General features: G+C 41.3%; 1 protein-coding gene across 1 annotated transcript; it reads right to left on the reverse strand.

The window, feature by feature from the left end:
* Positions 1–8,102: 8,102 nt before the first annotated feature.
* On the reverse strand, positions 8,103–52,530 carry ARHGAP12 (Rho GTPase activating protein 12; the record flags this gene model as incomplete). The annotated part of the gene is made up of 18 exons (XM_018563436.1): positions 8,103–9,417; positions 11,316–11,418; positions 11,847–11,981; positions 13,399–13,476; positions 14,174–14,272; positions 14,463–14,582; positions 16,822–16,939; positions 19,167–19,265; positions 20,359–20,463; positions 24,131–24,199; positions 25,381–25,446; positions 26,781–26,852; positions 32,435–32,515; positions 32,818–32,946; positions 34,091–34,171; positions 37,214–37,351; positions 40,624–40,881; positions 52,525–52,530. Coding segments are annotated over 18 exons (1,932 nt in total), but the record flags the coding sequence as incomplete, so codon positions are not given.
* Between the last annotated feature and the right edge of the window lie 1,013 nt (positions 52,531–53,543).

The raw sequence follows: 53,543 nt of genomic DNA on the forward strand, positions 1-53,543 counted from the left end.
ACCCACCCCCCAGTACTGTGCAAACGTTTTAGGCAGGTGTGAAACAATGCTGCAAAGTAAGAATGCTTTCAGAAATATATATTTTTGTTTATTTTTATCAATTTACAAATGCAAAGTGAGCGAACAAAGGAAGAATCTAAATCAAATTAATATTTGGTGTGACTACCCCTTGGCTTCAAACCAGCATCAGTTCTTACACTTGCACAAAGCCAGGCATTTTGTAGGATTAGATTCAGGTGTACGATTAACCAATGATACCAAGCAGGTGCGAATGATCATTCATTTCATAGGTAGGTTGAAACATAGTCATTAACTGAAACAGAAACAGCTGTGTAGGAGGCATAAAACTGGGCGAGGAACAGCCAAACTCTGCTACTAAGGTGAGGTTGTGGAAGTCAGTTTCATGTCACAGGCCATACACCATGTTAAGACTGAGCACGGCAACAAGACACAAGGTAGTTATACTGGATCAGCAAAGTATCTCCCAGGCAAAGATTTCAAAGCCGATTGGGGTTTCAAGATGTGCTGCTCAAGCTTCTTTGAAGCACAAAGAAACGGGCAACATTGAGGACTGTAGACACAGTGGTCGGCCAAGGAAACAATGCAGCAGATGAAAGACACATTATGCTTAGTTCCCTTCGACATCAGAAAATGTCCAGCAGTGCCATCAGCAGGGAACTGGCGGAAACCAGTGGGACCGAGGTACACCCATCTACAGTCTGAAGAAGTCTGTCCAGAAGTGGTCTTTATGGAAGAATTGCTGCCAAAAAGCCAAAGCCTAGTTTTCACATCGGTGGTAAGCGACTCAACTATGCACATAGGAATTGGGGTGGCTTAAAATGGCAGCAGGCGATCGGGACCAACGAGTCAAAACTTGAAATATTTTGGCAGTAGCAGGAGGCAGTTTGTTCAGTGAGGGGCTGGAGAGTGGTACAATAATGAGTGTCTGTAGGCAACAGTGAAGTATGGGGAAGTTCCTTGCAAGTCTGGGGCTGCGTTTCTGCCAGTGGAGTTGGAGATTTGGTCAAGATCAATGGTGTCCTTAATGCTGAGAAATACAAGAAGATACTTATCCATCCTGCCATACCATCGGGGAGGCTAATGATTGGCCGTACATTTTTTCTGCAGCAGGACAACGACCCCACATATACAGACAATGTCATTAAGAACTATCTTCAGCATAAAGAAGAACAAGGGGTCCAGGAAGTGATGGTTTGGCCCCCACAGAGCCCTGATCTCAACATCATCGAGTCTGTCTGGGATTACATGAAGAGACGGAGGGATTTGAGGCAGCCGACATCCACAGAAGATCTGTGCTTAGTTCTCCAAGAGGTTTGGAACAACCTACCTGCCGAGTTCCTTCACAAACTGTGTGCAAATGTGCCTAGAAGAACTGATGCTGTTTTGAGGGCTAAGGCCGGTGACACCAAATATTGATGTGATTTGGATTTCTCTTCTGTTCATTTACTTTCCATTTTGTTACTTGATAAAAATAAACTATTAACACTTTTTATTTTTGAAAGAATTCTTACTTTACAGTATTTTCTCACACCTGCCTAAAACATTTTTTAATAGGATACTTAATGAGATACATTTGTGCAGTTCACCAAATGGATGAAGTAAATGGAGAGTTGTCATTGTTCTTGTTTGCTGCACCCCTGAATGGGGTTCCCATCAAATATCCATACCAGACTTATCTAAAAGGCCATTAGCTTGTGTAAACCAAAAATGTGCATCAATTCACATGCTAGTTTTAAGTGCATTTCCACTTTTGCAGCCAAAATTGGGATAACACCGATTTTATATAAAAAAAAAAATGAAAAAATGCTTCTTGCAGTTTAAACTACTTGCACTTGGGTTAGAGTTTCAGGGTGAACATTTCTAGTTGCTTATCTTTCTATGCAAACTTAGGAGAGGCTGTGAGGGGTGAAGAGTTTCAGGGGGTTTGTCCATTGTATGGTAATTAAGTGAATGAAAGAAACACTATCAAAATTTCAGTCCCAAGTCTTCCCATTGGGACAGGTTACTGTGAAGGTGCTGAGGGTAAAAAATCAGCCTTCTTCCCAGATTTAACAAAACATCTAAAACGGCAAAATATATTTATTTATTTTTCTTACACTTTAAAAAGCACACAATTTGTTTAAATAACATGCTTAGGCTATGCCTTTAAAGTCACCCTTTAAGCCTTGCTGAGAGAGCTGCTCCTGTTGAACAGCATTTTTTAGTTATTTTTTGCATTGGTAAATGTCCCCCATGCAAGTGCCCAGGTCTCTATTCCCTTTGTTTGACAATCCCTTACGTCTTTAATTACCTAATTAATTTTCAATATTTGCCACAACCCCCCACTCCCTTCCCTCTATAGACTTTAATAGGGTTCGGAAGAAAGTTTGCAGATTTTCTAATGAGTTCAACAAATGGCTTGTGAATCGAACCCAAGCACATTTAACTCATCACTACTCCTGAGTAATACAGCAAAACGATTGATCTTCAATGATCCTCATATCTTTGTAACACAATATATAATCCAAGTGGCCCACGTAATGGAAGGTGAAGCAGTACTTCAGCATGTAAACCTCTTTCCACTATGACAAGCAGAAAAAAGAATAACGGCGCGCAACAGTTCAAATTAGCCTAGTTGCTGCTGATGCACGGCATGTTTATTAAAGAGACGTCAGAGACTGGGTGTCGCCAGAGGCCGTGCCATAGCTCTGTACCTGGAAAGTGCTTTGTGGCCAACATCACAAGGGTCTAAAAAGCGCCTCAAGCAGAGCCAAGTGCCTGAGGCCTGGTTCCCATCTGCACGTTGCCAGGATGCGCATCCCCGGACTGTGCATTCGTGCGCCGCATTTGCTGCGGTCATATCTGTGCGACAAAAAGGCTCCTGCACCTTCTTGTGCGACACTTTATTCCTTCGCATTTGTACGCGCGGAAATGTGGTGGAATACTGCTCAATGTGCCAGCTGCTTTTGGGGTGCCATTAGAAAACAATGGCACCGCAAGCGCATTTGTGCACAATTCTGCAAACGTGCGGTGATCACACACGAAATCGCAGGTTCTTGGAATCCCCAGGTGTGAACCAGGCCTGAAGGTCACATTCCAGACAGGTCCTGCAATCTTCAGTCAAGCAGGGTCAGGATACGGCCTTCCAAGCTATTTCTGAGAATGTACCGATCCAAATAGCTGCAGAGCACAGCTCTCATGTAGATGAAATATTGTCTAAATAAAAAAAAAAAAAAACTATTGAAAAAGAGAAAATGGCTGGTAAAATCAGTATTACTTTTCTCAATGGAGAAAAGACATCCATTCTCCTAGGACACTAGCACAAAAACAGAGGCAGGGGTTAGACTAGGCTGGTCAGTGCTTCTTGTTTTGCCAGTATCCAAATCCTCCTGTAGGCAGATGTATAACTCATGCAAAACAAAAAAAGACAAAGCTCTGAGGAAGGGGGTATATTCCCCGAAGCGCGTCAGCTAGCAAGGCAGCTTTGTGTGGGGTCTGCCTTGTACCATTCATTCAGTGATTACCATGTGAGTAGTATTTTATGTCAGCTTGTATGTTCATTGATTAATAAAAGGTATTACACGAGGACAAGGCGCTGTCTGTTTGTTTTGCATGTTTTGTGAGGAATACTTTTGATGGCAGCCTGCAAACAATTGTTGGTGGAGAATATCATTGGGGAGTCTGCTGAGCGCTGTGGTGTGCATTTTTCTGGATGTATAACTCAGCTGCCTCTGAATCCTGTGTCCCTTAATGAATAACTGATGCAGAACAATATTGCCAAAAGAAAGTATTTTCTATCATCTAAAGCAGTGGTTCGCAACCTGTGTAACCTCAGGACCCACATTTGTCCTTGGCCATTAAGTGGTGACCCAAGTCAACCTGCAATGGAACGCACGGTATTGCAGTACCGTGTTTTTCAGTGCGGGCAATTGAACTGTGGGGGGGAGGTGTGTTGGGGGTGTCATTACAAGAACTGGAATGGATCCTCAGCTGGGGGTCCAGTGCTGGGCTGCTGTGCTGTGACGGAGCTCCATCCATACATGCATTGCTTGTACAACTCCCTTGCATGCCCTGTAGAGGTGCCGGGAACCAGAATGTGACGTCACTCCGGTCCAGGCACCTCTACAGGGCACGTAACCAATGGATGTATGGAGCTTCCTCATGGCCATAGCTCTAGCCCACCCCATTTGAAGCTGACACTCGACGCCGGGCAGCATATTCTGAATGGCTGCTCTGCGTGAGCACTGACAGTGCTGTGGTAGGAGGTGGCTAAGAGACTATCACCTAGAAAAGTGGAAGGCACACGGCGACCCACTGAACACGGGGTCCCGACCCAATTTTGTGTCACGACCCACCATTTGAGAACCAAGGATCTAAAGTAATGAGAAAGTTCCCATGAAATAAACAGGCTCATAGCGGAAATGCAAAAACTGCTCTGGTCCATAAGGGGAATACAGGTGTGAGAGCAAAAGCTCCAATTACATCACATACCACATCAGCGACGCAGGATTTGCATAGCTGCCCTTTGAAAAAAACACCACTATTGCAGGCTGCCCCGTCCAGGTCAGGGAACTGAGAAACCTACAAAACAAAATTGACAAGAGCGCCTGGCCTAGTGTAAAATTGTTTTATTATTAAGTGTACATAATATGATCAGAATCATACTCACAAACATTGAAAAATTCTGTTTGTATGATTCTGATCATATTATGTACACTCAGGGCAGGCGCTCTGTCAATTTTGTTTTGTGAGAGCAAAAGAGGTTAATGGAATATTTACTGTCAGTCCTCGGATAACGAACAAGATAGGTTCTGTAGGTTTGTTCTTAAGTTGAATTTGTATGCAAGTTGGAACAGGTAAATTTTTCTAAGTGTAACTCCAGCCAAAATGTTTTGTTTTGGATAGCATAGGGAAGGGTTAACCCCATGTAATGTTTGTTCTGATGTGTGTGCCCCTGTTCAGAAGATGTCACCTCACTTTCTGTCCCGGTGACAATTGGATTTTGAAAATGTAGGGTTGTCGTGGAAACAAGGATTGGTGATAAAGCTTCAGTGGAGACACCTTTTTCCCATGATAACTCTTACAGGAGTGAATTTCCCTTCCTAGGTAAAGATTTTCTCTCACTTCCTGTTGTCTTAATCGTTCTAATGAGGATACAGACAGCAGTAAAACCTCACAGTGACCTAGAAGAAGAGGTGGGCATCAGTCATCTGCACGTCTAACAAGAGCTAACTTCCTGTAATGTACGTAGAGTAGTACAAACCAGACCCAAAAAGGAGCGCACTCCTCGTCGGCACGAGCGCGGCAGCATTACGACTACCCCTGCTGTACAGTAATAGCCTCCGTTTGTAAGTAGGAGTCGTATGTAAGTCGGATGCATGTAACTCGGGGACTGCCTGTACCTGTGATTTGGAGGTGGGACCCATAATATAAGACCATTTTGGTACTACATAAGATGAACTCTGTGCTGATGTCTTTATTAGCAACAGACAAAAAAATACAACATATTGAAGTTGGACTACAAAAATACATTTGGAGGAAGAAAAAATAAAATAAAGTTCACACGTCGTTCCCTGTAACAAAATCTTCCAAATTCATTTTTTATTTTACAAATTGGTCTACATCGTCAAATGTAATAGAAATACTCCAGCTTCACAGGTCATTATTTTGTTCTTTAACTGATTCATAACCGGGCACTATTTTCTCACCCGCAGGCACAATGAAATAGAAGTGGGTCTTTTATTCCACCTCTGCAATCTTTTTTTCCTCTAAAATATACTGTACATATTAAATAACTCACTGGTTTGAGAACGCAGTTTAAATTAATTCCAGTACCTTTCCTTAAAAATGTTTACCTGCAAATAAAACAGTTATGATCTAAAAGTGCTTAAGGACAATTTACCCATAGACATTAGATGAGAGTTCACAGAGGAGGATGATTAAAAGAGGACCTGTCAAAACTAAATTTGGCAGCTGTAGTCACAGACTTGATTTTAAACTTGCACGCTCAGAACCTGTTAATACTTATTTTTGCTGCACTATGTAAAGTAAACCTAAACCCTAAATGGATGGCATCTAGTTTGCTAAAGGGTTCAGCAAACAATTGTCACCGTTGTTGTAAATACTACTTAATACTTTTCTCTTTTTTTTAACCTTTGTTGCATCTTCGCACTGCTGACCTCCTCTAGTCACTTCCTGTCTACATGCACTCTCTCCAGCATCATCTCTCTCTCGTGGATCTCCACAAGGGATGCATATGACAGAGTGACATGCAGGAGCACAATTGGGAGACTTAAAACAGGAAGTTCCTGAACAGGGAACTTCAAGGCAGGATCACCAGGTATTTTTTTGCTGAAAGATTTAATAAGATGAAAAACCACTTAAAGCCTATATGAGATTTTCTTTGACTGGGTTTAGATTTGTTTTTATATTTCTGACCTGTAAACAAGTATAAGGCCACTAAAGTATTGGTACTCATGATCTGCATATTTATTCTGGGTGGCTCATTAAATGAACTAAAGATAATAACAGTCCTGGAAGCAGCATCTGAATGATCCCTGCCAAGTTTGAATCCTAACAAGTGGAGCATTGTTTATCATATATATGGGGCTATTTCTGTTCAGGATCACACTACACTGGTAGGTAAAGCAAAAATTAAAAAGAAAACCCCAAACACTAGGTAGGGTTTTTATGACAGAAGAGACTCTGAATGTCTCTTGTCACAATTGCTGCCTCTCTGCCTGTTAGCTCAGTGCACAAGATCGGCAGGGTCGTTTTCCAAAATGAAGTAACTCGCATGTGTGGGATTTACAGTATCCCGGCCCAGCCAATTAAGAGGCTAAAGATGCTGAAACTAGACTCGGTAAAGATGAAAGTGCCGGTGGCAGAGAAGAGCACTGACATTACAGCGCTGGAGGGGATCCCGTGCAAGAGAAGCCAGCCATAATGTAATATGCTGTGAAGGCTGAATATTAAATGGATTCATTTTTTTTTTTTACCATAGGTGCACTTTAAGAACACACCTTGAACAGTAACCCACAGCAATCAGTAAGCATGCATCAGGGGTCATGGGTTACTGCCCTCTTTGTATCATCACTTCTCTTGGCAATGCTTAGTAAATAAATCCGTACCTAAGATCAATACATATGCTGTAGGCACAGCTTCAGCAAGAAAACAGGAAAGAAAATGTTATGAGACATGATTATCTATAACCCATTCACTGCCAGTCAGCCAAATAAATACATCTTAAATGTGCAATGCCCCTTAAAAACTAGGTCTGAGACCACTGCAAAGTCTTTATTTGGTGCTGAATACTTTAGAGTTTCCAGCTAACATCATGAAGGCAGTTGCAGGAAATGTCAGACACGCAGGCAATGCTTTGATGTTTTACGGGAAAGAAGAAGCCCCTGCTTGGGAAAGTAACAACATGACAATGACTGCAGCATCAGTGACAACCAATGCTGGAGCTTGTATGGATTTTTTCATGACCATTATGAACTGCCCTTAACTGTGCACTGGTCTGTATTAGGTAATTTGACTTGATAAGGAGGTCATACGCTGACAGCCAGTACAGATATACAAGGAACACGTTTCAAGCTCTTACTTTAAACACTTGGGTGCATGGGGCCCCTATAAAATACCTACAAAAATCAATTTGAAAGATCAAGACTCTAACTTGGTATGCCACACCATGTCCTGTGTGATCGCTAATCATTGTAAACCACAAAATATCAACTCATGTCTCAAAATGTTTAAATTAAATCCAGTACACTGAATATACTGGAGTGGTCTTAGGAAAAATCTTTTTTTTTTTAGCTTTAAATGGACCCATACTTAAGCAGATATAATGGAGGCAGCTTAGGAGCAGTAAAGTCATCACATTCCTGGGAGCCTCTAAAAAATGATGTCCCTGGTTGTAGGTCACAAGCCCCTCAATCGCAGTGATCTACACTGGGGTGCCAACATCTGCAGAGTCTCTAGTGAGTTAATAAAGCTATGCAGTCCTAGGCTGGGTCATATGCGGTCTTCAGATCATGTCGAGGTGCCACAAGTCCATCTTTATACAGTTCAGGGGTAAAGTTTTCATAACCATCCTCTCTTCATAATGCCTGGGCAGTCTATTAAAGCAGACCTAACTCTACACTGCAGGTCCACTTTATTGCAAAGAATGGTTGTAAATCTCCAATATTAGAAAATCATCATCTGATGTCTACAGGTACCTTTAGTTCTGATCGGTAGGTCATTTATCCGAGAGAAAAAGAGAAACCTTCCTGCACAGCATTAGAAAGGTGTGAAAATGAAGAGGAAAAAAAAAGAAATTAGGGCTATACAGTTTTCTTTATATACAGTACGCCAAAAGCTAAGCTGTCCTTTGGCTTCTATTTACATATTAAGTGTAATATTTTAATACCACAGAATTAGCATGACCACAGTATACAGTATCAGCGCTCAATGGAATCTTGTAGCTGCAGGTTAGCACACAGTTAGCAATGTCGAAGAATACCATGGTTATCTGACTTCCACACACAATCAAAAGTCAGTCAGAGAGAATGCACTGATAAATAAAAAAAAGAAGAGTCCCAAAAATGATTTTGGTGGCTTAAATAATAATTAACACCAGTGTGCAGCTCTGCAAGGTTGAGAGAACAGAAGCTCATTTTTTCCAGCAGGGAGAGCTTGAGAAGGAATAGAACGCAATGCTATAAGAATTCTCCATGCAGAGCCGAGCATTTGTCAGATGTTCTGCTGACCGTTTTGCCGTCTACCTGCACAAGAAGACACTGGCTGCTTCCAACCACACATACCAGATGCATTTTCACTAGAAAAAAAATAAACTGAACTTCAAAATGGTTCAACAGCAAATACAAAGATCAGCTTCAAACACTTCAGAACAAGTGACAGTGGTTAAAAGTTCATATCTATGGCATATTAGTAGTTTTAATCTCCAGTAAATCCAGTGTCTGTGTTAGACTTGCAGTTCTGTTAAGAAAAAAAAAAAAAAAAAAAAGGAAAAATCTGAATGCAAAATCCCCAATCATAAAATGTCAAAAATAGTCCATGGAGACTTGATGAGATACGTAGGCCAAAATGTTTCAACTCCAGCGCTTTCCAATGATCTTCACAGAAGTGCAAAAAGAAACTCAGGTGGTTTTTGGTCCAAAATAGAAAAAAAAAAAAAAGCAAAAAGGTGGTTGTGTCCTTCTAGCTGAGATGGTCGTTCAGTGGTTGTCAGAGATGACGGCTCAGCGGCCAAAGATCGAGTTATACTCCATTAGAATTAACTCTACTATTTGACTCTGGTATATTGTATGGATGGCTATGTTACCAGTTTCTTTTTCCGGCTTCAACAAAGTTGGGCCAAATACTATTGCTAAACTTTGAAAATTCATTCGGTTTTTGTCTCCAATTTCCACAACACTAGAGAGAAGAAAAACAAATGAACAATTAGATATAGGAAGTCGATTTCTTAAAGTGACACAAAACCCAAAAGTTATATCCCAAAATGGTATTCAAGTACCCGATTAACAATACTGGACCTTATTTGTGTATCACTCGGCTGTAGATCTTCAAATCATCTCTGAATTGGTGCTGCAGAGATTCCCCCCCCCCCCCCCCCCCTCGCCGATCCTCCAGCGCTGACTGATGGAACGGATGGGGGAGGGTACAGCTGGCTCTGCCTCTAGATAGGCAGAGCCAGCTGTCACTCACGCAGCTGGGTGGATCCAGACAGAATTGGCGGGATCTGTTTGGGCTGTGGCGTCTCAGTATACTGCAAGCTGTAGCTGGCGGTAGACGGAGCTTTGGGTGACGGGAGGACGCTAGTTTGTGTCCTCACGTTACCCTTAGGAGAACTAAGGGGAAAAGCACTGACCCCATAGTTCTCCTTTAATTTGCTTAGGCTGGGGTTTGTCACTATAAAACTACATATATTTTGCAGAAAACAAGGACAAAAGCAGTTGAATCCATGCAAAAATAATGCACATCACCGTAACACTACAAACACAATAACAGTGTGCTGCAGTAATCAGGTACATGGCACAACCCAACAATACAAGAACCATATCTCTCTGCCTGGTGACACAGTTTTATGGCTCACACAAACAGTGGAAAGCTGGCCGCACACCGGGTTCCACTAGAATAGTTTTTGGAACTTTGTTCCACCCAAGGTCTGCCCCCTGTTAAGTGTTTCACCCAATCACAGGCTTAAGTCGTAGTCACGCTTCAATAAACTATTCTGGCGGAATCCGGTGTGCGGTCAGCTTTTATTCTGTTTGTATGGGCTAATAATGGAGCAAGAACGTGCTTCCAGCGGCAAGCACCGGGCTCATTCCTTCCCTGAGCCGTGGAGGAGCAGTGCTTCACTTGTGTGTTCCCCTCACATTTTCATGGCTCTTACCTCAAATATATTCCAGTGTTCAGGACTGTGGAAAGGATTATTTTTGCCTAAATAAAGGGACCATACAAGGTCACAAAAGGTGGTATGTAATAGAAATAAAGCTGATTCAGTGGTGAAGGTGTACTAGTACGATTTCTGTGGCTGAATCCTGGCAAGCACCCAGCCAGTGTGCCTGAGGGCCCGTTCACACCAGACACAGTGCGTTACAGCCCACTGTGGGGCAGGAGGGGGCATGGCGGTGCATTTAAGAAAATGGCACTGCAGCCACGCCCTTTGGCATTAATGCGAGGCCGCTCAATGCCTGCGTTCCAGCCCGGTCAGAAAGAAATAGTGATTGCAGCATTTTTTCTCACCAAACCGGACCGCAGGCATTGATGTGCCTTGCGTTCCCGTGCGGCCGATCACATTGTGGCTGGAGGGCGTGGCTACAGTGCCATTGAGTTCAATGGACCGCCATCCCCCTCCCGCCTCAACACAGTGAGCCGGCTGCAATGCGATCCAGTGCATTCCAGACATAAATCGGAATGGAACGCACTGAAGATGGTGTGAACTAGCCCTAAATTTGGCTCTTTTTTTATAAACAGGCCCCTACACATAACCACGAGCTGAGGTGCGAAGGAGAGATTCAGGTCCACTTTTGTACTTTGACTCCACATGGAGTCAATTAACAGAAACAAAAAGCACAATTATGACGGTACATCTGCACAGATACCACAGCAGCACAGAAGGAAAAAAATCAGCTGAAAACAGCCAATTTACATTCTAAAGCACCAATCAAAAGTTGGTACCGAACAGCACTACACTTGTTTGTGAGTTTTCCTAATAGAAGTCTGCTAAGCTTACCATTAATGCCACTTACAAAAAAGACCAAAACATTTCAATGACAAATCTTTCCATACATTCAGTTCTTTAAACTCACTGTTTAAGATGCTTGAAGAGCTCCTGCATTGTGTCTTGGTTGGGCTTTGGCAACTGCTTAATTAGATCTTTGACACCTTGAACGCGAAGTTTGGGCTCTTGTTCTGGAAGAAAAGTGATTTGCTATGAATTATGTCAGCTGATATTACGGTGTAAGGCAGGGACTGGTGATACTCTGTCATGTACTGCCCTCAAGTGGCTGCATTTCAATACTTTTTTTTTTAAGTGCCAAAAAAATAAAAAAGCAAAATGAAAAGGCTACAAAATGACAGTTTACAGCTGTACTATATATAATATAAAAGAAAATATTATAATGGCTGGTGACTAAAATAAGGATGATTTGTGAGCAACCAGAATCTATATAAGATCATTGTTTCTGCCTGAACACAGCCGTTTCAGATTTTTTTCATTCCCATCAATACAAGATATGAAAACATTGGCTTCTATGGGCTAGGGCTTGTAAATCAAGAATATAGTAACAACAAGATAAGTGGAAAAAGCCACAGGGTGAGGTATGTAGCCTGGAACTTACTGATAGCATTCACAAAGTCATTGAAGTAGTTGTAGGTAAAAAGGGGTTCGGGCAGTTCTCTGAAGAACATCTTCAAAGCACCTGTAATGACATGGATATCTTCCCATTTACAGTCATTCAAGTCCAGTTTCTCATCTAGAGGAAAAAAAGAAAATCACGAACCATCAGCCAAACCGCTAAATACTCCAATAAAATACATATAAGGGAACTGTTTTACCTGCCAAATGATTTGTATTTGTCCATCCAGTGCTGATATTTATACACAGCATAGCCCTGCCACATAGCACAGCCAAGTGAATGAAACCACTTTTTCTGTTACAGTTATAGACTATAGAAGAGATAGAGTGGTGTCTTCTTTGCACCCTTAAGCCTGCTGACTGGACAGTGAATGATGTCATGTATTTGCTCACTCCACTCTCTCCTCCTATCAGCATGTTCCTTGATGGGCCATTACATTTGCATGTCAGACAACTGGGTGGCTCCTAGTGCTGCTGTTCCTTCTCCCAGTCTAAATGCTGTATTATAGGGGATTGCAAGAGACTTATAACAAGTCAATTTCACTTATTTACACTAATAAAAAAGAGAACTATGGCCCAACCTTTTTTTGCCATTTTTCTTTTTAGGGCCACAGGGGAACTTATACTAATGTCCTCCGGTGACACAAAACTCAGCCGAGACTGATCCAGACAATATTGTCGGGAGCCACCCTGCTGCCTGATTGACAGCTGGCTCTGTCTGTCTAGAGCTGGAGGAACAGAGAGGGAAGAGGGGGAATCCCTGCGAGGAGGAGTGACTGACAGTCACTGTTCTCTGTAGAGAGAAGATTGGAAAATGAGCTATCAGAAGTTTGTGATTGCTCAGTTCCTGATCTATAGAGCCGACGTGTGACAGCTTTTGTGTCACACATTCACTCTAATTATGGAGATGAGTATTTCATCCCCCTATAATTCTCCTTTAAAAAAAACATTTAGGGCTGGTTCACACCTGAGCGTTTTTATGCGCAGATGTGCGAAAACGCGGAAAACACACATTTCCATGCAAGTTAATGGCAACTGTTCACACCTTAACGTTGCGTCATGCGTAGAAAAACACCTGCCCTGCGAAAAGATGCAGGAGACATTTTGGTGGTGGATCGCGCATGGTTTTGGTCCCATAGATATCGCTATCTAGGAAGAAACGCATGTTTTTAAAAGCAAAAAAAGAATTGTGCGAAAAATGTGCAAACGCCTAGGTGTGCACCTAGCCTTAATGATGTATTAAATAATAACTAGCCGTATTCATTTGTGTCTTTTATATCTACCTGGAGTTTTAACTTAAGCACTGATGACAATATCTTATTTTAAGATTTTTACTGAAACTGTAGACAAAATGCATGAAAAATGTTGTACAACTTACTGATTCAAAAAATTTAAAAAGGACTTTACACAACTAATGCCAAAGATTACTTTTGTACACGAGAAACTGCCGTAAATTTCTTGTAAACACTAAATAAAGAACAAAAGGCAAAAACCGATTTGTCCTAAAATGAGAAATTATGGTTTCCAAAACTTACCATGCGTTACTGCAAAGCGGAGCTTTTGTATCACAGCAAGGTTCCCGCTGACTCTGTACAAACCATCTATATCCAGTCCTAAGGATAATTAAGACAAGATCAATGTTGTTCCAACTGAACATTTCTTTCACAAAAAATAAATAAAAAATAAAAGCTGCACATGGCAATTCTTCCTCAACATATTATTAATAGAGTTTCTGAATGGTAAAGTATATGCATGACCCAAACCTTTTATTTTACTTTTTAGAGCTCTGTTTTCTATTGGGGAGATCTCTTCACTTACTGTCCCAGAGATATAACAAGAAGTGGAAGTCTAATGAAATGGAGGGAAATTCCCCATTTAGACAGCTGTCACCAGAACAGGTCTCCCTATTGGAATATTAAGCTACCTTTTGTTCCGGTGACAACTCCAGAATTTTTAAATCTCCCCTTATTTTCTGCCACGGTGACAGTGGTTCTCAGGACCCAGTAAGGACACAAATGGCAATGAAAACTTGATGGGGGGTTTTAACCCTTCCCTACTCTATCCTAAACTAGATAAAACGGTTGGCAATACATGCACCAAGACATTTATGGATGCTAAACTGCATATTGCTGCAATCACATTGCAAGGAAAGGGAGTAAAAGTGTTATCAGGAAACATCGTGATTTCTATGGCACGTCTATTGAGATGAATATTTTGCTGTTCCATTAGACAGGAAATGTTTAACACGTTAAATGAAATTTGTGACTTTTATGTGACCAACATATTGTGTTTTTTTGTGTGAAGACATACCATTTTCTTCAATATGGTCAATACACATCTTAACAAATGTTGGCACAGTAGTGTTTTCCCTCTGACAAAGACTGGCCAGGCTGGAGCCAAATACCTGGTCTGTAAAACAATAAAAAAGGAACATTCAGAAAATGAATCAAAGGACAAACTGGTGATCAATGAATCAAATTATATTATCAATGTGAATGGAAGAAGCATTTCAGTTGACTAATACACAATGTACAACAGGTCTACATCCTCCATTTCTGATGAACCCTGATGGCTGAATGAATGAGGCCTTTTCTTTTACCTTTGATGTAGCCCTTCTCACGGACAGCTTGCAACGTTGGCCGCCGGATGAGAAACTTCTTTAACTTCGTTTTGGTCTTTTTCTGCTCAGTGTTATCAATGCTGGTTGTTTGTTTAATGGCTAAAATAAAGAAGTGACAGAGCTGTAAGCAGACAACCACATTGTGGTTTACAGCAAACTACAGGAGTTTCAAAGCTACAAGTCCCATTGTGCTGGGGCTTCCTGAGCAGCTGGAGGAACCCCAGACTGACAACACAAAACATATCACTTCATCGGAACTCACTGAATTCCAGCAAAAGGCATTACTCATAAATACAGGTCAAAGATTTACAATCCTATAGGAACATTCTTTTAGGTGTAATTCTTTCTGCCTTATTTAATACAGCAAAATGCAATTTCAATATACAAGCTGCAGCAGTCAATAGCAAAAAACACTACATCTCCCATCAGAGAAGTTGGAACAATGAACATTAATGAACTGCAATGTTAAAAAGAAAGTAGAGTAAAAGCATGAAATACTGTCAAAATACTGAGTATGTAACAAAACTGTAATTTTAGAATCACCCTGAACAGCTAAATATATAAAACTCAACCTCTTGCATATTTTCTCAATTATATGAAAATTTCCTTTTTTTACCCACTTTTATAGAAGAGTAACGCAAAAAAAGACTAAGTAGTCAATTGAGTCTGCCCCTTGTTTGTTTTATTACTCTTTTTTCCATGAGTATAGAGCTAAGTTTGTCCCAAGCACGTTTAAATCCACTTACAGTTGGACTCTATGCTGGTAGTCTTTTATTATTTTTCATTTTACTTTATTATTTTGGCCACATTTGCTTTGTCCACATATTACTGGTTACTATAGCTGAGCTGCACACAAATAGCCCCAGTATGTGGAAAACAAGATACAGTAGCTCTTGGACTGCTCTGATCTGACTGGAACAATCGTACAGCACAATTCTGGTAAGCCTTGGGATAAGAGCGGTGGATGCAGGTACATTAGAAGCTATTTTATGCTAAATCCCTCCACATACATTTGGTAAATATAAGTAAACTGGATTGTGCAAAATAGAATACTGAATTCATATGGTAGGGGCAAGGCAAGATCATTGCAAAAAAAAAAAAGTAGAAATCTAAATTAAATTCATGAGCAAAATCTTGTTAGGTCACACTATACATAAACACATCTCCTACGAGCAAGGGGTTGGACTAGGGAGTCCCGTATACAGGAAAGAGAGAGAAGCAGGAATTACATCCCATTACAGATAACAGAGAAATCAGCAATGCATGACCTTTTTTGAAACATGTAGAAAAAGACCTTTAAATGACAAAACATTTAAAATAATATTGATGTGTCATTCTAGATTTAGAAGCAAACTTCTTAATTATTGTTGAACTTCAGACAAACCGCTAAATACACCACAATGCTCTAAGGTGCAGTGGTTAGAATGCCAATGTCTTGTGTGCTGTCCATGCAGTTGAAGGGGTTGCTGCACTGCAGGACATTGCACAAGTGTGGACAGGGCATAAGGCTATGCAGTGATATAAATCGGCACAGAATATAAATCATACCCCAGATGCCCAACCATAGTGTGCTTCTTTCACTATGCAATGGAAGTCATTTAGCAGATAGCAGCACAAAGAAAGCCACTAATTGGCATCATGCAGCCCAGACCCATCTTGAAATAAAGAAAGACTGTGTTTTTGGTCACCTCAGCGATGGTACCTTTGCACAGTGTGGGCTGTGTACAATGCTAAAGTGACACTTTGCCTGATGAAGGGAACCTGTGAAGGTCTTGAAACATCATTTTCTTTTGTGACATGCCTTTTTGATGCCTTTTTGTAGGACTTATTTAATCTTTGCACGACTGCCTGATGCTGGTTTAGCATTTGTTTTGTTATGGTACAGGTTTTCATTAAAGTGACACTAAAAAGATCTTCAAATCATCTCCGAATTGGTGCCGGCACTGTCCTTCCTTCTGGAGGGTGGCTACGTTTGTTCCCCGTGGTCCCTGTATGTGTTGCAACGTAGCCACCGCTCCAAGCTTACTCCTGTGATAGCCTACAATCTCAATACAAAATTAGTAAACTAAATATGAGATTGTAGTCCACCACAGGAGTGAGCGTGGAGCGGTGACTACTTTACAACACACACATGAGCCATGGGGAACAAAATTAGCCACCCTCCAAAAAGTAGGACAGTGTCAGCACCAATTCAGAGATGATTTGAGGATCTACAGCCAAGTGATGCACAAGCAAGATACATTTTTGTTAATAGTTAAGGTACTTGAATGCATTTTTAAGATTTAACTCTAAGAGTTTAGTGTCACTATAATGCCGAGATGATTCTGGAATGTCTTACATCGACTCTTTTTGGAATCTTTGTCATGATCCTTTTCTTTGTCATGCTTATCCTTCCCTTGCTTCTCCACTGGAGAGTCGGGCACGTTATCCTCACTGGTTTCTTCCAACTCTGCAATCTATATGTAATAAAAACACATGCAAGTTAGTGAAGCTCTAAAACCTTTTTACTAATAAAATACTTTGACAACTTATGAAGAAAGAAAGTTACATTAGCAATAATCATTTAAAACTCTCGTCCAGGAACAAAATTGAAAGATTGACTAATTGGAGTTGTGATTTACCAAGTAATGCTCAACAGCTCGGAGCACTTCAGCAACTTTCAAGAATCTTCCGCAACAGCACACAGATATTTTTAAAAGATTAATTTTTTCAGAAGTACATTTGAATGTTTTCTATTATGCAAGTTACTGTTCTATAAGCCCCAGCAATACTGTTCTAAGCAGGAATCACACCCTGGATTAGAAGTGCTGCATGGTCACTGATCTACAATGATGTGTAAGCTTTTTTTATGTGAAAGATTATTTAGGTTGATCTAGGACCGCCTTCAGCAATTAAAATTATTCACCTTAGAAATAAGGCGATGATGAGGAGACCTTACTGCAATCTTCAAAATCATCAATGGGGATCACAATATATACGGAACAAACTGTTCAATCAGAAAACTGTATTGAGAACACAGGGACAGAAAACGGTAGGTTGGAGGAAAGGGGGTTCAATCTCAGAAATTATAGGTTTTTTTTTACTGCGACATTAGTGAAATTGTGGAATTTCCTTCCACAGACGGTGGTCTCCGTTGAGAGCATTGATAAATTCAAGAAACTTCTCGGCGAGTTCCTTATTTCACTTAATATACAAAAATATGGGCAGTGTTCGAGTCAAATAAATACAGACACACAATCATACACACCCATACACACACACAGGTTGAACTGGATGGACCCTTGTCTTTATTCAACCTTATCTACTATGTTACTATCTAAGAAAATACGAAGATCTCTTACACTGCCGGACAAACAGGCACTAGAGAGAGAATCCACAGTTCCATGACCTGGCCTAGCTACAATCAACTTGAAGCTGGCCATACTAAGACCAATTACACTAGAGTTTCCAGTTGTCAAACAGGCCATAAACATATCCTAGCTATTTATTCCCACAGTATGTCAGAGACACCTGGAATAAATAGGGCAATCTTGGAACTTTAGGATCATTACTGTTACTCCACAAACAGGGTAACAATGACAGGTTTTGATAAAGTAAGCTGGCAAAGTCATAACAAACAATTGTGGTATGCCAATCACAGTGATGGGTAGTTCTCTTATTCATTAAAACTTGAGATATCTCTCCATCTATAGCTATCCTTAAAACAGAACTATAGCTAAAGTTTAAATATGGATCTGCCAATATATGCAATTCGGTTCAGCTATTCTTGTGCCTCATATAAACCCTGATATATTGCTACAGGGTGATAGCACTACCCAAACCCAGCAGCTTCCTATAGGTCTCCTTCTCCAACATGCTAACTGGAATATAAATAAATGTCATCTCTCTGGTGGGATCCTCAGCCCTTCTGTAACTTGCAAAATCTCCCTCTTAAAGTGATATTAAAGCCCTAATTTTTTTTTTTAATATCTCCTTTAAGGAGACCCTCCTTTGCTGGAGGCGGCTGCTTTTTTTTTTCTTTAAAATTTTAAAATTCCTTGTTTTCTAGTGGCTCCCCAAAGCGCTCTTCCCCCCCTGTCCCCTGCACGGGTGCCACTATCGTTCTAATGGAGGCACCCGTGCGCGCTCGTGCACCCATAGACACACACAGCCCTGTGGCAGGCCACGCCCCTTCCCTCTGATTGATGGCAAAAGGAGCCTATGGCTCCTCTGCCATCAGTATCCTCCCCTCGCAACCCAGACGTTCGGGGAACGGAGGATCGCTTTGGGACCGGCGGCGAGGACGAGTAGGGGGGGGCTGTACTGGGGTAGAAAAAAGGTGCTGGGCCATTTTTACCCTAATGCAGAGAATGCATTAATGTAAAAAATGCCCAGACCTTAATACTACTTTAAGCCACTTCTGCCGAAACAAGTTAGGATGCCTAAACTGCACGTTGCAGGAGAGACTAAATGATTTTTAGTGTTCAAGGATTATAAGTAATGAATATAAAAATATTGTCTTGAATTACACTTGCAGCATTTAAAACACAGTGGCTTTTGAATAATAAATATGTAACTAGACAAAAAAAAATTACTTTATATCTGTCTAAAGGTTTCAAAGACATCATAAAGAAATATATAAATTGGTCGGTAATAAGATTTGCTATACAGGAAGCAGCACAAACATTTAAAAAATGATCGTACCGGAATACCCATAGTGTTGCAAAGTGCTGTGTACCATTCCCTGATCATATTGTCATTATCAGATTGGATGAGTAGCTCCGTTCCCGAGTTGGTTTTAACCTGTAGAAAACAATATATGTCATATATACTATCCGGCAAAGATGCATGATTTTGTACAACACAGAGCACCATTTATTACTCAAAAGCAGTAGATAGCAGAGACAGTAATACTACTGGAACAGGCCAAAGTTCCACCACCTTGTCAGGGGTGTTGTAAATGATATTCCCATTAAAAGAGGGCAAACTTGAAGCACATACTTGGGTTAATTATATCTTGGCTTTCACTGTGACATAATTAAAAAGTCATCCTAAAATTGGGCTATTGATGATCAGTTTAGTTGCTCAGCAGCTGTAATATCTTTTGGCATACAGTCCTCTTGTAGCTAGTAGACACGTGCTGTCAAAGCCATAAGGAATAATAGTTGGCTTGTACCAAGCTCTGGTCATGCTGCCTGGTGGGCTATTATTCTCTGTGGTTGAAACTGGAACATGTGCGCTTGGCAGAATGCGGAGTGGAAGAGGACTGGGCTCAGCAAGATGGAAAGGCTATCTGGCATTGAAAAGCATTTTTTCTGCCTCTCAGACCAGGTATGCTGTATACTATTGGGGGGATGGTGTTCATGCAGTATGTCTTCAAGTATAAATTAAACACCTCTGATGGGCCATTTTGCAGTTCAATTTCTAAATATATTGTTACAGCGAGCAGCCACTATATATTGCAGTGGCATATTGTAAGATGGTAATCAGTTTATCCAGCTGCTTTACAACAATCAATGCATGCATGCATACGCACACTCAAAGGGTAAAGAAGCCCCTGACGCTCCACTCATCTCAGGGGAACAATACTGAGCAGCCAGGAAGACACAACCCAGCTGATCAACATATCCCTTGCTGAGATCAGCTAGTTAGCCATGCGACAGGCACTTTGTCATGTGGCTTTCCTCTTTAATTTAAACCTGATAACCTTTGTGCATCACAAAGATGGGTAGACAGGTAACTGTTCACTCTGGACAGGATTTTCGGAGGAGTAAAACTGCTTAACTGTGCAGATCCATATTAAAATTGACAATTACCAATGTCAAAAAAATTATTTTCAAAGTCAAATTTTTTAGGCTAAATCTTAAGAAAAATAGCATTGGAGATTACACGTTACCTCTATAACATTCTTTTTGCTGGATTTATCCTTTGTAGCCCATTCCACGGAGGCTCCTTTGAGATCAACCGTAAATTCTGGTTTGGACTGGTTACTTCCAAATTTCTAGATACAAGAAGTTGCATCAATCATGATTACAGATGACAGCACAATTTTTTTAATCAATAATTTTAAAATCATAATTACAGGTATTTTCTGGATAACGGAATAGAAAAAAAAAAAGTATATAAAATGTACATTAAAAAAAACAATCCAAGCCAAAGTGTTACTTCAGTTAAAGATAGAGCCTTAGTTATCAGTTACTTGCTAGTCTCTTCTATATCTTGGGGTTTCCAGTGATGAGGTCTCCCAGCCGTACTTCCTAATTTAGTTCCCTTCTGCCTTGAGATGCATGCCTCTTTTAACCACAGGGTAGTTCTTGGGTGTTACCACTCTTCCTGTTGAAGGACAGTGGGTCTCTGATGTAAGGGCTGGGAACCCAAGCAAAGAGATCTCCACACTTTGACCTAAGAAACCATTTTAAAATGACTCGGTCACTATTTTTAAAACGTGAATTAAATGCCTAGCTGCACAACAATCAAATACTACTCACACCGCCAAACTCTGCTGAGTTAAAGAAAGAAGCTTGCTGGGACTGTTGGATGGTGGCATACCCCACTGCACTCTGTGGATTCCTTTGCCAGCCCCTACATCACTGCAAGGGGCAGGGGATGGCAGAAGGAATCGCATTACACAATCACAAGAGTGGGGAACCAAGCACCTGGAAGTAGTCCAGATGCTGAAGGTTTTTTTTTAGCAAAATCTTTTCAACCAGAGTTTAGTGGTGTGGGCAAAAGGACAGGTCATGCTTCCTGGTGGGCTATTCTCTGTGGTTGGAACTTGAACACGTGTTCTGGCTAGAATAGGGACTAAAAGATTACTTCGCTCAGCAAAATAGAAAGGATATCTGGCATAGGAAGGAAGACAGGTAAGTATGGCTTGTTTTGCTATGGGCAGGAAGGCAAAACAAACCATTCATTTTAACACCTCTCTCTGGGCAGGTTATTAACACCTCCTAGCTCCAATTATGCAAATGTAATCAACACCTGGTTGCGACTAACAGATTATGTGGATTGGAGCAACATTAACCATACTTATTCCCAGATAATTTTTTGTACAAGTCATTCTGAATTGAGAAAGCTGGTTGGATGACCAGTAAAACGTCTTCAAGAAAAATACAGCAAGTCCAGTTGCCTTAAATTATTATTTTTACAGATATACCATGACCTGAATGAATGAGAACCTTCACAGACAAACCATTCATTGGTTTACATTTAAAAAAAGACAAAAGGATCAAATTGGCTGCATTGGCTTTTTAAATGAAGGAATTTTACCCTGGTTCAACTGGGGTATTGCGAAATGCACAAGTCTACCAGAAGATCCATATATCAACAAAAAAAAGAAAAAATCACATTTATAAAGAAGCAGCAGCATGACCGCCGGAGCAGCTGTTGGATTCACCCTTTTGTGTAACTTGACAAAACGAGTGTAAAGCACATTAAAAAGACAACTGGCTTTGCTGCTGCTCCTTAATACACCTGCAGGGAATAATTTTGCCCTTCGTGAGACATTTGCACTTTGACAATAACATTTTAAATAAGAAGACTAGCTCCTTAATACAGCAAGCTTGCACAAAGAGAAAAATCTTAATGAACTCGGTTAGAAATCGGAGTTACAATTTCCATGCTACTGCCCTGGTAGACTAAAGACAACAAGCATTAATTTCCACTAAAGGTTTTGCAATGGCTTACAGATTTGAATGTTGAACATGCACAGCAAAGTCATGCACATATAGAGATGAAAGATACAGGACTGACGTTTACATAGGTGACAAAACGCTGACCATAAAGAGTGTTTTTCCAGGCAGAGAGGAGTGACAGGAGGAGCACAGACACAGAACAACGGGTGCAGAAAGACTTTGTTGAGGATGGAGAAGAAAAGGAGTGTTTTGAAATAACAAGAGACATATTAGCACACTAAATAAATGACACGTAAAACAGATACTGAAAGATATGGATCATAATTCATGTTTTTCTAAAGTCAGCCAAAGACATGAGATGGTGGCCGTCTGAACTGGCTGATTTCTTTGAGGAAACAAGTGGCAGGCTATATTGAACACTTTCAGGTCAATGTTATGTTTTTCCACAGACAATAAGGCACAGGATGCCTCCAGGTGCGTTCCCAACCATTCCTGCACACCAAGTGTGATATGCTGCATTTTTGTCAATAAATAGACGCATTTTTTCTGCATCTGGAGTGTTGGTGTCCATATTCATTTTTGCCCAATAATTCCTCACCCATGCCATGATCATTAAACCTGTAAGGTCAGACTGATGGCAGTTTCCATTGCTGGATTTGCTTCAAAGCCCAAGTATCACATTTCTTTCTTTGTTCTATAAAATCTGGCTGCATAAAAAGAAAAGTATTTACCTTTTTTTTTTTTACCTATGCCCTATGCCAATTTACCCTTCACTGGCATAACAAAAAAAGGGGGACAGGTGCAGTTCGTGCCATGCTGGGTGCGTTATCAATTAAAAATGAGACGTACCGTCCATTAACGCACTGTACAGCTGTGATGTTGGCCTAAATGACTAAAATGCTATGTACACATTAACCTCAAAGTGTATCTAAAGTCAAAAGTTGCTTTGTTTTTAATTTTGGAAAGAGTAGGGAAGGTTCAGAACCTCTGCCAGGTTTTTACCACTGTGTGTCCCTTTGGTGAGATTTGACCATCAACTCTTGGACTGCAAGTGAGTAAAAACCTAACATTTTAGATTGTCTCTCGAACTGGAATGAAGAGGAAATCTTTCAGCAGGGATGCTTATTCCAGTGATATCGGTCTAAGAGAGGCCTTCACTTCCTCTACCGAGGTTTTCTCTCACTTCCTCTTGTGCCTAGAGACGGGAAGTTAAGGGAAATCTCCCCAATCAAATACAAACAGACACAACACTGACAGGGGTTTTTGGCCATTCCCTACTATACGCAAAGCTTACATTTTTTTTGTGGAGATTACAACAGTTGATGTCTAACAACGAGTCTGATGATACTTCCACTCCATCCAAAACTAAGGGCTCATTTACACGTGGCCATACACCACCCAAATCAGCATATTTCTGCAGCGGGTATGGCCAGGAGTTTATTAACTGCATACAGGAAGCTTGTACAAACCAAGGACAGGCCAACACCTGTCTAGGAGCGAATACATAGATGTGGACAGCTAAGAAGACTGTTTGTGGTTCGTACAGACAGATCGGCCGCAGAAATACACTGATCTGGGTGGTGTATAGGCATGTGAACTGCAGAAAACAGAACTGCAGAAATAACAAATTTAAATCATTTCAAGAATCACAGTCACAAATGTAACTACCTTACCTTCCCGGTGTGACTCATCTAGTGATATTGATCGAATACCCAGCTGTCAGTCAGCAGGTCCAACTTACACTGGATTTGATAAATCCGGTGACTAGAGTAATAGTTTGCTCATGTAGCGGGTAAAGAAAAGTAAAGACGACGTCTTTCAAGCACTAACTAAACACGCTCCTGATTTAGAAGAGCCTGATTCATTTAAAAAACGGAAATTCAATTAAATTATGATTTGCCAGACACTCTTCTTTCACTTTAATTAAAAGCAGATAGCCAGGAGACAGAGGCACGGAATGATAAAACTCTGCAGTCACATTCTTTCCTGCAATCAGTCTCCATAAGGAAGATAATTTAAACCTGATTCTCTCACCCAGCTAGCTCCAGTTCCTTGGAACAACATGGAGGAGCCTTGCAGTACAGCCCATGATGATGTCCAGTTCTTCCTGTAAAAGTAATAACAGAAATGTAATAGCAAGTATTTTAACTTGTCTTCAAAATACTAAAATAATGGTAATGTTATGCGTCACTAAGTCTGGGACAAAAGCAATCTTCTAACCCAGACACTGATTAGGTTACTAAAACCATTCCGCACGTACATGTTAAATTTTGTACATATACATCATGGACCACCAGGGAGCTAATGTTTGCCATTGAAGTGAACACAAGTTTTATGACGCTAGTTTAAGGAGACTGTAACTGTATTACGAGTGCTATCCATACTTTTTTATTTGCACTAATAGTTAATTTTTCAGGACAGGCTTTCTGTACCCTCCCCCCTTACTCGGTCCAAGCTGTACTCGTATATAAAAGTTTAGCAGAATGTTAAAGACACACATCTGCAGAGACAACAGTATCTGAAACATACAAAAAGAAAAACAAACCTAGTAAAAATGAGAATGTTAGCCAGCACTAACATGACACTAGAAGCAGTGGCAAGATTTCATTTAAATTTAACCATTTATGCAAACATATATAGTTACTACATGGTATTTCCAGGTAACTCAGGAAAGATATAGAAAGTTATTTGTGTTCCTTCATGATGCTTGTTTATCACATAGGGGCATGTTGAGACTGTCATACAGGAGCCTTTAGATGTAATTTAAAGCAAACTTATCCTATAAAGCAAATACCATATTTTCACCATTCGCCCTGCCACACTGTTAAGCCACCAGAAGTGGCTTAACAGTGTGAAGGTGACCAGAAGGTCAGACTATTTGCAGCCTAACCCCTGCCCCCACCCCCCCAAAAAAAAAACCTCAACAGGCTGACCTGTGTTTTTTTGCTGACAGTAAATTAACTGTCAGCGCTGCAAATGTACCTCCATAGTGCACATCATGCTTTCAGGGCTGTGTCAGCAAACTGCAAGTAAATTGGTGGGGTCTATTTCAACTATACAAAGTAAAGGATATGTACAGTTATCCTTTAACTATGATAAAACTTTCACAGTACGAAAGGTATTTAAAAAAAAAAAAATCATACTGCTTTCATCCTCACACCTTCCTCTGCAGCATTAAGCCTATTGTAAAGAGTGACTGACATTCTACAGACGGATCTGGGAGAGTAGAGCTAGGACAGGTATTCCAACATAACAATGCCAAAGATCTACAGAGAGGAATGTACTTGCCTAACTTTCTTCCCGTTCTCTGTGATTTTAGTCACATTTAACACACCATACTTTTCTTGATCCTGAAAAGAAAAAAAAAAAAAAAGAGAAAACTTGTGGTTGAGCGATTCTGGATTTCAGATAAAAACAGCAACTTATACAGGAAAACTTCTGTCAAAGCAGTGCGGAAAATGTAGTGGAAAGCGCAGTAACCCACAGCAGCATAGTTTAGTTTACCAGGGTTATAAGGAATTTAAATGCAATCTGGCTTGTTGCTCTGGGTAGTTGCACTTCACACTGCTTTAGTAAAGCAAACAAACCATTATGGATGCTCAACCAGACTCCACCTTTCATGTTTCCAGAATTAGCTGAATGAAAGGCAAAATCTGGCTTGCTTCATGCTATGAGCATCAGGAGAAATCCTACAAAACCCAGGATTTAAAGTGCTTGCATAGCCAAAAGTTTTTGTTTCTATATTTTAGATGAATAGGAAAGGATTAGAGCGCCTGTCAAGTTTTTATTCCAGTCTGTGTCCCTGCTAGGTAGAGTCAGCCTCTCCATTTGTTCTGACGACCATCGTCACCAATACAGAAATGATGGGAAATACAAACTTTTACATTGTCCCCAGAAGAAGCGAGTGTTCACCTTCCAAATGGGTGACCTGGTAATTTGACAATGGTCTAAAAAGAGAATTACACTACTTTTTGCAGTTTTCCCATTACTTCCTGTTGTGTCTTTTGTACAGGAAGTAAAGGTAACTCTACCCAACACACAGACAATAACAAAATAAATTGATATGGGTTTTACTCTTCCCTTCCTTCCTCTATCGATGCACTGTGATCCAAAACATGATGCAAGCTTTGTGCTGCCTCTAGAAATATAATTTGTAAGGCCTCATGCTGAATACAGGTTTTTGGAAACACAGGAAATCTGGAGAGGATTCCAAAACAGGCAACTAAATTAATACATCGCATAGTACCCTAAGGGGTTCCTTTATAAAAGTTCCGCCCAGCATATATATTAGTATACTCCAATGAATTAGCACATATCAAACAAATGTTGATGTTATTTTCTTCATGTTAACTGAGAAATATTCATTCATAAAGGTTAGGCAAGTTAAAGCCTCATTCAGACGGGGAGTACACGTCTGCGCGTCCAAGTGCGAACACCGGACCAGCGCAGATGTGCAAGTTTAGGTGTGCAGATGACAGCATACACCCGCATGCTCCCATAAGAAGAACAGGCTGCTGTGTGCAATTACACACGCCCAAGTCTTAATGAGGCCTAATACGTTCACAAAACATGCTGCTGCCGTTCCCCCCCCGCTCCCACCCTAACATTAATGCTAGTCCAAGACAGAAAATAACAAAATCTACAACTCCCCCTGTTATTGTCATAAAACAGAAAAAGCACTTACTGTGGAGTGAAGCTTTGGAGAAGACGGGGAGATCTCAACCTCTGGGAAATTATGCTTGGATGGTGTTGATTCCTGAAACAGAAAGTCACATTTTAAATTAAGTGTAACCGGTATTCGAGGGAAAGGAATTTGCATACTGCCAACTTTGTTTACAAAACGCCAATCTTAACTTGTCATGGTAGAAACAGGTAGGCTGCCATTGCCGATATCTCCTTTTGAGAATGCCAACAGCCTGCATATCAAGCCAGTGATTTGGCTTCAGTCATTTCTGATTTACTGACCCAGAGCAAGAATTGGGATAGGCAACTCTGACTCTTTACCTACTGTCAATGGCTGCATGCTTGTTCCAGGTCAGCAGCTGTATAGAAGGCAAACAGTGCCAATCAACAAATATTTTTAGTGGGGAAACCGCTATGACATCTCCCATATTCCTCTCATGACAGACGTACTTCAAAAGGCATGCTTAAACAAACACAGGAAACAAAGCTTATCAAATGTGTATTTTACCTGCGTGTTTGCGAGGCATCCCAAAAACTGGTACGGAAAAAGCATCGCAAACCACGGCAACCAGATTTCAAACACATACAAAAACACAATTATACGTTCGGATTGTCAAAATAGATTTTTTTAAGTATATTTAAGGCCAAAGCTTTTTGTTTTGGATAGAATATGGAATGGTTAAGACCACCGACAAGTTGTTCTTTGCTGTCTTCTGTGCCTCACTGGTGACATTTTTCTTTACCTTACATCAAGACAATAGGGAATGAGAAGATATCCCTTCAAGTTAAGGGAAATCCTCTAAGAAAGTTGTCACCAGGGCAAGCATCCTTTGATAGATTTCCCCTTTTTACCTAAACCCATTGACATCTCAATATTTTTACATTTTCCCATCATTTTAAGTCACTGTGACAGCAGGACAAACAGATCGGGTGAATCTCTGCAGTGGGGACACATCCAGCAATGATAACTGAGAACGTTTCTAATTAGATAAACTTTAACAGTGAGCTAAAAAGAAGAAAACCCAAATCACACTCGTTATTTGCAATTCCAAAAAAGGAAAACATATGTTAGTGGTGTTAAATAATATTATGAATAAATTAACAATTATTTACAAATTAAACAAAACCAGAAGATATACAGAGAGAGTTTGATTTCCGTTTTACATGTAACATGTAGTTTTCACACTGTATTGGAAAGGACGAGAAAAAACATTACTAAAAACAGAAAGAAAAGTACCATTCTGAATAAAAAAATATTTGTATTAATTCTGATTCCAGAACTTAATGTTTACGTTCATCGTGAAAGTTTTTGTCTTGTTTTTGCCAACACCCTGCACTGCAACGCTAATAACTCAAATGATGCTCACTCACCCCCCAAGCATGTTAACCGTCTTGGGAGTAAAAAATAGTAAGAGAAGGGCTGAAAATACTCACCATTCCTAGAGAATTGTCTTCTTGAAGCTCTTTACAATGCATATACGTTTAACCAAAAGCCTTGGCATCTGGTCCCATCATTTCTGCTCAATCTGGACTCAGATTCCCCATTTTAACCAAAATCATGTGACCACATTCTTAGGCTTCCGGATACACGAGCAGCACTGGAGAGAGCCTAAAACAGCATTTTCTTCAGTATTTCAGCATCTTTCGATTAAAATTTTAGAAAATCTTTCAGCCTTTTCCGTAGAAGCAATCTTGCTTGCATGGCGTCTTCAATGCTCTAACCGCCACACACGCAGAGATCTGAACTCATGTTTCTGTATGTGGCTGCTCCTCCTAACTAGCATTAGGCAGGTCTATATCAAGGAAACAAGCTAAGGTCCAATGGAACACTTGAGCATAAACAAGCAGTCCTGTATTGTATTTTAGATAATCTCTTTCAGCTTAGCAAGTAACTGAATTAAAGTGTATCTAAACCTGTGTCCCAGCAGGACAAATGTAATTCACTGTATAATATCAGTTCTTAGCTGTGTCCCAGCAGGACAAATGTAATTCACTGTATAATATCAGTTCTTAGCTGTGTCCCAGCAGGACAAATGTAATTCACTGTATAATATCAGTCCTTAGCTGTGTCCTAGCAGGACAACGGTAATTCACTGTATAATATCAGTCCTTAGCTGTGTCCTAGCAGGACAACGGTAATTCACTGTATAATATCAGGATAACAGAAACAAGAAAGGACTATGGAGCTCAGCCCCTCTCCTATTCTACATAACAGAGTGGCATTGGTCGGTAGTCCCCTGAGATATCTGAAACAATGTTAGGCCTGGTTCACACCTGTGAATGCGTTAGCATGTCCCATCCCATTAGCATGCGTTTGGGCACATTTGTGTGCCGCGTTTGCCACGCGTCCACATTGATTTCAATGGGTTATATACGTGCGACAAATGGGGCAAAAAAACAAACTCATGTAGTATTCTGTGTGACATTTGGCGTATTTTGCTTTCAAGTTTGTGCGCGTTTTCACATGCGCAAACGTGGAGCAAAAACTAGCGCCTTGCTGGCAGAATATGGCGCGCCATTAAGAATGAAGGGCACATCTGAAAAACGAGCTGTCGAATGCCTTGGGGGTCATGCAGGTAGATTTGGATTGAAACTTTCCTCGGGGGGAGCGACTTAAGAAACTTGAATAATAGTGATTTGAGGTACTCATGTACAGTATCAGAGATGTTGCGAATACAGGGATCTTTCATGCACTACGTGAGTTGTAAGATTGACTTGCATAATACCACATACCTGATGTTTTGTTTTGAAGTGATGATGTTTGTGTAAAATGATGAAACTTTAATCAAATATTTTTTGAAAAAAAAAGAATGAATGGCACTGCAAGTGCGTTTCTGCGAACAAAATATGCAGGTGTAAACGGAACCTAACAGAGCACAGGAAATCCTCTCACAGGATTTCTTGAAGGATCAACAGGATTCTTGGAACCACTTAACAGATATAGCAAAACGCTTCAATGGGGTACCTAAAGAAGAACTCCAGGGAGAAATGTTATTAACCCTTGCAGTGGAGCTACCCCCGACACTGCAAAGGCTAACTGCTCATTTTAGGCTAGGGTCAAACAAAAAGTTATACTCGCTGGAGTCTCAGAGCCGGCTTGCTCTTAGACTGATCCTTCCAGCGCCTCTTCCGCTGCACTGCAGCGGTGCAAGGATCCTCGAGTCATCACCTCCAATACAGTGTATAGGACGTGAGGACGCCGAGGGACACACCATGGCTAAAGTGGATGAGGAGACTGGCTGGAGGGAGTGCTACTGGCTCCAAAGATTGGGTGCGTATGACCCTTTTTTAGACCCTAGACAAAAAATGAGAAGTTAACCCTTGCAGGCCAGAGGTAGCCCCACTGCAAGGGTTTAAAAAAAATTCTGCCCGGAGTTCTTCCTTAACAGACCAAATATTAAATTTGTGTTGTTGGGTTTAGATATGCTTCAAAAATAAGCTAGACTGGAGTTCTGCTCTAAAGGAGGTTTTCTACTTTCAGCAAAAGAGTAAACCGTGTTGGCATTATGCAAGAAAGTTGGTTGAAATTCTTAGAAAAGTGCCGGTATATATGGTATGCATTAGAGCCATCGGACAGACTACCTCCCTACCACAACCACCCCCCACTCTAAGCTGGTCATACAGCAGTAGAAATTGTTCTAAATATTCATTATCAAAATGATCGCTCAATTTTCTAAGTTATTGGGGTTAAATTGACAATCGTTTTTGACCGCAATAAAAAAAAATTAAAAAATGAAGGAGCAGGAACAAAATTTTAACAGTAGATAGTAGTTTTCACTTGGAAAACTCCATTCATTCTAAAATCGAATGTTAAAATGAAAAAACAACATTTTGAATGACATTCGTCAAGATTCTGATGGCATGAGATTTTTTTGAATGAAAATCTACCAGTGTATGGCCAGCTTTACTCTACACTCAGCATCCGAGGGAGATGTAGGGCAAGTGGGCATGTCTCCTTTAGAAAGTAAATACATTTTTTTAACAGACAATCAACAATTAACTATTAACAATTTTTGTGTTCCGATAACTGTAGGCACTTTTATACGTAACATACTGCTGCCAGTGTCACGGTCATTAATGTGGCATCATCTTTAGGATAAAAGTTGATGCTGTAACTCTCATGCACCCCTGTCATTTTAGCTGGACAGCTTGGTTTGCACATACACTATATTGCCAAAATTATTGGGACACTCGTCCAAATCATTGGATTCAGGTGTTCCAATCACCTCCATGGCCACAGGTGTATAAAATCACGCACCTCGGGATGCAGACGCTTCTACAAACATTTGTGAACGAATGGGTCGCTCTCAGGAGCTCGGTGATTTCAAGCGTGGTACCGTGATAGTTTGCCCCCTGTGCAATAAGTCCATCCGTGAAATGTCCTTGCTACTAAATATTCCACGGTCAACTGTTAGTGGTATTATAACAAGTGGAAGCAACTGGGAACAGCAACTCAACCACGAAGTCCTAGGCCACGAAAAATGAGCGGGGTCAGCGCATGCTGAAGCGCACAGAAGTCGGCAACTGTCCGCAGAGTCAATAGCTACAGACCTCCAAACTTCGTGTGGCCTTCAGATTGGCACAACAACAGTGCGTAGAGAGCTTCATGGAATGGGTTTCCATGGCCAAGCAGCTGCATCCAAGCCTTACATCACCAGGTGCAATGCAAAGCATCGGATGCAGTTGTGTAAAGCACGCCACCACTGGACTCTAGAGAAGTGGAGACGTGTTCTCTGGAGTGACGAATCACGCTTCTCTGTCTGGCAATCCGATGGACGTGTCTGGGTTTGGCGGTTGCCAGGAGAACGGTACTTGCCTGACTGCATTGTGCCAAGTGTAAAGTTTGGTGGAGGGGGGATTATGGTGTGGGGTTGTTTTTCAGGGGTTGGGCTAGGCCCCTTAGTTTCAGTGAAGGGAACTCTTAAGGCATAAGCATTCCAAAACATTTTGGACAATTCCATGCTCCCATCTTTGTGGAAACAGTTTGGTGATGGCCCCTTCCTGTTCCAACATGACTGCGCACCAGTGCACAAAGCAAGGTCCATAAAGAGATGGATGAGCGAGTTTGGGGTGGAGAAACTTGACTGGCCTGACCTCAACCCGATAGAACACCTTTGGGATGAATTAGAGCAGAGACTGCAAGTCAGGCCTTCTCGTCCAACATCCGTACCTAACCTCACAAACGCACTTCTGGAAGAATGGTCAAACATTGCCATAGACACACTCCTAAACCTTGTGGACGTTCTTCCCAGAAGAGTTGAAGCTGTTATAGCGGCAAAGGGTTGCCCAACTCAATATTGAACCCTACGGAGTTAGACTGGGATGCCATTAAAAGTTCATGTGCGTGTGTAAAGGCCGGCACCCCAATACTTTTGGCAATATAGTGTACAAGTGCAGAAAAATTAAAATTAAGATGCATGACATAAGAAAAATATATTGACTGTGATCACTATTATCTGCATACAGTTATCTGCATAGTCTATATTTTTTACATTACTGATCCGGTAAAGCCAGAGAAACATTTTTTTTTAGTCCACAGCACTTTTCTTTCTTTCAGTACACAGCAGACAGACAAGTAAATTCACAGATCTGAAGTATCCTTGGAATGTGGATGTGTGTTGGCAAGCAAGCACAGACCAGACTCAAAATACTAACTTTTTCTGTGAAAGGTGGAGTCAAAAGACCAGGGATAGGCATATAACATTCTGTGGAATTACGCTTTTGCTTCATAAGTAACTGTAAAAATACAAAATTCATTCATTAATTCCACTGGCGTCTTCTGCCTCAATGCCAGAGCATGTGAAATCTGAAGACAATGACTGTTAATTATCACTACAGATTTATATCAATGCTTTTCATTCCGCGCAATATAAGCTTATTTCATCTCAGGACAGCCTGGGCAGGTGATTTATGCAGAGGTAACAGAACACAGCTGAATGGAAGATAGAGCCTTCATGTTTATTCAGCGTCTGCTCAGAACTGCTGAACTGTCATTATGTCGCTCTGGTCTGGTAAACAGCGACAGACAAAACAGTTACCTTATCGTTGGGCTCCAGTAGATATGTGCTGTGTCGCCACTTTGTTAAAACGATCGGATCATGAAACTTTCGATCAAGACTCCGACTTTTAGTGATTTCTCTCGGGTGAGGCGGTGCTAAGGAGTTGTACTAAAAGAACAAGAAAAGTAGATCAACAATCGACCATTGCAAACAGAGGACGACCTAAGTAGCCAAATATATTAAAGCTAAACTCCAGGCAAAAGGCTAAATACACAGATAATAAATACTACAGATGCGCCGAAACGAAAATTTTAAACCGAAAACCTTTTAATATTTACCTATTTTTATAAACTTTTTAAATGACAGAGGGGACACGGAGCAGCGCCCACCGGGAAGGAGAGAAACTATGGATGCACCGCTTTATCGGTCGAAAGATGGCACTTTCGGCATTTTGCCAAAAGTGCAATTTTCAGCCGATATGTTTCGGTGGCTGAAATTTTGGTGCATCCCTATAACGTAACAAAGCGGTTTTATCTGCAAAATCATTTGTATTTCTGTCCATCCAGTCATGGTGCTGCAAAGTGTCCTGAGCAGGTTTTGGCATCCACTTCATCAATGGTCTGTAAGTGAGGCGACGTGCAAGGGACACTCTCCCTTGGTGAGAACTTGATATTTCTCTGTGTTGAGAACTGAACTGCACCTGAAAGCCCATTTTAAGCCGGAAAAAAAAAAAAAGCACCGGAAAAAAAAAATGCACTGCACTGCGTTTGCAGATCTGATCCAGATATGGTGCAAACATAGCCTAAAAGTAGATCTAAACCCAATCACCAAAATCTTATTTGGGCTTTAACAGGTTAATTTATTTCCATTTTTGTTTTTAAATCTGCAGCTTTCATTAAAAGAACATATGGTAATCCTGCCAAAAATAATTGTACAGGCACTTCCTGTAATAGGGTGACAGCATTGTGGTCCGGTATTGTCACCCTTTCACATGCACCCCTTATGAAGTTGTTATGCCAACACACTCTGCACAGGCATGGTCCACCATTGTCACTGTCAGGAATCTGGTTCAAAGCAAGCGCATGTAGACAGAAAGTGGCTGAAAGAGGCTGAAGGAGAGAAGCACTGAGATGAACAAGAGAGGAACAAAAAAAAAAAGGGGTAGAAAAAAATAAAAATAAAATCCAGTTGCTAATGATGCAGAAAGTAATGGTCACCCAATTGGGGGTAAGATTTAGGTTATGTCTGTGGACACAATTAAAAGCAACACAAAGGGTTAGCCAATAATGGAACAGCACATTGCTTGTTTTACCTTTGGCAGCTCCCATTCAGAGCGTGACCCATCTGCACTGTAGTAATAAGGCCGGCCTTGCTCGTCCACGTGTTTTATCCACTATAAGCACAAGTATACATCAAAAAAGGCAGTGTTAAGAATACTAAAAATCACATTTTAATGAACCTAGATAAACTGCGGCACATAGAGGAGAACACTGTTTTGGAGGTTTAATATTCAAGGTATCAGGAAATATGTAGGAGAAAAAAAAAAAAATCACAATGACTTCATGACAGCTCTAAATTTTTAGTGCACTAGCAAACTGCAATTATAAAACCCAAAATGTAATTCCAACAGTCTACTGCATAGGTGAGGTAAACCCACTCCCTGTGAGCAGTAATGTGCATGCCGGTCGCACAAACGGTTAGAGAATTGTGCCGGTTCCTGGCAACCACATGACCTACTGCTCCCGTTCTTTGGACAGCAAGGGAATTGAATAGAACAGGAGTTCTACATAGATTTGGGTGCAGAGGATCATGGCACAGTCAAAAAACTAATAAGAATTTAATGTATTCATTACATTCTACCATCATAAAGGAAGCATCATACTACCTTTATAAGGTTTCTGACATCACAGGGGGTATGATATCCCACCCCCCAAAACCCTGTGCTTTCTGCAACTAAATAAAAGTAGCCTGTAACGTGTGGGGAGCACAAGCCTGAATTTCAAGCTGTTCTGATGGGGTAAAGCTCTGTCACAAAGATGGCGTGGGCAAACCTTCTCACTACAGGAAATGCCTATACATCAATCACTCTACTTTAAATACTAAGTAACCTACTCCAATCAATCAGGTCTATATTCATTTACTGAATTTAGTATTCACCCAACTCTTGGACTACAAACTCATTGCACCCAATTATTAGGGGACTTTTTAGCCCAGTGGAACAGTGATTAAAGTGAACTTGTGGCACAGATAAAACTATGAAATGCAGACAGTATAAGCTGTCAGAAAATACGTTTAGGCCTTGTTCACACCGAAAGTGTGTGCGTTCCAGCGCGGTAGCTGCTGGAACGCACCGCAATCACCGTGAATCTTCTCCCCGCGTTTTGGGGCGGGAGGGGGCGTGGCATTGTATTTGTTGGAACCGATAACATTGACATCTATAATACAGCTTTGATGCAAAGGTTCCTTGATATCTTGAATGGAATCAGCAGGTGGCTGATATGCAAATGAGGGCCATCAAAGGGTTCTTGGGGCTGGACACTGATGAATGAAGATCTGCCAGGACGGTCATGTCCTGGGGCAAGCCCGACCCCTGCTGGTATTTACTGCCCACACCTGTGTCAGCAAGGCATATATGCTGTGATGGGGGCAGGGGCATATGATGGAACCTTCTTCCTGTGTGACACTAACTCTGCAATCAAGAATGTGATTCGCTGAGACCTGCTGGGGAGGCGTGTTTTTACGAGAACAGAGAAAACCCCATGGCTTGTGTGAATGAGTGAGAGAATGGTGTAGCCAGCTGACGGATCCTAACCTCAATTCCTACCCCTCTAAATCCCCTTTCCGATTCCCTTAATTTTAATTAGAATGTATGTATATCCCTATTTGTAAATAAACCCAACACTTATTTAAGATTCAGTTGTTCATCAGTAATTTAAGGCACCCCCAAATCAGAGCCGCAGAATGCGGGGAGAAGTTTCACAGCGATCGCGGTGCGTTCCAGTAGCTACCGCTCTGGAACGCACACGCTTTCGGTGTGAACAAGCCCTTAGTTTCAATTGTGTTTCAAAGCAGTGCCACCGGGAGCCGTCATGAGAGCTACTTTCTCATGGTCACTATTTGTATCACTGTAGATGCAACTCGTGACAATGATACATGTGTTCTTAGACAGCTTAAGATGTCACTTGTGCACTACAAACCTTTGTTTATTACATTAATGCCTCATTCACACTGCGCTAACTAGGGGCGTACACGTCCGTGTGGCATGCATGCCCATATCGGGCCATTCCCAGGAGGGACAGGTGCTGCAAGTAGCAGCTTGTTCTTCCCTATGGGAGGACGCGGCCGTACGCGGTCATGCGCACAGTCGAACTGCACATCCGTGCAGGTCCGGGTGTCCATGCTCGGACGCAGACAGGATCCGGTAAAGACACCCGGACCCGCACGGATGTGCAGTTCGGGTGTGCGTATGACAGCACATGGTCGTGTCCTCCCATAGGGAAGAATAGGCTGCTATATGCAGCACCTGTCCCTCCCGAAACTGGCGTGCACGCTCTGAGTTAGCGCAGTGTGAATGAGGCCTTAGGCTTCGTTCACACTCGCGATTTTGGATCCCTTCAACAGGAGCCTACAGATTCCTGCGGCAGGAATGCCAAATGACCCAGCGTCCTTGAGCTGGGTCTGGTTACCCGTTCAAGTTAATGACCACGTAACAGCGGCCGCATCTGTAAGCAGCAGTCCACGAGTAATCATATGTGATACGATTACATGCAGTTCGGAATAGATCACTGTCCCTGGACGCATCTATGCTGTGCCCAGAAACCGTGATCTCTTCCAAACCGCATGCAATCCTATCACATATGATTACATGAAGACTGCCACTTACAGATGTGGGACCTGTCACTAACTTAAATGGACACAGCGGCCACAGCTAAACAGGACATTTTCTGCCACAGGAATCCCAAAATCACATATTGTGACCAAAGCCTTATCTTTGCTCCAAGTTTGATGAATTCTAGGTGACATATATGGCTCTCCGAGGCTTGAAAAGGAAATAATGAAGAAGTGAATACACTGCAAAGTAAACACCAGGGCACTGATTGGATACACACAAATCAATAGATACCTCTTGGTAATTGGGTGTATGAACCGTTAGACTCAAAGTTTGAAAGAAATCAAATTAGCAGGGCGTAGAATAACATTGCACCATAAAGGAATCCATGTATAAGAGTGGCTTGTATTTGGTCACATTTTTATTTAGGAGCTTAAGAAGCTTGGGGCCTATTATGGTAAATAATGCTTATTGTGATATCAAAATCCGATATCTAGGTAGTAATAGAGAAATAACAGAGTAAGAATGGCATCAGTGGACCAAAAGGCGGCAATCAATCAAAGCATGAAATGATAATTAAAGCAAGCAAGAGAATTACAGGTCTACCTTCTCATTGGTTTGGTCATTGATAAAGAAGATATGGCCATGCTGATCCAGTTCTTCTGACCAGCCCTTGGGAGAACCATATTGACTATCTGATTGGTTTTCATGTGTGTTGTGATAATTTTCTTCAGATGAAAGTTGCTAGAAAAAGTTGGAAAAATTTGAGCTCACAAAGAAATAAAGTGATTGTCACATGATAGGAATCAATCTAGGAAATGTCACATCTCCTCTTCATCAGTGCAGAAATGTAAGCAGTAAGCAAAGGAAAATGGATCACCGATTGAATATGCAATTAAAAAGCTCCATTTTCTTTAGACCGCTTCATGGAAAGCATGCTGGGGCTACTTTCCATGGCAGGCACAGCTGTGATTGATTTCCCCTTCTGCTTACTGCTATAAAAGTGAAAAGAACAAGATTACAGTTTCAAAATAGAAGGATATTGAACAGATAAGATGATAACGTTTCTCAATGATATCCCAAAAAGCAGGGAAAAATAGGGGAAAATCCATCCAACAAATCCCGAACATTCAAAACTTCATTAAAAAATAATATTGCCTGACTTGCTTAGGACTCCCTCAATGCTATATCAAGGAAAAGACTAGTAGACCTAACAGAACTGCTGATTTATATGAAATGTTAAAAGTGCAACTGAAGCCTAAACATTTTCTTTTTGGATGGAGTGGAGATGGATTAGGACACCCGTCAGGTTTTTATTGCTGTGTGTGTCCCCAATAGAGAGATTCATCCTCCCGATTTGTCCTGGTGACCGTTATCACTGGAAGGGAAAGGAAAAGCACAAATTTTGGGTTGTCACCAGAACAGGAAGTTATAACTCTCCCTTACACTATCCAAAACTGAAATAAGAAATTAATTTGGACTTCAGTTTTACTTGAACCACTTGTCAGCTCTTTGCCCCAGCATGTTAAAATGGAGCAGCTGTTGAGGGTCCGGCAAGCGCCTGTGCTGGAGCCATCCCGACAGCGACAAGCAGAGCCCATCATTCAGTCCTTCTGTTCTGAGCTGACAGCTCCATCCTGCCTCCCTCTGCAGCAACAGATCACTCAAATAGTGACAGTGGGCAACAGACCACAAATATCTTGACTGGATGATTCAGAGCAATGTTACAGGGGGGCTGAATTAGCCAGGGGGACCTAATTCATCCCCCATAAAGAAAAAAAAGGAATGCCCTAACTCAATAAACAGTTTACAGACACTAACTCAAATCTCTTCAGACATGCTCCTGATGCTCGCATACCCCATTATATATTTATGATTTTTGTGCAACTGCTGCATAAATGAGGCATCGTGTTCATTGGTCCTTTATTACGTGAACACAAAGGAGTCAAGTACGATCAGTTTGACTTTCAAAGACTAACCCCAGGTATGTACAAGGCATTCCTTTGTTTAATTTAATCTGTACATTCGGCCACACCAGATTAAAACAATTGTATTAGCTAGAATGATCTCACAGGTGACTCAAGAACAGACTAAAGGGACTGGATTCAGTTAAAGGCTTCAGAACCTAAGGACTCGTACAAACAAGAATCACCCCTTATGAGAGGGTTTTCATTCATGAGTAACTATAATGCAAATCTTGAAAGGGCAAATCCAGCCAAACAGTTTAAAGAGACTGGAAGTAGATAAACAGGAAATGTTTCATCTGCTAATCGATTTCTAAAGTAATGTATAAGCTCTTGTGATCCACCCACCTTGCTGTGGTACATGGCTTTGTAATAGAAGGATGACAACATTTTCCAGACTGAAATTCGGTAACTGTGTTCTACTAGTGCACATTAACACATTGCTGACATGACTACATAGTAGGTAGTCATGTCACCCACGTTCCTCACCCTCCCTATGGAAGAGGAACGTCCACTGCCAGGCTGATTTAGAATGATTTAACATTGTTTATAGTATCCCCAACCTTTTCTATTCTGGTATGGGCACACTTTTGCTACTAATGTTAAGAATGGATTAAAAATAACTTTTAGTAAATAGTATTACAACAGTATATAAAAAAACCCACAACTTTTGGTCAGTTTGAACAGGGTAAGAACCTCTGAAAAATATTATGTTGTGTCTTCACTAGTGAGATTCACATTCTCTACATGACCTGTGACCACCGAACAAATCAAATTGAAATTGTATTGGCTGGACTTATACAGGGGCAAGATGAGTACCCTGGAAGCTGCATCTTTAAACACTGGGAATGAAAGGATGGAAAATTCCAAAGATCTGAGTTAGCAGCAGAACAGGAGGGAAATCATCCAATGGGAATGTCTGTGAAGGCTCTCATGTATCCAGGTCATGGGAGAACTAGCAGTAGTTAGTCACATTTAACTGCATTAGTTCTGGAATGTTGAAGAGGTTTTGTTGCTCATCCAAGCAGCTCCTTCAGTTCTAAAGATACTTGTATGAGCAGCAAAACCTCTTCAACATTATGGAACAATTCCAGCTGAATGTGACTACGGTAACTACTACAAGCTATGGGACAGATTGACTCTTACTTCCTGTTACATCTACAGGACAGGACGTGAAGGGAAATCTCACTGACAAGACCTAGACAGCCAAAGAAAAATGGCATGGGTTTTAACTAGGGATGCACCGATATCGTTTTTTCGTTATTGAGTACAAGTACCGATATTTATCTTTCGGTACTTTCCGATACCGAATACCAGTACTTCTGGGAGCATGGAGCCGGCTTCCCGGCCAATCAGGAAGCCAGGCGGAGGGTCATTATCCACTGTCCGAGTTCCTGATTGGCAGGGAAGCCAGCTGTTTGGAGAGCTCAATGTTGATTGGCCAAGAAACCAGAGCCATGCTGTTTGTCCGGCTTGTTTACACTGCCGCCTGGCTTAATGTTTGGCCTGGGAAGCCGGTTCCATGTTCCCTCACGGCACTGCTCCCTCTGACCAGAAGTTCCAGTGTCGGGGGTAAGTATCAGTATTGGTGCATTCCTGGTGTTAAACCTTCCCTACTCTATCCATAATAAAAAAATTTGGCTTGAGATTGAGTTTAAATCCCTGTTTAAAAAATGCTAAAAAGACAAATTAGAAATTATACAATTAAAAAACAGTATAACTATACAAAAAACCCATAAAACAAGTATTCAAAAACATGAATCAACCTCTATTATAAAAAGGATGTCTACCAGGACAGCTTACCCAATTTTTTTTATTTACTACTTTTGTTAAATATTGGTCAACTTATTCTACCATTGGCCCTTCACACATCTTCAGGAAACAAGTGTGTGGTTTCCCTGTGATTGAACACTCACCAGCCTTTGTGGAAGAGTGAGACTCTATGGTTTGGGATGGGGCCAGAAGGAGGTTTCTGATAAACACGTTCACTTTCCACAGTCATGCACACACATTGATTCTGTGATTATTTTGCCGTATCAGCAGTCAACCTACCTCATGATCAGTTTGATTTACTGACTCTCCCCTACTTGGTTCTTTTGTGCAGCGTGGCGGTTTCCAGGTTCTTTCTTGGGAAGCTTTATTATAATAATAGAAACGTCCAGTACTATCTTTGTGCGTTTCCCACTCCCCTGTAATTTGGACAGGGGCAGCACTGGGCTGAGGGGGCAGATTGGACTGAGAAATCTTCAGTTCTTGTAGGTTTGCATATACAGGAGAGTCAGATCTCACAGGGGCAGGAGAAACAGAGAACTAGAGAGAGAAGAGAACACACACCAGAAGGAAAGGTTACAAATTACCAGAGAATAAATTACAGGAGAATTACACACCCTCATCAGCAGGGCTGGACAAATCCCAGGAGCCATGAAGCCAATGTCCCTTAAAACTTACAGGTGGCACCTAACTTATGAGGTTTTCTCTAGTTGTTGCCAATGGAGATGGCTTCTAAGAAAACATCTGCTGGCTCCTGGATAGGACAGGGTGGCTCCTGGATTCCATAATAATTTGTCCATCTCTGTTTATTACCTTCCCACAATGCCCAAGTAGAGAAGAAAAAAATCCAGTCAAAGTGAAAGCCCATTCCAAAATTGTCATTTTAGAAAAATGTTCAGCAATAAAGAGCGCCATTACCAGAAATTGACTTCTGCTTTTGGGTGGAGTGGGGCAGGGTTCAGTTCCCTCCAGCAGGGCCGGCCTTAGGGGTGTGCGAGCAGTGCGGCCGCACAGGGCGCCATGGCAACAAGGGCGCCGTGCGGCCGACCAGGTCTTTAGTGCCAACAGGGACCATAGACAGTGGCTCTGCATTCCCACCATGAAAGGAACTAGCAGGCCGAGCTCAGCTTGTCAGCAGAGTTATCACTTGCACAACAGCGATCTCCATATATTCCTATGGAAAATCCAACAAAGGGTGCATCAAATATCTTTGCTCATGTACCCTCCGGTGTAAGATTATATGGAAAAACTCATTATGCTGTTGCCAAGTAGCTCATCTTAGTCATGTGCGATCGGATACATCTCAAACAGACAGTACTAAAGATCCAGCAAATGACCAAACGTTGCCCAATTCCACACAAAAACAGAAGTTGAATCTGAGTGGTGTTGCCTAAAAATCAAGCAGAGCTTGAAAAAAAAAAATGGTGACTCCCATTATTCAATAGTGAAGACATAAAAAGTAGACAGGTCATCAATGGTCACTTTAAATCAAATGATTGCAATCGAACCAATTAAAGATTTTTGTTCTGTTTTGGCTGGAGTCTCTCTATATGACTAATGACCTCAATGCTGCACTTGTATAAAAACTCTATTTTGAACAATTGTCATGCCGTTCCACTCTCCCACACTGTGCTAGGAACGCAGCAGAAAAGAGAAATGGATTGGTTGCTATGGGTATGAAGAAAAAAAGTGTTCTTTTACCACCGAGAGGTCCATTGTCATAACCAAGAACTAAAAATAGAAATGGAACATTTGGGAATGGCTTTAACTTGTGACTGGAGATCTTTATTTCAATTGTATTGAATGTAAATCAGGTAACAATATTTGATATTGGCAAAAAGACTAAAACGCTGCTAGTTTGACTCGCTGCTTCAGGCAGTAATGTTACAGGACAGATTGTGGAATGAAGAATATGGATTTGCATCTTACCAAACACCCCCCCCTCCATTTATGTGCTTATTCAGTTTAGTCAGTGAAGCCGTTTTCTGAAGTTCCGCTGTTTTGCCAATATCAAAAAAGCTACAACATGAATATTTAAAATCAGAATTCAAAGAGAACAGAGTGATTTAGTCCAGTTCTAGTGCAGAGTCAGCACCAGAAGTTCTCCCCACCTTCCCCAATGGGAGAATCTCCAAACACATGTTAGCATGCCACAGAGCTGCGGTAATTAAAGTGCCCGCAGTAAGTAATTAAGTTATGTCCATCACGTAGTCTTCCACCACAACAACGTCTCATCAAATACAACAATTAAATACATTTTTACACCGTCTCTTTTAATTATTAAAAACCCCCCCACAAATAATTGAATCTCGGTTTAATTGTCAGAGTTTAAGTTCTGTACCTTTTCTCTGCATTCAGATTATGATTTGCAATTTGGAAAGTAAAGAAACAGAAAATAAAGTCGGTATAGCCCAGAAGCAAATGCTAAACAAGGAAACAAGTAACAGCCCATGATACAGAATAACATTAATTGTTGATTAAAGTGGAAATGCAGATTTTTTTTATGATCCCCATAGTAAGGCCCCTTACACTTTTGTGACATCCGTGTCTGTTCAGTTTTTATCTCCTGCTTGTGATGGAGGAAACTACATTTCCCATCATGCCTGCTTGTGGCTCCCAGAGTCTTGCTGTGCCTAACGGAACTTGTAGTTTCACCACAGCTTGCGTGCCGCGGTTGCCCACCTCTGCCTAGAAAAACGCAAGCACTTAACCCTTTGCAGTGTGGGGGTAGCTCTACTGCGAGTCTTTGTAATATCCCCTTCGCACACCATACCGTTATACCCCAGAATCCAACAGGTGCTGGAACAACTGGTGGATGGTACAACAGTATACAATCTAGAAGATATGTTCTCCCGCACACCATTCTGCTTGGGAATATAATTTTTCTTTGTATTCCTTTAGCATTACATGTGATTGCAACGTTTCGGAGCCTCACAAAACCCCTTCGTCAGGCAAAGAGAAAACACTGCAAGGGTCCTTTTTTTTTTGTTTGCCTAGAGATGGGCTTTAAAGCAGAGATTGGTTCACTAATTATGCACTGGTTAGGTGTTTTAACTTGAATAAATTATATCTGGGAGTGGATTCTGTAAACTATGACAAATAAAAAGCGTGAACTGGTGAACTGGTGAACTTCCCTCTTATGGTGTTTTCTGCCCACTTTTACCTTTACCTGTTCAAGTTCCAAGATGATGACGTAGCCATAATAGGTATACAAAACACTGCTAAACCTGCAATATGCCTCAAACTAAATCTAAAGTAAAGCAATTGGCAGTTCAGTTCTACTAAAATACACAAGAGGTCCTCAGAGAGCTCAGAGTCCCGTTATTGGATATCACCGGCTCTGCAAGCCAGGCACAGCTCGCATGTGCAAGTTATCTGTATGATGACATAACGCAGAGATCTGCACCATAGAGTTTATTTTGTGGACAACAAAGTAAACAAGTACAGAAAAACAAAAAACACCAAACTATATACAATTAAGGTTATGCAACCGTGGAATGGTTTTTTCCCCCTCATTAGTTATAGTTGCAAGAAACTTCTACTGATTCAAATTAAATTCCCTCACCATTCCCACTTCTGGCTGATCTCCTCAGCATTCTTGTTTGGTACAGCAATCCCCAAATCCTTGTAACACCCCTTTAAGAGGGCTAGAGGCACCTTTAACTCCAGGCTAATTAAAAGGAAGGATGGATAATGTTTTAAAACAATGAGTGGCTGCAATCACCAAATTCAATAAATAATATGCTGCATCTCTTGTCCTTGCAGTGGGATTCCAGAACCTGACATCGCTTGTGCTTTTTTTGTGCCTAACCCATGCAGTAAAAGTTGAGTGATAGCCAAACTCTGGCCCTCCAGCTGTGGTGAAACTACAAATCCCATGATCTCCCTCTATCTCTCCGGGAGTCATGTCTGTGGCTGTGAGAATCTTGCAATGCCCCATGGGCTTTGTAGTTTCACCACAGCTGGAGGGCCAGAGTTTGGCTACCTCTGACTTACATCAAGAAGAGTGCTGACATTGCATCATGGGAGTTCTCCTTTCCGGATATAAACCTACACAAAAAGCGAAGCAAGGCAATTTTTTAAAGACTTCACAGAGGTTCTGTTTTTCTATAATGAAGTTATACGATGAGGGCACAAATAGTTCTTTAGTGGAGATCTTCTTTTATATAAATATCCATCCATAGCCCAAGCTTAAATTGGTTAACACCATTCTAGTTGCATCAAAAAACAAAAAGGTGTACAAAGTCCATTTCTTTTTCTTTTTAAGCAAAGGAGGCACAGCCAGAATAGAAAAGCATGTCCCCTGCCAGCATGATGCAGAAGCATCCTTACTCTTGGTGTGGAATCGGTGGCCTCCCGCAGAGGTCCAACATGCCCCCTGCTGAGTTAGACCTATTGTTCTGTGGTCAGCCTCAATCAAACTCATGTTCCCTGCTGACTTCGGAGCTCTAGCTGAGACTCAGCAAGGAGTATGCCAGAGAAACGAGTGCTTACACACAGAAAGGAAGAGTCTTCTCTGTGGTATGCTGGCAAGGGATGGGCTTTTCTACCTCTGTGGCTGTCAAAACAAAAACAAAAAACTATAAGGCTCTGTACACCTTTCCATACACCTGGAATATATTTAGCCAATTCAAACTGAATGTTCAGTTGAGCTATGAAGTAGACGTGTACTGTGTATGATGAACACCTGACATCTTTTTAAAATAAAATATAGTTTTCACCCTTTTTTATTGCATCTCAGTACTGCTGATCTCCTCTATCCTCCTTAGGTCACTTCCTGTCTATAAGCATGCACTGCAAATGTGGCTGCATTTTATTTCACAGGATGCAACTCCTGATGGAGACAATGCACATCAACACAGCTGCTTACCGTCTCTACCAGGAATACATACAACATGGTGACAATGCAAGGACACTATTGGGATCGGGACAGAGCGTTCTTCTATAATAGGAAATGCCTGAACAAGGACCTTCATAGAAGTATTACAAAGTATTCTAATAATGGAAGCTGCAGATTCAAGGAGTTCAAATCTACTTTATAACTTTATTATGTAACCTTCCGATTGTATTACGGCATTCTATTTTCTGCTACCCAAGGTCTTGCAGGGATTTTGTCATTTTAGGAAAGAGACTTCTTGTAAATATCCACATTAAAAAAGGAGTGTTTGGCATTTTCTTGGAAAGTCTGATGTAGCTGTAATAGGGAACAGATGTTTGAAGTATGCACTCTGCATTATGGAAGATAAGAGCCTTGACCTGTACGGGTTTTCCATGTGGGATTTTTTTTTTTTAAACGAATGGCATATCTGAGCCAGTTAAAAAAAATATATATATATATATATACATATATATATATACATACATATACACATACATACACACACACTTGTATGCAAAAAAACACACCAGTGTCACAGTAAATCGGACACTCCTGTTTCATGATTCCAATCGCCAGCAACATGTTGGGTTGGGTTTTATGTACTTCTTGTGGGTGAAAGTCAAACACAAACTATTGCTTGCTTATAACATACACCTCAGTTTCCAGTTCCATGGTTTATTCTTTAGCTGTACTGAATCATTATACTCTGAAACATAATGACAACTCCACCCAATAACCATTCATTTATTCTTGGCAGGAGGACAGTATGGAGGGAGCTAGTATATAAAACTTCTGCTGCTAGAAGAAGGCCATAAATCTCCTGTCCATCCTGATGCCGGTTCATGTGCTTTTCAGACTTCTATACAGGCCTCAAAATACATAGGGACTGTTTGCACATAATGCGGTGATCTGTGCTGTGCCGCGCCAGATCAACACTGGTCACCGCTAGCACACATACAAAGCAATTGTTTTCTTTGTGTTCCATTCACCCTACAACACAGTGGGCATTACGCTGTAATAACATGCTGCTTTTTATTGCAGAACACTGGATCCCACCGCAGGTCACTGCATGTGGGGATCTGAATGGAGTGTACACATTGTAAACTCCGCATAAAGTTGTTTTTTTTTTAAACGTAAAAAACAGTATCAGCTTTGGCAATGTGCGAGCTATCAGAATCCACTCGCCTGTCCACTGAAATGCAATGAGGGAAATTTATCAAAATCTGGAGCAGTTGCCCATGGAAACCAATCAGCTTCTCTCTCATTTTTAAATCTTAATTGAAAACCCTGAAGAGAGAAGCTGATTGGTTGCTGTGCACAGCTGCTCCAGATTTTGTCTGCTCCAGTTTTGCTCTAAAACGCATACAATATGAGGGGTGACCCATGTGCGCAAAGGCGGCCATAGACAGTCAGGTATGAGTAAGCTATGCAACCAGCTTGGGGTGTTTTGTGTGTGTGTGTGCGCATTTTTAAAAGATTTGTGCTTTTAGTCCCCACTCACACCAGGGCGTTTCTGCGCTAAAACGCATGCCCATCAAAACCCCATGTATTCCTATGGGGCCGAACACGCAAACATGCTGAAACGCACAGAATACGCTCGTTTAAAATATGCCATTAGCTTATTTTGTGGTGCTCATCAGCTTGTTTTGCTCTATAGACTTCAATGGAAACGTGCTGATCAGCGCGTTTTTGCAGCCGACACTGCTTTTCATTGGACAGCTGAAAGACCTGAAAACGAGCTTTAAAACGCTCTTACAGAAAATGCCTGTAAAGCGGGCATAAAAAATGCACTAAAAAAGCGCTGAAGCGCTGTCGCCCTGGTGTGAATGGGCACATACGCACACGCTCAGGTCATCTAATCATGTGTTTATGCAATGAACTTGGCTGAGACCAGTCTGAGTGTATTTGGCCAAAAATAAAACTGCTATTGCAGGGGATTCCTACAATGTGAGCACTACATTACACCACACAAGAAAAACAAGACGATTCTCTGGGGAATTCGGTAGTTTGCCATATCAGGGAAAAGACAGACTTTTTGTTTATTTTTAATAACCAAAAGTTATTTTTAATAACCAATTACAAAATAGGTTTTGTAGCAATGACGTACGCTTTATTCCTATTGTCAGTAAAAGTGAAGTTGTACTTTAGGTCATCTAGAAAAGAAAAGTAAGTCTAAGGGCCGATTCACACCAGATGCGTTGGGACGCTTTTTCTAGCAGAACAATGCAATAACCTTCTTTTTAAAGTGACATTAAAGTCAATTCCCCCCCCCACGGCGGGTCTCCGATCCAGCACTGACTCCTCTGAGCTTGCTGGCACTTCCTGTACCACGGTGTCTGCATGCGGGTGCCGCGACCATATACTTAGCATGCGTCTCTCCTCGTCTCCCGGCCAACAATGTGAACTGCGCATGTGCCCGCCCCAAAGTGCTTTGGGGCCGCCCGAGGATCTTCACATTTTTGGACGGAGCGCGCAAGGAAGACACATGCGAGTATTAACCTCCCGTTAAAGCGGGGGTTTTTTGGTTTTTTTTTTTACACTTTTTGCATAGATCTATGCAAAAAAAACTGAGGCTTTAATTATCCTTTAAGCATCTAAGTTCACACCATGCATTCATAACACGCACATATACAGTACATGCATACACATACATATGCATCTGTGTGCATTTGTCAGCAATGTTATTGTCTTAGAAAGAAGATTTTCTTTATACTCAGATATTATATTCTTTTTGCATCGCAGGTAAATCAATATTTTCTATGAGGAACACTGACTTAAAAGCAGACCTTTACCCATATCTTTAAAATAACAACAAACATGTTTAGTAATGAAAATCTACAAACACATACTTCTAGATAATTGCCAGCTTTGTATTCTTTGCATTCCTTATTTCTCTTTTCTTCTCCCATCTTCTAACAGTGGCCATGTTTACTAAGGGCAGATTACTAGCTCTCCTTTTACTTCCTGGATTTCTGGCACATGTGACTAGGACACGTGACCATGCACATCATCTCAGGGGAGGAAAATTCCTTTTAGTGAGATCTCCTGAGATTACAGATGAGATTTCCCAGCAATGCTCTGCAGATGGCAAGGAAATCCCAGTGTGCATTGCTTTGCCAAACTGAAGTCATTTTGCCCTCAAAGCAGGAAATGAATGCTCTGCAAGTGTAAGTATTGGAAAATCACAGCATTGTACACCTGACTTGTCTATGTTATTATTAATCATCATACGTAGACTGATGCATTGGTAGAATTAGATTTTTGAGTGTAAGGGTCCAAATCACAAGACCGCTAAACAGAATCACTTCTGACGCTACACTAAACCAATACATAGCCTGATGGCAACCCAAAGTTAAAACCTGTCACGCCTCTGTAAGATACTGGACAGCACATTGGCAGTGAAAAACAAATATTTTGGACCAGTTAAAAGAGATGTGAGCTTTATACTGGATATCAAAGTACCATTAAAGAAGAAAGTTGTCCACAACATATTCAGAATGTGTTTAGAAGAAGTGACTTGACTGTCCTGCAGAAATGATCAACACATGAATGCCGTGGCTGATTATTACAGCTGAACCGGCAGGAAACCACTTCTAGTTTTGTGCTGAGAAAGCACCGCACAGTGTCCTGGAGCTTTGCCATTAATTAAAACAAACATGTCCCCTCCCACAGGGTTCAAATATAATTCAGGATCAGCATTTAGAGGATCAGCACGAGGACTAGCAGAGTTTTCAGAAAATTCTTACTGTGATGGGCCTGCACTCTCCGGCATTCTCTGCTTAAAGTTGAACTCCAGGCAAACAGATGCAATACACAGACAGTACGAGAGCCATTTTACAGATTTACACAGTTCTGCCTCCCAGCACTGGGGGGTCCCCGATTCTGGACATCATCTGCAAGGAGACTGCATGTTCTCCCTGTGCCTGTGTGGGTTTCCTCCGGGTACTCCGGTTTCCTCCCACACTCTAAAGACATGCTGGAAGGTGAATTGTCCCTGTATGTATACATGTGAGATAGGGACCTTAGATTGTAAACTCCTCGAGGGCAGGGACTGATGTGAATGCGTAAATTGTAAGCGCTATATAAAAATACTAGGGAGATGCACAGATACCGTTTTTTCGGTATCAAGTAAGAGTACTGACCGTACTTTGCTTTCGGTACTCACCAATACAGAGTACCGATACCGGTGGTTCCGCTGGCATGGAGCCAGCTTCCCGGGCAATCCCGGGAAGCCGGCTCCATGCTCATTGTGATTGGCCAGGATGCTGGCTTTCCAGCCAATCAGCATGGAGCCGGCTTCCTGGCCAATCAGGAGGCGTGTCATTACTCCCCACCCGGCTATCTGATTGCCCGGGAAGCCGGCTCCATGTTCCCCTACGGGACTGCCGGTCAAAGGAAATCTTTCTCTGACCAGAAGTTTCGGAATCCGGGAAGGTATCAGAGCATTTGGGCGAGTACGGGTACTCGCCCAAATACCTCGGTATCGGCACCAATACTAGCATCGGTGCATCCCTAATACCAATAATAAATTATTATTATTATACAGGATTTATATAGCGCCAACAGTTTGTGCAGCGCTTTACAATACAAGGAAGACATTACAGTTACAATACAATACAAGATGGTGAGGAGGGCCCTGCCCCTGAAGGCTTACAATCTGAAAGAGGAGGGGCAAATGATACATAAGGAGGGAGCTGCGTGGGGATGAATTATTTGAGAATGTGAAGGTTCAGTGGTTAGGTCGAGGTGGGATAGGCTTCCCTGAAGAGATGAGTCTTTAGGGAACGCCTAAAGGCAGTCAAGGTGGGAGATAGACGGACAGGATGGGGTAAAGAGTTCCAGAGGATGGGAGAGACTCTAGAGAAGTCCTGGAGGCGAGTATGGGAGGAGTGGACAAGGAAGCTGGAAAGCAGGAGGTCAATGGATGAGAGGAGGGGATGGTTATGGTAATACTTTGATAAGTATAAATAAATGCCCAATGAAGAGCAATTTGATGTGCGTTTCCTGAAGTATGACAACACTCAACATGCAGAATGAATGATTTGAATTTGTCGATTGACTTTCCTCATTATGAGCCCTTCCATAGCCGCCAGTCAGTTCCCGAGTAAAAAGAAGTCTTCCATGGCATGTGTGAAAGATATCATGCTACAAAATGTTTCAGCTTATCACTCTGGAAAGAAGGCAAAGGGACATTGCTCTGCTTGATCTGCCTTCCCCAAAATGCAAGAAGCAGCATATTCACTGGAATTTACTGTAAAACAAAGCCATAAAAACCCAAAGTTTGCACAATACAAAAAACTTGAGCTATCAATAGGTTCAAGACTAGACTGGATACATCTAGGAGGCGACGTAGACCCTTTGACAGGGACAGAAAATACACACTAAACAGTTCCAGCTCTTGAAGGGGAGTTGTGTTTTTCTAAAGCCAGATTTAACGTGATGGGGCTAGATGGCTCTGTCATACACGCATACTTTTCCAATTGACTAGTAACATCATAAATGCCTGATCACTCCCAGAGGAAACATAGCTAGAACATTTCAATGTGTGCTTACCGAGAACATTCATTTCATACTTTACAAAAAGAGCAGCAGACAATTCTAAGCAGATAAATATGAAAAGTGGCCAAACACGTGCTAACAGCTGGCCAAAGATGTCACATGTTTGTCGGATCCACTAGAAGACTGGTCTTCTAAAAGGTCTTCCTATAAAAACGCTCCAATCATTGACGCACATGTCAATGGAGATCGGAGAGTATCTGGGAAGCCTGGTACTGGCTTTCTCGGCGGTGATCATGGCAGTTCTATAATATCCAAAGCAGGCAAATACTGCTTACCTATGGATTGGTCAGCTGGGGTGTCTACTAAGAGTCTTTCAGTACCCACAGACACAATGGTATAGTCACCTGGGTCAGCTAGACTGGAGCACATTTACCTGATGTCTCTCATCTGAGTGATCATAAAGTCCACCTGCACAGGATAAAATTGATTTAATAAGCAAAGTTTTTTATGGTGCCACCAGGACACCATCTCTGAAGACCCAATGCAAACATCTACTTTCCTACCTTAGCCCCCGCCCCCCTCTTATGACAGTGGTTGGCAATAAGTACATCCAGGGGCAGAGGACTTCATTGAAAAATAGGGGAGGTGGATTCCTAATATCGTCTTGTACCCCAGAAAATACTTCAGGAGGGCCCTAAGGGTTTCTTTATGACGATTATGGCAACAAGGTACCACCTGGTACCCTATGAAACCAAATAGTCGTTGTGACGATTCTGCTATCAATCTCACCCTGCCCAGAGATTTTCCAACTTGCAGGAAAACCTAGGCACCAGCAGACAGCGTGAAAATCAATGATGTTGGTTAACTCATCAGTTAACCCCGTACAAACACAGTGTAACCAGCACGTGTTTTAACCAAAAACATGCACTAAGCACAGAATCTGCCGTCTTTGACACTCACTGACAAGTCAGACAAGAATGTAACAGTTTAAAATGGCTTTCATCAAAAGACAAGGATTCTTTCATTTCTGATTAAAGCATTCAAAAGATTCAGCTTAAGAAATAATAAGCAACAGTAAAACAAACCAGATTGAAAGAAAAGTACTTTTGTAAAGTTCTCCTGGTCCTTGAATCCTGTGCAAAGTAATTCATGATCTAATAGAGTCACCGACTCTCATAATCCCTTCATTATTCCAATGTTAATTGAGAGCTTCAGCTGCCAATAGCAGCAGCTTTTTGTTGATTCTCTAGAGCAGGGTGCACAAATTAATTAGAAATTAATTAGCCGGTTTGTTCAATCCAGGAGCCAGTAGGATCTCTTTTAGAAGCCAGCTCCATTGATGGCAACTAGAGAAAACCTCAAAAGTTACGGTAGGTGTCGGCTGTCATTTTTAATGTGTCCCATCAGCTTTCTGCCACTCTTAATATAGGCATGTTTGGGGTCCTGATGGTTTTTTCCTATACATTTGTGTAACCACTTGTTACGAATATAATTCCATCATAGCCGGGATTATGGATTATGTGTACAGTTGAGAGCTAGAGATAGATATATATCTATGTTGAGAGCTAGAGATAGATATATATCTAGATATATCTATATGTATATAGATATATATTAGAGATAGGCAGGTTCAGGTCAGTGAAGCCGGACTTACAAATGTGTATTGCTTCTAGACTGGTTTAGCAGATTCTAACTTAAGACACATCCTGCTAATGGGGCTGAATGACACTGCTACTTTAAGAGTCTTTCCAGACTCCAATTACCGTTTATTATACCCCTTGAAGTTTTAGGACCCCCTGTTCTACCTTGAGCTGTTTTATTGGGATTTATGATGCTCTGCTTATGTTAGATGCATCTTAGGCTGAGCTGTGGTCTAGTCATGGGAATAAGAGATGCGTCTCACTGAGTGACTGTCCACTCCAGACATAAGATTTCAATATGATTGTTTTGTTGCCAATTTGCACATTTTGGAGAAATAAGCGTAGCACATTGTTCTGCATGACTTCCCTATCCTGTTCACAATGCCTGGGTCATCAGACCTTATTATTATCATCACAGCAGTTATGTTGGCAGAATAATTTTTTGGGCCACTCCAGGTTTACTTTAACATGTTTCACTTTAAATAATGGCTACACGTGCAAAACAAAATAATTCTCTTCTGGTCCAGTAATTTCAAGACATCTCAGAGTAAGAATAATAATTTGCATAACAGGTCTGAACCAAGAAAAAAAAATAACTTTTGCAGTTGTGCAATGGAAGCTTTCCCTGCTCTGTTCCTGCACTGTGCATATTATTCAGTGTATTGTGAGAGGAGATCAGTGCAGACACAACATGTGCTTGCATATTAGCTGCTCTTTCTTTGCAAGGAGAGCAGGTAAAGGCTTTCATTAGGTATATGGTTTTATGTTAACTGAAAACATCCTGATTGTTATGGATCTAAAGTTGTTTAAACGGCATGTAAATTCTAAAAACGAACTTCCTTTATTAGCTTCCCTTTAGCCTTGTAAATATAATAGAGCTGCAGCTAACGATTATTTTCAAAATCGGTTAGCCGAAACACACTATATTTCTGTTGTGACATCAACGAGGAAGTATGGGGCACACTATATTTCTGTTGTTGCATCACAGAGGAAGTATGGGGCACACTATATTTCTGTTGTTGCATCACAGAGGAAGTATGGGGCACACTATATTTCTGTTGTATAGGGGCACACTATATTTCTGTTATGACATCACAGAGGAAGTTAGGGGCACACTATATTTCTGTTGTTGCATCACATCACAGTTAGGGGTACACTATATTTCTGTTGTTGCATCACAGAGG

The sequence above is a fragment of the Nanorana parkeri genome, unplaced genomic scaffold (genome assembly GCF_000935625.1).
Source record: "Nanorana parkeri isolate BGI_ZX_2015 unplaced genomic scaffold, ASM93562v1 scaffold664, whole genome shotgun sequence".
NCBI classification, from domain to species: Eukaryota; Metazoa; Chordata; class Amphibia; order Anura; family Dicroglossidae; genus Nanorana; species Nanorana parkeri.